The sequence below is a fragment of the Eptesicus fuscus genome, chromosome 4, assembly GCF_027574615.1.
Source record: "Eptesicus fuscus isolate TK198812 chromosome 4, DD_ASM_mEF_20220401, whole genome shotgun sequence".
Classification (NCBI taxonomy): Eukaryota; Metazoa; Chordata; class Mammalia; order Chiroptera; family Vespertilionidae; genus Eptesicus; species Eptesicus fuscus.
In genome coordinates, this window is record NC_072476.1 from 107,128,410 (window position 1) to 107,186,078 (window position 57,669).

General features: G+C 41.3%; 1 protein-coding gene across 3 annotated transcripts; it reads left to right on the plus strand.

Annotated features, from left to right (window-relative positions):
- Nucleotides 1-379: 379 nt before the first annotated feature.
- On the plus strand, nucleotides 380-44,533 carry NUP155 (nucleoporin 155). 3 transcript variants are annotated; one of them, XM_008155587.3, is made up of 35 exons: nucleotides 395-659; nucleotides 3,255-3,392; nucleotides 4,194-4,290; nucleotides 5,026-5,096; nucleotides 7,497-7,589; nucleotides 8,324-8,490; nucleotides 10,168-10,273; nucleotides 10,957-11,030; nucleotides 11,732-11,823; nucleotides 13,407-13,504; nucleotides 13,982-14,134; nucleotides 15,182-15,282; nucleotides 17,541-17,711; nucleotides 18,894-19,004; nucleotides 19,372-19,466; nucleotides 20,473-20,561; nucleotides 21,019-21,081; nucleotides 22,226-22,367; nucleotides 23,420-23,486; nucleotides 24,854-24,969; nucleotides 25,875-25,972; nucleotides 28,516-28,646; nucleotides 29,851-30,042; nucleotides 30,724-30,862; nucleotides 31,524-31,659; nucleotides 32,457-32,610; nucleotides 32,806-32,910; nucleotides 33,673-33,827; nucleotides 35,509-35,638; nucleotides 36,527-36,640; nucleotides 37,339-37,459; nucleotides 38,079-38,189; nucleotides 40,317-40,453; nucleotides 43,379-43,485; nucleotides 44,331-44,533. In XM_008155587.3, the coding sequence occupies exons 1-35, from the start codon at nucleotides 503-505 to the stop codon at nucleotides 44,467-44,469; spliced, it is 4,170 nt and encodes a 1,389-aa protein (XP_008153809.2). In that variant the 5' UTR covers nucleotides 395-502; the 3' UTR covers nucleotides 44,470-44,533. The 3 variants fall into 3 exon arrangements, with proteins under 3 accessions (XP_054571292.1, XP_008153809.2, XP_054571291.1); XM_054715316.1 differs by lacking the exon at nucleotides 395-659 and adding an exon at nucleotides 2,218-2,236; XM_054715317.1 differs by lacking the exons at nucleotides 37,339-37,459; nucleotides 40,317-40,453; nucleotides 43,379-43,485; nucleotides 44,331-44,533 and having other exon boundaries at nucleotides 380-659; nucleotides 38,079-38,164.
- The last annotated feature ends 13,136 nt before the right edge of the window (nucleotides 44,534-57,669 follow it).

Sequence of the window (57,669 nt, forward strand, 5' to 3'; positions counted from 1 at the left end):
AGCTGCAGTTGGACCCGCGAGCCCCCCCGACACCCAGACCCAGCGCGCGCCAAGCCCCCCGGAACCGAGCAAGAAGCGCGGCCCGGCCCCTCCGCCTGGCGCCTCCGCCCCGGCCCTGCCCCGCCCCCTCCCGCCCTCCTCCCGTCCCGCCCCTTCCCGCCCCTTCCCGGTCCCCCCTTCCTTCCCTAGACCTCCTCCTCCGCCTGCCCGCTTCCCCGCCCCATCCCCAGCGACGCTCCGCCGCTGCCTCTCCCTCCCTCGCCCCGCCCCGCCCCGCCCCGCCCCTAAGGCCCAGCGCCCTCAACGGCTTCCCGCTCCGGACGCCGCGACGGAGCCTTCGAGTCCCGCCCCCGAGGAGCCGGAAGTGCGTCATGCACCGGCGCCGCGGCGCTCGTTTGGCGCGCGCGCCGCCCGCGTCGGGTCTGCGCTAGGGGCTTGGGTGTTCGCTTACTTCTCGGTGGTGGCTGGCTTCCTCCGGGCGCTCGTGTCCTGGCTCTCCGAGATGCCGTCCTCTCTGCTGGGCTCGGCGATGCCGGCCTCCACGTCGGCCTCCGCCTTGCAGGAGGCGCTGGAAAATGCGGGGCGGCTCATCGACCGCCAGCTGCTGGAAGACCGCATGTACCCGGACCTCTCCGAGCTGCTCCTGGTGTCGGCCCCAAGTGAGTGATCGGTGCCTCGGGCGACCCGGCCGGCTCGGTCGGAAGGACTCTCGCCGGCCTCCCCAACTGGGTCCTTATCCCCAGGGCGCTGTGCGGTCTCCCCCCCCCCCCCCGCCCCCCGGCCTCGCCTTCTTCCTGGCACCCATTGGAGAGGGTCGGAGTGAAGAGCACACGCAGAGAGGCACAGACCCCAGCCTTCGCCTGCTGCTCCCTCCTCCTAGGGGTCCTCCCTAAGGCGGGGTGAGGAGGCGCGCCAGATCCAAGCCTCATCCTTGTTCATTCCTCGGTTCAAAACCCGATTCTGCTCATGTGAAACGGAAGAACGAACGAAGTTCTTTTGGACGCGCATCAGGGTCTCGCAAAGACATGCTCTGTCACGTGTAGAGTTAGTGTGATAGGAAGTGCCGGGAGGCAGTAAAAACTACCAGCGGAATAAAGGCAGAGAAATCAACCACGATGATGGGCAGGGAGGCTAAAGGGCGAGCATGTGCCAACAAGGAAAGTGGCTGGGAAAATGTTTTGTGTAACGTTTCAATCCTGGCTCCTCGAGGCATGTGGAATTACATAGATGGTTAGGGGGGGCGGGGAAGTGGCTCCTTTGTGAGGTGGAAATTAGAGAAAAGCAGAGAAGTGTAAGTGAGAGAGAGACAAGATTTTTGGTGAGCAAGCACCAAGCTAAAATAACCAGGATAATCTGTGCAGTGTAAACCTAAAGGACACCTCTGGCGATGTATACGATTTGTTAATAGAGCTAGACTTGTAATCAGAGAAAAGAAAAAAAAACATAGCAAAGGTGATATTTGTACCTGACTGTTACCAGTGGGCGTATCCTGTAAGAGCTGAGTGGCCTATTAGCAACTCTCTTCTCCTGGACAGCATTACTCACTCTGACCTCCTTAGGTGTGAAGGCAAGATATTAATAGTCCATACATTCTGGTCTTTCCTCATAGCTGACCCTCATGTTCCCTATTCTCCTGTATGCACACCTGCCTCTTCAATCTAATCTCTTCCCCTTCTTCCATTCTCTTCTCAGCCACAGTGTTCCAGTCTCACTGAATTGAACCCGTTTTCCATAAGAAACCCCCTCTTTGGGATTTTATGTTGCATGTACTCTTCATCATTTCTGGAATGTTCTTCCCTCTTTGACAAACAGTTCTTCCAGACTCCCTTAAATATCACTTTTTGCCAGACCTGTGAGCTGGGTGGTTGAGCCTCTCCCCCTGTGAACCAGGAGGTCACAGTTTGATTTCCTGTCAGGGCTCATGCCCAGGCTGCTGCGCTTAATCCCCAGTGGGGGGCGGGCAGGAGGCAGCCGATGGATGATTCTCATCATTGATGTTTCTATCTCTCCCTCTCCTTTCCTCTCTGAAAGCAATAAAAATATTTTTTTAAAATATATCCCTTTCTTTGTGAAGGCTTTCTTAACCATTTACATCTTCACCAGAGTTATTAATTCCGTTCTTTGTGTCTCCACTGCCATTTAACAGGTGCTGTGTTCTATTAAATCGGTTTTAAGACCAAATGGGATGTCTAGGATTCGCTTCAGAAGATCCATTAGGGGAGGAGCAGATAATGATGTAAATGCAATGTGATTGGGCATGATATTGGTAATTGTTGAAGCTAGGTAATTAGTACATAGGAATTGATTGCATTTTTCTCTCTAGTTGTATATATTTTTAACATTCCTAAATACAATTTAAAATTGTCTCACATGTAAGTTTCCCCAACATCCGTGTACTTTAGAGAGCCTGGAAGGGTGCCTGAGTGAAATAGCGATCAGATTTAAACACTTTGTTCAGGACTAGGAAATACAGGCTGAAGAGACCAACCTGCCCCTCAGTATCTGGCTCATAGAAATGTTGTCGTGGGAACCGTTTGCAGAGCAGTCTGTGGTTTTGCCTCAGTAAAATATTGTTTCTGTCGTATTGTTTGTACTTATCTTGTTGGTCTAGGGGGAACCCAGTGGAAAAGGGCGTGGATTATTTTTATCTCTAAATGTTTACCTGAGAAAGGAAATAGCTATTTTTTCTCCCAATCAATATTTTATTTGTCCACAATTGTTTGAGCTAAGAATCACAAAGCAGTTTTTTATATATTCCATTATAGATTAATTAATAATAGAAAAACACTAAAATATTGAACCAACCATTTTCTTTTAATATATTTTATTGATTTTTTTACAGAGAGGAAGGGAGAGGGATAGAGAGTTAGAAACATCGATGAGAGAGAAACATGGATTAGCTGCCTCCTGCACACCCCCCACCGGGGATGTGCCCGCAACCAAGGTACATGCCCTTGACCAGAATCGAACCCGGGACCCTTCAGTCTGCAGGCCGACGCTCTGTCCACTGAGCCAAACCGGTTAGGGTGCAACCATTTTCTTATTTATGGAGTAGCTGGGAAAGTAGTGCTCCCCCTCAATGTCGAAATTTCTCAGGTCTCCTTTGCATCAGGTTATAATTAACTTTATTCTCTCTATACTTTCAGAACCACCAGAAGCACAGTTTTGTTGTAGCTTGCAAGCTTTTGTATACCCACTTGATGTCCAAAACATGAATAATGTTAAGTAAATGCTATATTTGTTTATTTTTTTAGATAGTCCCACTGTTTCTGGCATGTCGGATATGGATTATCCTCTGCAAGGACCTGGTTTGCTGTCGGTACCCAACCTTCCAGAGATCAGTTCCATCCGAAGAGTTCCGCTCCCACCTGAACTTGTTGAACAGTTTGGACGTATCCTATTACTTTGTATTTAATGCTCAAAAAACTTTTTTTAAAGATGTTTTATTGATTTTTAGAGAGAGAGGATGTGGTCAAATAGCATTATTTAGAAATGATAAATTATAAGTATTTCTGTCCTATACTATGGCTTTCATTAAACTCATTGGAAATCAAGGTATTTTATTCTAGCTATTAAAGAGTGGACAGGTCATGATTTTTTTAATCATAAATTTTGTTTAAGATTTTAATTTTAAAAATATATATATTTTATTTATTTTTTTTTTTTATTTTTATTTTTTTTTACAGAGAGGAAGGGAGAGGGATAGAGAGCTAGAAACATCGATTAGAGAGAAACATCGATTAGCCGCCTCCTGCACACTCCCCACTCGGTATGTGCCTGCAACCAAGGCACATGCCCCTGGCTGGAATCGAACCCGGGACCCTTGAGTCCACAGGTCGACGCTCTATCCACTGAGCCAAACCGGTCAGGGCTAAGATTTTAATTTTTTTAAAAATATGTTTTTATGGATTTCAGAGAGAGGAGGGGAGAGGGAGAGATATAAACATCAGTGATGAGAGACATTCATTGATTGGTTGCCTCCTGCACGCCCCCGACTGGGATCAAACCTGCAACCATGGCATGTGCCCTGACCTAGGAATTGAATAGTGACCTTCTGGTTCAAGGGTTGACATTCCACCACTGAGCCACACTGGCCAGGCAATCATACATTTTATATCAAAGTCTTTTGAAACAAGTTTAAAATAGAAATAGATGAGATTGAAATATTTTTACCTTACATCCACACAACTCAGATATGCAGTGTAACTGCATGATGGGTGTGTTTCCTCCTATCAGCAGAGCTTGGCTCACAATTGACAGTGACATATTCATGTGGAACTATGAAGATGGGTATGTATTTAAGGCTGGCATGCTTTAGCATGATTAGAATTTAGATTATCTTATTGCACCTCGTGTTCTTATTAAACCTTGCCTAATGTATGTTTCATTCATCTAACATGTGGGTCAGTGCTCCTCAGTGAGCGTCCCCACCACACTGAGGGGGCAGGGTTAAAGCAGGGACTGTCATAGCGGTTCTGGATGAGGTTAAGAGTTCATTTGTCACAAGCTCTGGTGACGTTGTCAGAGTAGGTGCCACTCGGAGTAGCAGGGGTCTAGGTCCCAAGCTCTTCATCCTGCAATAAAGATTGTCTATCAATACTTCTTTGAAAGATGGTTTGACATTTTTAAAGACTTCTGTTTTCCTTGCATTTCTACAGAATGGGAGACTGTTGATTTATACAAATGACTTTTATGATTCTGTGCTTGACCTGTAAATTAAATGTATGTAATAGAGTCTGAGTGAAGGCCCAAGGCATTTTTGCGTAAAGTTTGTTGATCTAGTGATCTCACTCATGGCTTGTTGGTCCTCTTGACACTCTTGTCTCTGTCCCTACAGTAGATTGCTGTTAGAGACCTACAGCTTGGGTGGAATGTTTTGGAATGGGGAAAGCCATTCCTGTTTTCCTGGTTTATGTGTAGCCTTAGGCAGGCCTCTGTGCCTGGGTCTTGGAACTGAAACAGTTTGTTTGCTCATTTATTTTCCATTATGTTTTGTATAACATGTTTTTCTTCAACTATTGACAGAGGAGACCTTGCCTATTTTGATGGACTTAGTGAAACTATTCTTGCTGTGGGGCTTGTGAAACCAAAAGCTGGTAAGAAATAAAGAACAAGGATTAAAGTTATGTTTGTATACACACAGACTTCAAATACTTTAGGATTAAATGACAACACATTTTAAGTCGGTGAATTTCCTGTTGAAATTTTTTCTGAATTGCTTATCTATCTTCTATATATATAAAAGCCTAATATGCAAAGTGTCCCCCAGGAGTTTAATCGACCGGGAGTTCGATTGCTCACTATGGTGTGTGCAGACCACCAGGGGGCGGTGCGGAACGAAGGAAGGCCCCAGACAACAGCCTGGAAAGGGAAGCCCCAGCCAGCAGCTGCGGAAACCCTACCTGTGCATGAATTTCAGGCACTGGGCCTGTAGTTAGAAATAAAGTAATTAGGAATAGTTAACAGTTTACTTACTTTATGATAGCGTAAATGAGTCTGCTTCTAAAATTATTAAATTGTAGTTCTTGAATTTTACCTTGCTTACCATTTGTTACTTTTGATGTACCTGAAGTTTTTTGCATTGTACATTTTTCATCTCTTACTATAAAAATCATTTTTGTCTCTGCATTTCTCTAGTATTGGTAGCCCAGAAAAGTGAGAACAGAGTTCAGAATAAATCTTAGATAATTCACAAGCATTGTTTAACTTACAGTTTTAATCTCATTACGCCAGATCTTTTATCAGAGCTACAGCCAAGCAGAATTGATTGATTGAAATTTAACATGCATCTCTTGAATGCACCTTCCTACAAAAGGAATAATAGACAAAATTCACTTGTTTGCAAGGCCTACATAAAACTGTTTTAAGGTCACAGAAGTTTTGAGATTACAGTAATTCACCTAAGAACAAATGCAGTTTTATGCACTCTTTAGATGATTACTTTGGAAATGTATTTTCTTTACATAGAACTCAAAAGCATTCTTTACCCGATGTGTGTATCTCTGCATTTAAAAATTTATTGATATAAATGTCAATAGCTGTTCCTGCCCCCTATTTAATAAATATCAATTGTCCATCTCAAATATATAGTAAAGTTTTGTTTTACTTAAATATAAATTTCATCACAAAATTAAAATTAATGATGTAGTCTGATTTGGCAGCACTGGTTTCATCTTTGATAATTAAACAATTCTGACTTTGCTGTCAATAAATCCTGAAAATTCTGACGCTCAAACATATGTTAAAGTCATTAACTTTGAGGTCATTAAAGAAGAATGTAGGACTTCTGTGCCTTCAGCTTCATGGTCTTGAATCTTGATGCACAAAACTGGCTTTTAAGCCCCTTGATATTCATTAGTGAAAGTAAAACCAAGTCATGATGTTAGCTTTATTGTATTTTATATGACATTTAACCCCCTTAGGTAGGCCAAATGCATAAGTATAAAGAGATTTCCATAATCATAACATAAGATATTATTTCATTTTGTTCCTATCAGTGAGACAGTATTTTTAGACTTCATAACATAATTACAGTGACACTTATGCATAGCATCTCATGCCATGCCACACTTCTCAAGTTAAACAGTACCTTAGCAAGCATTACCAAAAAAAATTTGTACTTAGGAATGTCCTCTGTGTTACTGTAAATTGTTTTGATATATAAACTCATTTGGGAAATTCATTGACATATAAGCTCATTTCTCTTTCTATGAATCTGACTACTCCAGGTACTTGATATAACTGGAATTAAATACTATTATCTTTTTGCCACTGGTTTATTTCACTTAGCATGATGCCTTCAAGGTTTATCCCTGTTATAGTATGCAGAATTTCTTTTTTGTTTTTAATATATTTTATTGTTTTTTTTACAAAGAGGAAGGGAGAGGGAGAAGAGGGATAGAGAGTTAGAAACATCTATGAGAGAGAAACATCCATCAGCTGCCTCCTGCACACCTCTTATTGGGGATGTGCCCGAAACCAAGGTACATGCCCTTGACTGGAATCAAACCTGGGACCTTTCAGTCCGCAGGCCAACACACTATCCACTGAGCCAAACTGGTTAGGGCCAGAATTTCCTTTTTTAAAAGGCAGAATAATACTCCATTGTATGTATATACCACTTTTTGTTTGTCAGTTCATCTGTTGTTGGACACTTGAGTGGATTCCACCTGTTGGGTGCTGTGAATTATGCTGCTATAAATGTGGACATACAAATAGAAATCTTTATATATTAATAAATCTAAACTATTTTGTAATATAACTGGTTTTAAATGGCATTAAATACTGAAGTGTTTGTTTACTAAGGTGGTTCTTTTTTGCTATTTACTTTTTTAAATGGTCATAGGTATTTAACAACAAAATGAACTAAATTAGGTTCAGACTTCTCATATACTATTTAATTACTAGCTCACTGTAATGGCAAAACCTTATTCTACACATGCTTCATACTGGATTTGGGGGGAAATAATCCCAAACCCATGTCTGCTTTGTCTTAGGCATCTTTCAGCCTCATATCCGACACCTCCTGGTTTTGGCAACCCCTGTGGATATCGTGATTCTTGGACTCAGCTATGCTAATTTGCAAACAGGTATAGCAACCCACATATTGTGTTTTTAAAGGAAAAATATGTTGGTGGATTTAATGTTATAATTAAAAACCAACAAACTAATATAATTTTCTGTGCTGTTTGCTAACAGAAAAATCATATTTCCCTGTAGATATGGTATAGTTCAGGATAGTAACTCCACAAAGTATTTTGGATGTATTTACCATATTAATGTGTATGTTTTAAATATACAATAAAAACGAGGGCAGTAGAAGAAGAATAGTCTATGCTAGTGAGATTTTCAGTAGTGTCAACGTCTTTATTTCTGATTTATTGAATGGCCATTTTAACATGGAACACTGAAATATAATGCATTATTCTTTACCTTGAAGTAAGAAGCTCTCAATTTGTTACAAGCTCATTCAGTGGTTTCTTTTTCATTGTTTTGGATGAAACAATGTTGAATCAGTGACTCAAATTAATTATTATTACTGCCACATTCTTAGAATCTTTTCCAAAATGTAATAATTGGTTTAGTTTTTTATTGATGTGTTATAATGCTATGTATTATAATTATATGCTATAGGTTCTATTTCACTTGAATCATTGTATCGGACTTTTTATAGTAATTTAAAAATACATGTTATAGAAGCTTTTAAGCATATCAGTAAGAATGCAGTAAATATTTCAGTTCTAAAGATAATTCAGTGACTATTTTCAAACAGCTGAAAAGCAGATAAACTTATTCCTGTATTTTTTTCTTTTAAAAAAAATAGGTCCTGGAGTTCTTAATGACAGTATGTGCGGTGGAATGCAGTTGCTTCCAGATCCTTTGTATTCTCTTCCCACTGATAATACTTACCTTTTAACAATAACTTCCACTGATAACGGCAGAATCTTCTTGGCTGGAAAGGATGGCTGTTTATATGAAGTAGCATACCAGGTAAGTCTGGCATTTATAAACATTATTTTTCTCCCTTTTGATGAAGTAGGGGTGGATTTTGTTTTTAATTTGTAATTATATAAAGCCGTAGTCTTGCATGACTACAACACACCTACAAAACCCAGTCCTCTTTCCAGAGGTAAAAGCCATGATGATCAGTTCTGAGTATGTCTGTTTAGAACATGATACATACATTGATAAGTATCTATAAGTACCTATACATTGAGTGGCCAGATTATTATGATCTCTAAACGCATAATAATCTGGCCACTCAGTGTGTATATGGCCACACACACACACACACACACACACATTAGAGGCCAGCCTGGCCAGGGAGAGGGGGCATGGGTGGTTGGCCGGCCGGCCTGCTGGTCAAACTCCTGGTCGAGGGGACAATTTGCATATTAGCCTTTTATTATACAGGATATACACTGAGTGGCCAGATTATTTTGTGTTCAGAGATCATAATAATCTGGCCACTCAGAGTATATGTATATATGGGTATATACACATATAAAAATAGTGTATTTTTGTGTGTATATATTTTTACTTGAATTGTTGTTTTGTTACATAATTGGCTTTTCACTTAACTATGTCTTGAAAGTCTTGTTGGTGTCTGGTGGATAGATGCATGTTATGTTTGGTGATTGCTGCAGTTATCCATGAAACAAACGGTTGTACATGGTTTACTTATTGCTTCCGTGAAGGATGTGTAGATGCTCCGCTTTTCTTTTCACAAATAAAGCTATAGTAAGTGTTCTTTTGTAGGCCTCCTCGTGCACAAGTAGCTTTTTGTGTGTAGAATCTTAGAATTCTAGTAGTTGGATTATGATGTATTTGCATTTAAATTTGTATTTAATATTTTCATATTGCCCTATTAAAATTTTAGACATCTAGGAATGTATTCCACCTACACCCATTCTCACTAACACTGGTATTGTCCAACAATTTTGGCCAATCTAATGGAGGGAAATTATTTTTTTATGACTGAGATTATCAAATCTTTTCATGTATTTATTGTTCATTTATGTTTTCTCTATTCTGAAATGCCTTTTTTTGTCCTTTTCTCGTTCATTTCCTTACTGTTGCCTTTTGCATAAGGTAAACCTTAGAAAACTGATAAAGTAATATTTTCAATCTAATTAGTTAGAACCCAGGTCAGGTGTGTTTTTAATATTACATTGTACCTCTTTCTTGCCCAGTTTCTCTGGCTTTGTTCATTACCAGGAAATGGTTTTGTATGGCAAAACTCAATCATTGAAAAGTAGATTATAGATTATAATGGTGGTGGCTGCTCTTGTTAAAATTTCCTTTTAGCAGAAGTGGGATAAGATGATATCAACCCTATGTATTCGGGCACTTATAAACTCTGCTTATCATGTTCCTTATACTTTCAAATAGTTTTTAAGAGAATTAAAATGAGTTCACTAGCATAGCACTATTGAGGTTTCTGGAATAGACATCGATTTCACTGCGGGCAGTAATTTAGTTATAGCTAACTACACGTTCTATTTTTAATTACAGGACTAAAGTCTGCTACTTTTGAGTAGTATGTCTTCATTTGCAATTATTGGTATTTCACTAAGATCTGAGGTTTTTTGTAAACGTGGGTATGCAATAGTTGCTATGACGGAGGTATCTACATTTACGAGTCTTCTCTCAATTTTTTCTTTTAAGGCAGAAGCAGGTTGGTTTAGCCAAAGATGTAGGAAAATCAACCACTCAAAGAGCTCACTTTCCTTTCTTGTTCCTTCATTGCTACAATTCACATTCTCAGAAGATGGTAAGTAGAAAACAAATAAATTTGTCAAAAAATTTTAACAGATTGGTGACTTCACATTTTCTTGAGAAATTCTCATTCTTAGTTGAAAGTTTGTCTTATTAAATACATTTGTTATATATCCATGAGATCTTTTTTTTTTTTAATCCTTACCCGAGAATCTGTTTTTATTGATGTTTAGAGGGAGAGAAAGGGGAAGGAAGGGGCAGGGGGAGAGAGAGAGAGAAATATTGATCAGTTGCCTCCCGTATGCACCCCAACCAGGAATCGACTGGGTAAACCTAGGTATATGCCCTGGACAGTAATCAAACCCGTAACCTTTTATGACTAAAATAAATTATTGCCCTTCACACAGTGAATCATTAAACTAAACTGGCAGTTTTTTGATGGAATGGACTGAGGAATAAATATTTCATGTGTTCCTAGCATATAGCAAATACTCATTAAATGTTGGTTAAGTGAAGAAATAACATAGAACTTGTTTTGGGTTTGGTTTAACATTTATTTAGATAGAACAACTTATTTTTCATGCTCTTAACCCAGTCACAGTATTTGATGTCTGCTTTTACCAAGCAAAGCAAGAGGAAAGCCTCTGAATGCAAAGTTCTAATTTGACAATTTTAATTTAAGTGGCTACTTACTGTATTTGATTTGTTAATCTTTGAGGTTTTTTTTGTGTCTTTCAGATCCTATTGTTCAAATTGAAATTGATAATTCTAGAAACATTTTATATACACGATCTGAGAAAGGAGTAATACAGGTAAATGTTAATATTATACTACCATTTAAGGCAGGAATAAGCCTCCATTTTTTGTTTTGTTTATTAATTTTTAGAGAGAGAGAGAGAGAGAAACATTGATTTGTTGTTCCACTTATTTATGCATTCATTGGTTGCTCCTTGTATGTGCCCTGACTGGAGATGGAGATCCAGCCCGCAACCTTGGTGCATCAGGACGACACTAACCAACTGAACTACACGGCCAGGGCCTAGCATCCCTGTTTTTAAAGAAGATGATTTAGTCGCTCTTTAGACTTTTCCTATGAACTGTGTGATTTAATTTAAAAAAAAAAAAAAAAAAAAAAAGACCACTTTTAGGGTCCCTTTTTTATGAATTTTCAAATCTGTGAATGTTTCCAAACCTATATGAAGTACCAAAATTCAAGGGGAAAGTCTATTTAATAAAGTTGTAAAAAAAAAAACAAAAAACAACTGACATACAAAATAGAAACAGGGCACAATCCTTTCTGGAGATCAAGATCAACCCCGCAACCCTGGCATGTGCCTTGACTGGGAATTGAACTGTGACCTCCTGGTTCAGAAGTTGTTGCTCAACCACTATGTCACGCTGGCCAGACTAAAAGTATATATTTTTAAATCAATGAATAAAGCATTAAAAAGTGAAAAAAATATTAAATAAAATGTATACAGGTTATAGTCATGGGTACAATGTTTGTTTGCAGGTTTATGATTTGGGCAGCGACGGACAAGGCATGAGCAGAGTTGCCTCAGTGTCGCAGAATTCTATTGTCTCTGCTGCTGGAAACATTGCGAGGTGATACGTAACTTGTTGTCAGACATTTCATTTGCAGGCATAATTATACTGTTTATGTGCAGCATATTAAAATTACTTCCTTCTCATAGTATCTCTAAACTATGAGGAATGTTGAAGGACATAAGACTGGTATACCCTTGATCTAAACTCACCCATTAGCAATTTGCCTCAGTTGCTCACTCTATGAGCCATTTGAAAAGTAAGTTGCAGAAATCATTACTTTTATCTATAAATCCTTCATCTCTCTCCTAACTACAATATCAATTCCACACCTAAAAATTAATAATAATATAATTATACTAGAGGCCCGGTGCATGGATTCATGCACATTGAAAGTAAATTAATTAGAAGGTGGCCGGTGGGGCAGGACTGGGTGAGACAGGCTGGACATGGTTTCCCCCCTGCAGGCCACACCTGGGGCGGTGCTGGGGCTCGAAGGGTGTCTGCGGAGTGAGTGGGATCCCTCCGGCAGGTGGGGTCCCTCTGCCGGCCTGTGGGGATTGGGCCAAAACCGGCTCTCCAACATTCCCCAAAGAGTCCTGGATTGCGAGAGGACACTGCAAAGGTACTGTCTCTCAGCTCCTGTGTTGAGCGTCTGCCCCCTGGTGGTCAGTGCGAATCATAGCTGTCGGCCGGTCAGCCGGTCGCTTAGCCTTTTATATGTATAGATAGTTCATATTAAAATCACTCACTAATTCCCAAAACTCTTCATAGCTATTTTTCTTTCCATTTTTCTCCAGGTTCAGTCAGAGCTCATGAATTCCATTGGTCATTAATCTTTTTAATATAGAACAGAACTTCCATTACAGTTTTTTTTAAATGTTCACATTTGGGAGGGAGGGGCAGGAGTTTTCTGAATTTGTCTATTTTTCCATACTAGATTAAAGGTAATTTTTCTTTAGCTAGTATTACATAGGTAATGTGAATTTCTTATAGCATTACATCAGGAAGCATAACACCAGTTTACCACTATTGAAGAGTTGGTTAAGATGGTGTTCACCAGATCTCTTCATTATGAAGGTTCATTTTTTCCCCTTTTTAATTGGCTAATTAAAAAGCTTTTACAATGCTAATTTGATGATCTGAGAACATCTTGTTCCCCATTAGCCATTTACCTAATGGACTTAGCCTTCTTTTATGTCTTTGAAAAAAAGGTTACTCTTAATAATATTAACTAATGTAAACAACACACATTCAAGGGTTTTCGCCAGTTCTTGCTGCTGTTGTGTTACTTTCCTGTATATTTTGACATGTAAAATTGCTGGTGGAAAATGTTCCTTAGAATTTAGTAGACACAGCCGAAACCGGTTTGGCTCAGTGGATAGAGCTCAGTCGGCCTGCGGACTGAAAGGTCCCAGGTTTGATTCTGGTCAAGGGCACGTACCTTGGTTGCGGGCACATCCCCGGTAGGGGGTGTGCAGGAGGCAGCTGGTCGATGTTTCTCTCTCATCGATGTTTCTGGCTCTCTATCCCTCTCCCTTCCTCTCTGTAAAAAATCAATAAAATATTTTTTTTTAAAAAAAGAATTTAGTAGACACATTTAAAAAAATATACTAATGTGTGTGTTTTTTTCTTCCTTTTAGGACAATAGATCGTTCTGTTTTTAAACCAATTGTTCAAATAGCAGTGATTGAAAACTCTGAGTCACTGGACTGTCAGTTATTGGCTGTCACACATGCCGGTATGTCTTTATTTATATGTTTGTTGTTGCTTTTGTAACTTAGTAATCCTCAGAATTGGAAATCCATGATTAGAAACATGAGAGAAATTTTTACTTCTGTATCAACTATTGAGCCATATTAATGTTTATAAAATGAAGGATTTGGAAGACTGGAGGATTCCTCGGTTCTGTTTGCTCATTTTTTAGATGGAAAAGCAGCCTGGAAGCTAAGGTGCCAACAATCGGGGACGGAGCCTGGGGCTCACCACTTGGAGTGGCAGGCTCTTCCTGCTGAGATTGTTGACTCACCTCTCACTTTCAAGTGGTCTTGTCATAGAAATCCACTTCTCCTGTAGTACCCCGGTAACTTAAGATCAGTCAGGAGAGTGATGTGGCTTTAACAGAGTTCTGTTTCTCTTTGGAATTGCGTTAGTAACAATACATGTACCTCAGGTCTTTTATTTTCTGTTACTGATTTATACTTTTACCCATCATCAGGTGTAAGGTTATATTTCAGCACCTGCCCGTTCAGACAGCCATTAGCACGACCTAATACATTGACACTGGTTCATGTCCGCTTACCTCCTGGGTTCTCAGCATCTTCCACGGTGGAAAAGCCTTCAAAAGTACATAAAGCTCTCTATAGTAAAGGTAAGTTCGAAAACGCTATCATATTGAAGACTGGATTCTTAAAATTATAATTAGAATGCACTGAAGCATTTGAAAATAAAGATTTTTCAATAAAATATAGAATGTTTTGATTTCTTATTCAGGAACTTTTTTTTAATAACATTTTATTTTAAGCATTTTCAGTTGGTAAGTATATATGCTAAATTTTAAGAAATCTTCTTCTACCACCTTGATATAAATTACTCTCAGTTTTTCACACGCTGGTTATACATTTTAATTAATTATGGTCCCAATGGACTTAAGACTGATATCTCTAAAGTCACTATAAAGGGAGCTAATTAGTGGGAGGAGCTGGAATTGAGCACAAGAGAATATATTTAAAAATCAAACTGATGTCAGCTAGTGTTGAGGTAATGCTCTTATAATACATTTATCTCTGCCGTTCCACTGGGAGCTACATCTTTACTATTTATGATATGTTTCAATTAACCAATATATAAACTGTATTTCATTGAATATTAGATTGATTGTAAGTCACAGAATTTATGTATTAAACATGTTTTTAAAATTAGTAATTAAACTGATAAATCCATTGATGGCAAAATATATTCTAACTTTAGAAATGTCAAAGTCTGAAAAAAATAAGTGTTTACTTGAAAAAAGTAAAGTAGAAGACCTGGAACATTGAATAATCCTACCAATAATTATAAGTTCTTTTAGGGCAGTGGTCGGCAAACTGTGGCTCGCGAGCCACATTCGGCTCTTTGGCCCCTTGAGTTTTTAGCAAAGGCCAGCTTAAGAGTACCCTAATTAAGTTAATAACAATGTACCTACCTATATAGTTTAAGTTTAAAAAATTTGGCTCTCAAAAGAAATTTCAATCATTGTACTGTTGATATTTGGCTCTCTTAACTAATGAGTTTGCCGACCACTGTTTTAGGGGATTTATTTTCATTTTTGTAACTTACCTATAATGATTAATGCTATATGTATATTAATGTTAATTGTTAATATTATTTAGGATGCATATTATTTGGCATCATAAGATTTTGTGTGTTAAACTTTTAGGTATTCTATTGATGGCAGCCTCAGAAAATGAAGATAATGACATTTTGTGGTGTGTCAACCATGATACATTTCCTTTCCAAAAGCCAATGATGGAAACCCAGGTAAGTTATCTTGAGAATTTAAAGAGCTTTCTTTGTAATTTTAAGTGAAGAATAAAATTGTAACAAATTTTACCTTTTGATTTATTACTGTTTGCATCTAACAATCTCATATGATTAGAAATCATAATGGGGAAAAAAGTGTATCCTGTTAATTCTTTGTTTTTTCTCTGTGAAGTTAGAAGTCATATTAATCATTAAAAATACCTTTAAAGTAAACTTTGAAACCATTTTAGTATATTTTTCATAGTGAACCCAAAAATGCACATATCTTTTCTGAATTATCTTTGTCCCATTTAAATGTATTATATTTTTAGTTAAAATGAGGCCATCCATTGTAGTTATGACTTAGGAATTTATATTAATCTCTTTCATTTATAGTCCTTCCTAAACTAAAAACTTAATCTTTTTATTATAGAAATTTGCAAACATGCACAAAATAGAGAAAATGGTAACTTGAACCCCACATTAGCAAATTACCAACATTTCCCCCATCTTGTTTTCTCTTTCCTACATAACTAAATGTACACATACATATACTTGTGTTTTAAAAGCAAATACCACCATGTACTCCCTGAGGTTGATGTTGAGGCTCTGAGTGAGGCAGCGACCCTGCTGTCCTAGCCCAGTCCCACATCTAGCCTGCCATCCCAGCCCCTGAGGACCTAAGGGGAGGCCATCCGCTCCCTCCCCTTCCTGTCCCCTATCCCACCCCCATCGGTCCTAGATGCCCTAGCACAGTCCATGTTGCCTGCCCAGGGGGTGCTGATCAAACAGATAAACCAACTCCCACTGGGGTGTGAATACTCTCTTCGGAACCATTTCTTTAAAGTCATTTTGGTTCCAGCTGTCACTTCTGCTTCCTGGTTATTCTCCAGCTTAAGTCCTTTTGATCAGAGCAGTGAGAAAAGGTGTGTAGATGGAGGAGGAAGAACCCAACCCCCAGGATGGGTTCACGGTTTGTAATGGCTCCAAGTTTCTGACCTGGACCAAAGTTGCCGGGGTAGGAGCAGAAGGTTGGTTTGGGGTCAAGGAGCACCTTTCTCAAATTCTTTCCTTTATCCTTTGGACTTCACTGAGCACCTACTGTGTTTCATTCTGTGATAGACTAAGGGTTCAGAACTTAGTAAGGTATAAACCCTGTCCTGATGGGAGTGCAATGTCAGTGGTTGAGGTTTGCATTCTGGCTCCATTTCCTCGAAGCTATGGCTCAAATGACTTAACATGTCTCTGGCCCTCAATTTCCTTGTCTTTAATAGTTATAGTTCCTACCTGTATGGGACTATTGTGGGATTAAATGAATTAATGTATGTAGCACTAAGAACACTACCTGGTACGTAGGAAGCACTCAATAAATGTTAACTTTTTTTTAAGCAAATACTTTATATCTTATTTCGTTTATATAATACTTTAGTTCTTTTTAAACAAGTATGGACTTTAAAAATATATATATGCATATACATATATATGTGTGTGTGTGTGTGTGTATATATATATATAGTTAATAAACTTTAGCCAATTTCTGATCTCCCAAAAACAGCTCTAAAAGACATTGGAACAATGGGGAAATTCAATATTGTCTAGACATTAAGTTAGAGAATTGTTAATATTCTTAAATGTTATAATAGTATCATGGTTAAAACTTGCTTATGTTTAGGAGATGCATCCAAAAGTATTTAGCAGTGATATCATATCCATAACTTTCAAATGGTTCAATAAAAGAAAAAAAAAGAAAGCAAATATGGCAAAATTCTAACAATTATTGAATCTAGGTACTGGGCATATGGATGCTTGAAATTTTTTACAATAAAAGTATTTTAGGAGATTAAAACATTTTTTTAAGAAATATCTTATCTTTGAAGAGAGTAGAAATCTACGTGTCAGCAAAATGTAAGCACCGAACCTACGTATAGATCAGTCGGTCCTGGAAAGATGGTGGAAGGTAGTTAGTGTTTGGTTATGTCAGTCGGTCCTGGAAAGATGGTGGAAGGTAGTTAGTGTTTGGTTATGGAAAGAATAGTAATTCTAGTAAATACTATTATAGTTTACCAGGAAAAATTTCCTTTATCCTTTGGTATTACAGAAGATGCCTGATTGAAATAATTAGAAAATTAAACACAGACTTTTGAGAATATTTGTTAATGTATTAATTTGTTAAATTCTACACTTAATTACAGATTCTGTATAATTTTTCCTTTTTAAAGGTTTTCCTTAATATTAACTTGAGTACTATTAGTATTAAGTTTGTTTCTTTCATATAGATGACGACCCGTGTCGATGGTCATTCCTGGGCTCTTTCTGCAATAGATGAATTGAAAGTTGATAAGATAATTACACCTTTAAATAAGGATCATATTCCAATAACTGACTCACCAGTTGTTGTACAGCAGCACATGTTGCCTCCAAAGAAATTCGTTCTCCTCTCAGCACAGGTATGTACATACTCTATTAAGATGAAGACAAAAAGAAGGGACGCCATATTTAATGTTTTTATATTCAGAATAGTTGCTTGGTAGTCATTTACTTAAGTACTTGGAAATGTTTACTCTTTTTTTTTTTTTTTTTTAATCCTCACCCGAGGACATTTTTCCATTGATTTTTAGGGAGAGTAGAAGAGAGAGGGAAAGATAGAGAAACATCGATGTAAGAGAAACACATCCATTGGTTGTCTCCTGCATGAGCCCTGCCCAGGCCCTGGTTGGGGAGGAGCCTGCAGCCAAGGTGCCCTTGATCGGAACTGAACCCGGGACCCTTTGGTCCGCAGGCTAAGGTTCTATCCACTGAGCCAATCTGGCTAGGGTGGGAATGTTTGTAAATCCTAAAAATTCAACAAAGGGTATATGTGCATTTGTAATTTGGATGGATGTTGCCAGACTTCCCTGTACACACACATAATGTTAAGTGCCTGTTTCCTCGCATCCTGTCCAAGTACAATATGCCATCTTGTTAAGAGTAAGATCCATTGTCATTTTAAGTGCTTATTTTTCTGGGAACCATCTTTCTATTTTGTACATACTTTCCTGTTGAATTGTCTTTTTTATTTAATTAATAAAAGCTCTTTGTGTATCAAGGAGTTTGATACATTTATAAGTAGTTGAAACTTTCAAGTTATCTTTTAGGGTTTATGTGATAGTGAAAAACTCACTCTGAGGTTCATAAAAGCATTCACCTATAGTTTCTTTTTTTTATTTCATCCTTTAAATCTTTGATCTGCCTGGAATTTATCCTGGTGTAAGGGATGAATAAGGATCCAGCTTCATTTTTTTTCTAAATGAACATGCTTGTGCCAACATGATTAAGACAACCCGTGTCAATGGTAATCTAACTTTAATCTTCTAGTCGGAAGGACAGCTTTCTTAATGCATGGTAATGGCACATGCTGTACTATTGTGTGTGTCTGATGGAGCAGTGTTTTCTTACTAAATTTGTTATGGATATATAGATTTAGTTTAGGTTGGGAGTTGAAATGTAGATGCTCTTTTTGACTAGTTTACTTTGATTATTGTATTTTTTGTTGTTGGTTTCGTTGATTTTATTAAATAAGATAACAGGGTCAGTTATCAAACTTGGTAAATTTATTATTCATGTTGTTTTTATTTTTTTCAACTTTGTAGGGGAGTCTTATGTTTCATAAACTTAGACCAGTAGATCAACTGAGGCATCTACTTGTGAGTAATGTGGGTGGAGATGGAGAAGAGATTGAAAGATTCTTTAAATTACATCAGGTAATTATATGTACTTTTTTTTTTTTTTTTTTTACTGTGATGATAATTTAAATAATGAAACAATGGGAAAGATAGCTAATTTTTGTTTGTTAGGACCAAAAATACTGTAACAGGTAATCTTACCAATCTTTCCTTCTTTACATTAACCACTACATATGCACTGATATTTGGGAGCAGTTCTAATACATTATAAGTTTAAAACCAATACTTTTTTATATCCCCTTTTTCATATCAATTGATTTCATTAAGTCAGCAAGTATTTATTGAGACCTGCTCTCTGCCAGGCACAGATTTAATCACTGGGTACGGCATGAAGCAACACTTAAATGTTACGCTTAACATAAGGGAAGATACTCTTTTTATACAGGAGGACCAGGCTTGTGCCACTTGCCTTATCCTTGCGTGTTCCACGGCCGCCTGTGATAGAGAAGTGTCGGCGTGGGCTGCTCGGGCTTTCTTCAGGTACCTGTCAGTTTGCTCTTGCTCTGGGCCCCTTTTTAAATGGTTGCTATGTTGGTGAGTGTGATACTTGAAGGGCTTGACAGACCATTGAGTTACTAAAATTTGTTTGCACAAAGGTGAACTCTGGAAAGATTATAATGCTAATAGAAGCAGCTAATTAATTAGCAGGTTATGCAGTGTTACCCATTCTTCTGTCTGGTCTCCTTTCTACCTCTTTCTACCTCAGCTACTCTCTTTTCTGTTTCCCCACTGAGCCACTTCTGCGATATGGGTCTTACTGGCACTGAGATTTTGAATCACTCCAAGGAAACTTGGTATCAAACAGATACTTTTATTTGGAAAACTTTTAGCTAAGGATAAGAATTTGAAATGTGACTTCTTTAAAAGAATTTTTTTAAGTTCTGTCTGTAATCTAGTATGAAAATTATAGTACCATATCTCATTAAGTAAATTCTTTGTTTTGCTAACCTTTTATTAGAAATTGCCAGTCCCTTATAATTCTGATAGAATTTCAGGTCAACTTTTACTAAATATTTTTTAATGTATCTGTATACACAGGATGAGCAAAAGTAATACAAGAAAAACTCTGTACTCAAAACTGTAAACCTACGCCGAAACCGGTTTGGCTCAGTGGATAGAGCGTCGGTCTGCGGACTGAAAGGTCCCAGGTTCGATTCCGGTCAAGGGCATGTACCTTGGTTGCGGGCATATCCCCGGTAGGGGGTGTGCAAGAGGCAGCTGATCAATGTTTCTCTCTCATCGATGTTTCTAGCTCTCTGTCTCTCTCCTTTCCTCTCTGTAAAAAATCAATAAAATATATTTAAAAAAAACAAACTGTAAACCTACTTTTGCTACACCCTGTATTTCACTGTAAACACAATACCTGTATATTAAAGTCTCTAGTGTTTGAAGCTCTATTTTGAAAGCTAAGCAGGCCTTAGAACAATTCCAGCCTTTAAGGTGGACTGTTTCACTGAATAAACTCAGTCTGTGTTGTCATCGACAGGTACGGCGGTGAAGCACAAATGAGATTTCCAGCCACTCTCCCCACCCCGAGTAATGTTGGTCCCATCTTGGGCTCTCCTGTCTATGCTAGTGAGTATGAAACACTGAAATGAAACTGTTTCCAATAGAGTGAATTGTAGAACCTTTAATGGACAAAGCTTTTCATTATATTTTACTTACTGCTGCTGTATTGGTGAATAATTTTACAGATATCTGACTCTTAAAAGTAATGGTATATTGAGTTCTTAATGTATATTAGGAAACAAAATAAGATGTGACAAATAGTGTTTACAGAACTCATTTGTTATTTAGCCAAAAGGAAAGAAATGAATGATTTAATAATAAACAAACTCCCACCTCAATGTTTTCCAAAGTGGGAATGTTAAAAATTACTGGGAAATGAGTTGAGTCCCTAATTCTTGAGCACAGCATGAGTGGTGCCACTCCTCACTCTTTATGTTTAGAAACAACTTCTGTGTGTAATTTTGAACAAATTCAAAAATTGGGGAGTTATTGTCTAAATCTTCATATTCTTATTTCCTTGTAGGCTCTCCTTTTCCTGGTGGTGGTCAATATCCAAACCCGTCCTTGTTGGGAACACCAGCTCAAGGTGCCTCTTTTCTTTAGATCACTACTGCTGTTCTTTATGAAGGGCTAGCCTTCTGTCTTGTCACTGAGGCGCTTTTCTATCGAAATAATGTGATTTCAAAGAAATGACATGCAGATCCTGGCTGGGTAGCTTAGTTGTTAGAGCGTCGTCTTGATTACGCCAAGGTTACAGTTTCTGTGTCTGGTCAGGGCACATACAAGAATCAACTAGTGAATGCATAAAGAAGTGGAACAACAAATCAATTTCCCTCCACCTCCAATACCCCCACTTTCTCTTTCTTTCTAAAATCCAATCTAATAATAGAGTAACATGTAAATTACCATCACTCCGCTACGCCCACGATTGGGCAGCGGGAGGCTGGGGGGCGGGACTTGGGGTGGCCTATCCGGCCATTGAGAGGCACGGATCCGCTGCCACTGAGGGGGGCTACCCTGCTGTTGAGAGGCGCAGGGGGCGGAACTCCCGCCCCCTGTGCCTCTCAACGGCCAGATCCACGGCCGCTGAGGGGGCCTGCCACGGACACCCAGCTGCGCCTCTCAACAGCAGGGTAGCCAGGTGTCCGCAGCAGCCCTCAACAGCAGGGTAGCCCCCCTCAGCGGCCACGGACCATCAAAAGTGTGGGAGCTGGGTGCCTGTCTGCTCCAGCACCAGCGGACAGGCACCCAGCTCCACCGCGAAAAGCGAAAGTGTGTAGGGGACCCTACACATGCATGATTCAATCATGCACTGGGCCTCTAATCAATAATAAAATAAAACAAGTGACATGCAAGCAACTATTGGCATTTGGCTACGAATATCTTTACTTCGAAAATCTTTACTAGTACCTGATAGTACCTGGAAAGCCCCTTAATTGGGTACCAAGATTTAATTACCAGCCATGAAAACTGTACAGTTAGTTAGTTTCCCTTCCAGCATTAAGGAGCAGTGATGGCAAGCTGTCTTTCCATCCTGCATTGCCCATATTGGAAAGCCTACATGGCAGCACCCATTTAAGTCTCAGTCTCTCTGTCAAGAAAAATCAAATATCTGTTTATTCCAGTATTTTTGTAAATGTTTATTCCTATGGGTTTAGATACAGCAGACTTGGGTTGTTGAGAATGTTTATTGTTCGATGTTAAGATCTGTTTTTCTTATGTGTGTAAAGGTGTACACCCTCCTGTCATGTCTACCCCAGCTTCAGGGAACCCAGCCATTCAGGCCCCAACTATGAGCTACATGGCTGGGCCAGAGATTGTGTACTCCGGAAAGCACAATGGCATATACATTTACTTTTCTCGGATCATGGGGTAAGTTTTTCATGGAATACCTGACTGTTGCTCATCTTAGCCTAGTTTGTGTCATTGACTATTTTTAATTCTGTATTTGGGACTTCATTTATTCCTATTAAATTGTACCTAAAGTTTAATTCACTTTCCATTAATAAGATTGTTCTCTAGTATTCAACTTCTTTATTATCTAACCATCTATATTTCTGTATTTGTTCATATATATGTATATATATTCTACATAGCGTTACAAGCCCCATAACTCTGTGACATGTGCCTGCAAGTCAGCTACACAGTTCCGGTCACGGCTAGGCTCCCTCTTGGTTGTGCAGTCACTGTGAGGTTGAAGAGAGCTCTCTCCCCGTTGGCGGGACTCTCACATGCTTCCGGTCATGTTTCTATGCTGGTCCGGAGCGGTCTCAGCTGGAGCAGCTGGGCTGTTCCACGTGCCTCTGATCCTCCAGCAGGCAGCCAGGGATTTTCACGTGGTGGTAGCCAAGTTCCCTGAGAGAGCAGAGACTCGCAGAGCCTCGGGATGCCTGTGCTCAGCACCGGCCTACCACCGTTTCCACGTCGTTTACTTGGCCGACCCAGGCAAACCCAGATTCAAAAGGTGGGGCATGGGCCCCTCATTATGAGAGCAGCATCAAAGTCAGCTGAAAGGGGATAGGCACAGGGAGGGGTGAAGAATAGCAGCCACTTTTGCAATCAGTTCTATCATATTATCTAGTTAATGGTCATACTTAGTATGTATTTTTCTTAGATTTGAGATGTATGCTTTCACTCTAATTATTTGTTTAGTGTTTTGAAACAGTGCAGAACCCCTTTATAAATTTGTTTTTGCATTATAAGCTTCCTTGTTTACAATTCATTAACTAAGCCTTTCAACTTAGTTAAGTAAGTTAGATATATCAGCTTTTAAAATTTCCCTATTTTCATCTTTCCAGATAACTTAATACAATGTTAAATGAAACGATGACTACATTTTAATAAACACATAGAAGAAATTTACTACATATTGTAATTATTTTTATTCAACTGCAGCATAATTATGAAAACATTTTTTGTTGCAGAAATATCTGGGATGCTAGTTTAGTTGTGGAAAGAGTATTCAAGAGTGGCAACAGAGAGATCACTGCAGTAAGTGTGGTCCATTGTTTGTATGTAACCAGGTTGTTATTGATGAGTGAGTGTAGTGTTGCACATTTCTTGGTGTTATACACATGATGCAATGGTTATTCTTTTACATTTGTGTACTTGTCCAATAAACTGTCCAGTCCCTGGATTAAGTCTCTGCTCTAACCCTTATTAACAGATGAGTAAAGTCCTTAGCATTTCAGAGCCTGATACCTCTTTGTAAAATGAGAAAAATCATATATCTCTCTCAGGAGGTTTTTGTGAGGGTTAGAGTAAGTCCTACTCAATGTTGCTCAAAGCTACCATTTAAATACTTTGTTATTATATCCAGTCATGGACCCAGTACTAATTTCTATGTACTTGCCTACATTCTAGATTACTTTGAGAAAGCATCTTATAGAACTATGTATTATCATAAATTGAGGTTGTAAGATTTTTTTATGTGGAATATGAATGCAATTTATTTTGAACTTATTCTTTTTTTAAATGAAAAGATACCAAATATCTTTTAAATTCTGATGATCTTTTTCAGTTCACATTTCTAAGAATAGGCATGTACTTATTATAGTATACTAGAGGCCTGGTGCATGAAATTCGTGCACGGGGGTTGGGGGGTGTCCCTCAGCCCAGCCTGCACCCTCTCACAATCTGGGACTTCTGGCTCCTAACCGATCGCATGCCTGATTGTCCCTAACCGCTTCTGCCTGCCAGCCTGATCGCCCCCTAACCGCTCCTCTGCTGGCCCGATCGCCCCCAACTGCCCTCCCCTGCCAGCCCCCAACTGCCCTCCCCTGCTGGCCTGATTGCGCCCCCAACTGCCCTCCCCTGCCGGCCTGATTGCCCACAACTGCCCTCCCCTGCTGACCATCTTGTGACTATGACGTGAGGGCATCGCACGAGGACCACCTAGGCTTTTATTAGTATAGATTATTCCATTTATATAAAGTTTGAGAACAGGCTACACTAATCTATAGTGATAGAAGTAAAAAAAAGTAGTTGCCTGGAAGAGGGAATGAGTAATGGGGCATTAATGAACTTTACTTGAGTGTTGGAAATGTTTTATACTGTAGTATGGCTATGACTGTATTAAAATGCAAAAAGTTAATAAGATACTCAAGATTTGAATGTTTTACTGTCTGTAAATTATATCTTAATCAAACCAGAGTAGGAGGGTAGGGATGTGGTACCTAGCCCTTGATTTTGGTCACCAACAGTGAATTGATATAAGAAATAATTTTACTGTTTATGAAGTTAGGGTACTTCAAAATTAAAGTTTACATTTAGTTATAGATATACTAGTACAGTGTATGTTTTTCATATATATGCCTTTTCACTGTTTCAAACTTTTGAAAATACTTTCTTTCTTACAGATTGAAAGTAGTGTTCCCTCCCAAATGCTGGAGTCGGTGCTGCTGGAACTAAAAGGCTTGCAAGAATTTCTAGACAGAAACTCCCAGTTTGCGGGAGGACCGCTAGGAAATCCAAAGTAAGAATAAAGGGGATTTATTTACCCTTTTTTTTTCCTATTCTTTTTTTCTCCTGAGGTATAATTCACATATTATAAAATTCATCCTTCTATAACATACAGGTCATTGGTTTTTAGTATAGTCACAAGGATATGCAGTCATCATCCACCACTATCTAAAATTCTAGAATATTTTCATCACGCCAGAAAGAAACCGTATACCCATTAGTAGACACTCCCTGTCCTAGTTCAGGCTGGAGTAACAAAATCACGTGGGCTGGCTTATACAACAGACATTTATTTTTCACAGTTCTTGGGCTAGAAGTCTGAGATCAGGGTGCCAGCACATTCAGGTTCTGGTGAGGACCCACTTCCTGGTTTACAGACAGCTGCCTTCTTGCTGTGTCCTTACATGGCAGAGAGAAAATGGGAGCAACTCTCTGGTACCTTCTTATGGGGAACCAATCTCATCATAGGGCTCCATTTTCATGGTCTCATCTAAACCTAATTAGCTCCCAAGACCCCACCTCCCAACACCATTACTTTGGGGATTAGGGCTTCAGCTTAGGAATTTGGTGGTACTCCAACATCTAGTCCATATCACTCCTCCCTCCCCCTCCCCCTGGTCCCTGGCACTAATGTACAGAGGAAAAATATTTGCATTTTCTAGTTCATTTATATGAAATATTCAGAAAAGGCAAAATAAGTTTATAGACACAGCGGGTAAGACGAATGGTTGCTTAGGGTAGAGGTGGGAGAAAGGGGGAAATGGGGATTGACCGTTAATCAGGGGTGTTCTAAAATTGGATTGTGGTGATAATTGTGCAACCCTATGAATTGTACGCTTTAAATTGTTGAATTATGTGGTGTATGAATTATATAATGCTGTGAAAACACAAGCACACATTCTGGAGTTTCTGTTTCAGTGCTACCGCCAAAGTGCCGCAGAGGCTCATAGGGTTCATGCGTCCTGAAAATGGGAACACCCAGCAGGTGCAGCAGGAGCTGCAGAGGAAGCTTCATGGTGAGTTACTGCTTCTGGTCACTCACTGTGCACGAACCTAGTAAAGAGTTCTATTAGTTGAATAGAAAATAATGCACATCTCTCACTAAGATCTTGTTTGTGGTAACAAATATTTTTTATTAAAATATCAGTCTGATTAGGGAAAGTGGACAGTATGGATGTCATGTATTTTCATAACTTTCAGCCCATTTTTTCCCATCCTCCAGAAAACATGATACACACCTTTTTTTCTTGGAGTTTTTTCATTGTAATTTCTATAACATAAATTTACCATTTTAACTACTATTAAGTGTGTAATTAGTGGCATTTAATACACATTGTGCAAACATCACCACTATCCATTTGTAGTAATTTTTTCATCTTCCCAAACTGAAACTGAATCCCATGAAACAGTAACTCCCCACTTTACACTGTCCTCAGCCCCTGACGATCAACCTTTTTTTTTCTGTCCCTTGAATCTCCCTACTCTGGGTACCTCCTGCAAGTGGAATGATACAGTATGTACCCTTTTGTGATTGGCTTATTTCACTTAGCATAATGTCTTCAAAGTTTATTCATGTTGTATCGCATGTCAGAATTCCCTTCTGTATTTAAAACAATAATATTCCGATGTGTATATATCACTTTTGTTCATCCATCCTAGTGGATACTAGGATTGGTTTAACCTTTTGAGTACTGTGAACAGTCCTGCTCTGAACATGGTATACAAATGTAACTTAGAGTCCCTGATTTTAATTCTTTTGTTAAATACCCAGACGTGGAATTGCTGGGTCATATGGTAATTCTATTTTTAGTTTTCTGAGGCACTGACATATTGTTCTCTATAAACGGCACCATTTTACATTTCCACCAGCAGTGCACAAAGGGTTCCAGTTTCTCTACATTGCACCAGTTATTTTTCAGTTTTTAAAATAATATCCATCCTTATGGATGTGAACTGGAACCATTGTGGTTTGATTTGATTAGTGACACTTCTTTATAGAGTTAAAAATGTGAATCAAGCCCCGGCTAGTGCGGTTCAGTTGGTTGGAGTGTTGTCCCGTACACTGAAAGGTTTCAGGTTCGATTTTTCTGGTCAGGGCACATACCTAGGTTGCAGGTTCACTCCCAGGTCGGTGTGTATGTAGCTGTTTCTCACATTGATCTCTCTCATTGTCTGTCTTCCTCCCTCCCCTCGCTCTAAAATCAATAAGCATGTCCTCGGATAAGGATTTTTTTTAAAAGTGAATCCGGTTTTTGGTTGTGTTTTTATCTATTTAATAGTAATAACTAAAGAAAGAGTAAGGGAATTAAAAAGTTCTCATTATCATCAATTATTCCAGATATGAATTGGAGGAATAATGAATTATTGCTTAAATTTTGCCTGAGATTTAATTTTTTTGTTATCTTGTCTTCTATTTTTTGAGCCAATTATTATATTTGCTCATTAAGACCCGAGGTACTTTCCTTCGTGCTGGCCTTCGTTTTCTGTTCACTACTTGTAAATTCTTTTTTCAGTACGTCAGTAAGGCCTTCAACCTGACCATGCAAGCATTATGCTGAGGATTTACACAAATAGGAGCATTCAGATTGCTGGCAATAATCGCTGAAATGACCCCTTCGTAGAGCAATCTGGTAAAAATAGAATTACCATATGACCCAGCAATTCCACATCTGGGTATTTTAAAAAAGACCCCTAGTAAAAGCTGAGAAAGCCTCTACACTCACAGCCAGCAGTTTCCCTTCTAGGAGCACATCCTGGAACAGTCTACCTGACTTTTTCTCACAGTAAAAAACACATCTTACATTATGACCCAGGTGTTTAAAAGCAAACACACAACTGAAACAACATTTTAGGAAAAAACTCTACCTGTTTTACACTCTAAATTTTTCCCTTTTTTATTATATTTCCTCTTTAAGAAAAAATAAAAAGCTATATTGAGTAACTGAATTTGATTTTATGACTCATCAATGCATCCTAGTCTAGGTCTAAGAAACTCATTCCTAGCAAAACCTCACTGCACTTTCCCAGAGACCTTTGATTTTATGACTCATCAATGCATCCTAGTCTAGGTCTAAGAAACTCATTCCTAGCAAAACCTCACTGCACTTTCCCAGAGACCTTTTCTAAGGGTATTTTATTGCTATAGTTTTAGTAGGAAAACTGGAAAAAATACAAATATATGTCAGGTGGACAGTGGACCTAATTGTAGCCTCTTTGCACAATAGAACACTCAGCAATTAAAATAAACATGCTAGATTTATATTTATTGCTATGGCTAGCTTGCAGAAATATAACTGATGGAGAAAGCTATGGTGTAAATAAATTATTTAAAAACAGCAATGCTGTTATTTATGTGTACACACACAAATGCACATGTGTATAATAGAGGATAAGAACATGAAATCAACAACTCGTGCTCATGGTTGCCTGTGATGGGGGAGGGAGAGGAACAATGAGGATTTCACCTTAATAGTTGTTTCTATTTGAGGTAAAATGTTGTACTTGGAATAAAACAACCTATGTCGTTTGATAAAACTTTATTAATTGTATTTGTAATTAGAGGCTCAAGTGAGTGAAAAGATTTCCCTTCAGGCGATCCAGCAATTGGTCCGAAAATCGTACCAAGCTCTGGCTCTGTGGAAACTTCTTTGTGAACATCAGTTCACGGTCATTGTAGGTGAACTTCAGAAGGTAGGGTGTTTTTGTTCCTGTAAGACCATACCGTTAATCCTCGGCTCGGTTTGTTTTCTTTGGAGTGAGCTTTAATCTTACACTTCGGTTTGGAGGGGATCATTTCAGAAGCATTTAGGTTATGATGAAATGAGTATGTCATAGGAAGAGTGCACTAAAGATTGAGGGCTTCACTTTGTTAGAGCCTCCATTTTTTTGTTTGTTTTTATATTTTTATTGGCTTCAGAGAGGAAGGGAGAGGGAGAGAGAGATGGAAACATCAATAATGAGAGAGAACCAACCATTGATTGGCTGCCTCCTGCAAGCCCCACCCTGGGGATCAAGCCCACCACCGGGCATATGCCCTGACCAGGAATCGAACCATGACTCCTGGTTCATAGGTCGATGCTCAACCACTGAGCCACACCAGCCAGGCAAAATCTAATATATTTCATATCAAAATAATTTTCTCTTATCCTTCAAAATCATTCCTCTAGTTCTTTTCAGTAAAGCCCAAAGAATTGTTTTGTTTGGTGTTTTTATTTCTTTTAAATACATACTGTAAAAAAACCACCCTTAAGATAATTATGAAAACTTTTCCATACCAGGTAGAATAAGTTCTGTTGGGAGGTAAAAAGAAGTATCAGCCCTGGCCAGGTGGCTCTGCTGGTTGGAGCGTCATCCCGAAGGTCTGGGGTTTAATTCCTGTCAGGCACGTGTGAGGCAAATCACTAAACAATAATTTATTCTAGTAAAAATTACCTCAACAATTTGAAACTCAATTTTAACAAGCAGATTTGTTGAAAATGAGATTAAACTCCAGCACTAGAAAGCCTTGAATAACAGAATGCTAACTTATTTTGGAAAAAGAGACATAAGCCCAAGTTTTTCGATGTAGCTCATTGACCGTGTTCCTGGTCGTGGCTGAAGTCAGGAGACCTGGCTCTGGCTCTGGCTCTGGCTCTGGCTCTGGCTCTGGCTCTGGCTCTGGCTCTGCGGGGTTTACTTTCCTCGTTGGTAAAGTGAGCCATTCGGACAGTGGGTTCTTTCTCAATTCTGTATGATTCTGTGATCATTTCAAAAATGTGTTTGTATAGTTGTGTGTTGTCTCTTTTGAATTATGAAGTCTGTTAATGTTTTGGTTAATTAAAGAAATTTGATTCTGTGAGGAAATACGATCTTCCTGTGTAGTTGATAGAAGGAAGGATTCTTTTTATGCTCCTAGGAATTTCAGGAGCAGTTGAAAATCACCACCTTTAAAGATCTGGTCATCCGGGACAAAGAGCTGACCGGGGCTTTAATTGCTTCTCTGATCAACTGCTATATCAGAGACAACGCTGCCGTGGACGGCATCAGCTCCCACCTGCAGGACATCTGCCCGCTTCTGTACAGCACCGACGACGCGGTCTGTTCTAAGGTGGGGCCTGGGGGCCTGATTCCGTGGGGCTGACAGAGAGGTTTCCCGCCGTGATGCACAGCACGCTGGAGGTGGAATCAGGAACCTCCTCCTTTCTCCTAATTTGTACCTTTGATAGGTTTCTGAGCCTCTCCTGGCCTCTGAATCCTCGTCTGTGTAAGAAAGGGGTTGGAATACCTGGTTTCTTCAAGTCCATATATATTTAAGTTTTTCATAAAGAATCTTTGATGGTATTTCTAGGCCATATTTAAAAAGACGATGGTTACATATGCCCCTCCTTAGAAATTAAGGAAATTCTCTAAGACCTAAAGTTAGTCTGTAATGAATCAGAGTTAATTGGGCAATTTTTATTGATCCTTTCCTACAGGTGGAAGTAATTTAAAAAATCAGTACCGTGTGGACTGCCTGCTGACCAAATAATGTATTGACTAGACAAGAGATTTACCAGAGAAAAAGCTATCTTGCTTAACATATTTGTCAGAGGAATTAAGAATAGCTAGGATTTTTTTGGTCAAAAACTTTTCTGCCTAAAATTAAGAAGAAGTAAGTTTATAGAGTTGTTTTTATTATTGATTATAATAAACCAGATGTAAATTTAGACACAGACTAAAACTTACGTTGACAGCATCATCTGTCTGCTTGATATTATATCTTTTTAAGTTCTTGTCATTTCTCCTTCAGGCAAATGAGCTTCTCCAGCATTCCCGACAAGTTCAAAATAAGATTGAAAAAGAAAGAATGTTGAGGGAATCGCTAAAGGAGTACCAGAAAATCAGCAATCAAGTGGACCTCCCTAATGTGTGTGCTCAGTACAGACAAGGTGAGAGGCGCACTGTTCCTCCTAACTGACCGGGGCCAGGTGACCGTGACCGGAGCAGGAGGCACGTCTCCTTCCGCTCGCGGGCCCACGTACGGCAGGAAGTTCATTCTCTGTCTCAGTTTGTGGGGGCTGCACTGACCCCTGAAAAAGCTACAGTGCTCTTTCGTATCTTCAGATACGTAACATTTTAACATTGGTGTTTCAGTCCCCGTCCCGTTACACTACTATCTGTATAAGGTTGCTTTCTGCATTACATTTAATTTTAAAATGCTTAAAAGTTTTGATTAATTCTTAAAATATTACCTTCCTACTCTCTTTAAAATGTACTTAAAAATTAAATCTCACATAAAAGTAGTAACTCTTAGCCAGGGGTATTGTTTTGAATCCCAGGATTTTTTTCAACAAGAAACTGAAACTCTCTGGTTGGTTCTTTTAAATACAACGATTTTTTTTCCAGTGAAGAAAATATACTTAATAGCTGCCTTTTAGGAATGTTACAGCCTTGTTCTTTGATAGACTCTTCAGAAATATTTTATATGATATTGTCATCAGAGTGAATGGTGTATATTAGAAACAAAATGATCTTGAGTATTTTTATAAGGGCGCTAAGAAAGCGTGTCCCGCTTAACGTGCCTCCGTCTTGTCCCGCTCTCCCCGTCAGTGCGTTTCTATGAGGGTGTGGTGGAGCTGTCTCTCACTGCTGCCGAGAAGAAGGACCTGCAGGGCCTCGGGCTGCACTTCTACAAGCACGGGGAGCCAGAGGAGGACCTCCTGGGACTGCAGGCTTTCCAAGAAAGGTGCGTCTTAGTGCCGGAGACCGTTTGGCCGATAGTACTGGGGAGATAATACTCCAACTGCAGCCTTATCAAACTCACTTATTCTTTCACTTTATCCGTTTATTTATTTATCTGTCTACTATAAGATAGTAAGCGTCCTGGGTTCGATTTTTTTTTGAGACTCTATTAATGTCCATTTTAAATGAGATAACTTACTTAGAAACAAAACTGACTTCTTCCCCAACCCCATTTCTGATTCTGAGTGAAGTATTTTATTTTGTAAAAGATCATTTTTAAATGTTCACAAATTAGTAGAGACTATTAGAAGAAAAAAGTGTATGTTCATAAAGGAAATATATATTCTAAGATATGGTTTTTGTTAATACATTCATTTTTATGACTTTACCCTTTTATGTTTAACCAAATGCTTCTCAAACCTATTGAAAAAGTATATGAGCCCTAGCTGGTTTGGCTCAGTGGATAGAGCATTGGCCTGTGGACTGAAGGGTCCTGGGTTCGATTCCGGTCAAGAGCACATGCCCAGGTTTCGGGCCTGATCCCCAGTGGGGAGCATGCAGGAGGCAGCCAATCAATGATACTCTGTCATCGTTGATGTTTCTCTTTCTGCCTCTCCTTTCCTCTCTGTAATCAATAAAAATGTTTTTTTTTTTTAAAAAGTATATGATTTCTATTAATTTTAATACCAAATATATACATATGTTCTCCAAAATAGTCTTTCCATTCTTGTGTGTACTTAAAGAAGATAAGTCAGTTACTGTGTAATTAATGGAATTGCTCCTTTTCCCTTTTTTTTCCAGATTAAACAGTTACAAGTGCATTACCGATACCCTGCAGGAGCTGGTGAATCAGAGCAAGGCTGCTCCCCAGTCTCCCAGCGTGCCCAAAAAGCCTGGGCCTCCGGTGCTGTCCTCTGACCCCAATATGCTGAGTAACGAAGAAGCCGGACACCACGTAAGGGACAGCGTATTTTCATTCTAAAAACACGTGTGTTTAGCACTTCTGTGTGGTAGTACTAGCCTAACCATCTTGGGAAAGGTAGTGACTCTTAGAACATTGAAGAATTCTTGATTTCTTACCAGGGGTTAAGCTCAGGGTTCATGGTGTCCAGACCCTTGATCATGCTAATTTTGTCTTTCTTTATTTTAGTTTGAACAAATGCTTAGATTGTGTCAACGATCCAAAGATGAGCTCTTTAGTATTGCCCTTTATAATTGGCTAATCCAAGCTGACCTTGCAGATAAACTGCTACAGGTAAAAAATGGCTTTTTATTCCAATATTATTAATTTCCCAGTGGGTAAAGTAGACCATTGCTCTGATTTTCTTGTGGGATGGAAATCACTGGGTTGTGAATTAGGAGACATGACCTTCTTTTAGCTCTACCATAGTTAAGTCGCTATGACATCACACCCTAAGTCTGTGCTTCTCATTCTGTAAAATGAATTCGTGGCATTTGATCATTTCAAGGATGCCTTTTAGTTCAGAATCTGAACTTAGTAGCTGTGTTCTCAGGGTTTATTAAAAGGTTTATCATTGGCCCCTGCTGGTTTGGCTCAGTGGATAGAGCATCAACCTGCGGACTGAAGGGTCCCGGGTTCGATTCCGGTCAGGGGCACATGCCTGGTTGCAGGTTCGATCCCCAGTAGGGGGCGTGCAGGAGGCAGCCAATCAATGATTCTCTCTCATCATTGATATTTCTATCTCTCCCTCTCCCTTCCTTTCTAAAGTCAGTAAAAATATATCTAAAAAAAAAGATTTATAATTGGATTACAGTGAATTCTTTTTATCAGCCTAAGTAACTATCATAACAACTATTTCATGAACTGTGATAAAACCAAAATAATTTATAATGAGAAAATTTACCCTCTCTTTTATCTGTTGTTGGATTATACTTTTGCTTATGTATCCATAAAATAAGGAACACCTGTGGTTATCTTTAAGTGTTATATTTACTACGTAAAGAGCAAGTAGGTGGTGAGAAAGTGTCTCTGGGTTACTGTACAATTTCCATCCAGTTCACGTCCCCGTTTCTGGAGCCACATCTATCCCGAATGGCCAAAGTTGATCAAAACAAAGTTCGTTACATGGATTTGCTCTGGAGGTACTACGAGAAGAACAGGAGTTTCAGCAATGCTGCTCGCGTCCTGTCCAAGCTGGCTGACATGCACAGGTATGGCAGTAGCCTCACTGTGAAGAATGGTTGTAACCCAGCTATATCTAGTTACATTTAGGTTTCATAATGTAAAGAAAACTTCATTCAGGTTATACATCTGTAGAATTTGTATGCTTTTATTTGAATTTATCTGAAGTTTTCTCTTTACCTAAGACCTTTTCTGTTGAACTGTCTTCTAAATTCTCTAAAGTATATCTTTGGATTCTTCCTACCAATGAGTTAATTATTACTACTCTTAATTAAAAGGACAAAAGCTACTTAAAGTTGTTAAAAGTTTTACCAGTTCCAGGCTAATTTTCTGTACTGACATTGAGTTAAATTACTGTAAAGGTCTTAAAATACTGTTGCCCGGCTGGTGTGATGGAGCGTCGATCCATGAACCAGGAGGTCATGATTCCATTCCTGGTCAGGGCAGATGCCTGGGTTACTGGCTCGATCCTGAGCAGGGTCATCCAGGAGGCAGTCGATGCCAATCAGTGATTCTCATCATTGGTGTTTCTTTCCCTCTCCCTGTTTCTCTCTAAAATCAATAAAAATATATATTTTTAAAATCCTGTTAAGAAAGCATTGGGGTTTCTAATTAGATTATTATATCAAAAGACAGTGTAATAAAATTGTGTGTATGTGTGTGAAGTAAATGTATAATTAGAGAATTTCTGAATATTTTGTAACAAAAATTAATCATGGTTTTAACCGGGAAAAGATTAAAATTCAAGGAGGGGATATAGAAAAGACAAGGGAGCAAGTGGAAGGAGATGAGGTTGGAAGAGTCAAATATATATATATATATATATTTTTATTATATTTTTTTTTTTTTTTTTTTTTTTTTTTTTTTTTCAGAGAAGAAGGGAGAGGGAGAGAGAAATAGAAACATCAGTGATGAGAGAATCATTGATCTGCTGCCTTCTACACACCCCACACTGGGGATCGAGCCTGCAACCCGGGCATGTGCCCTGACCAGGAATCGAACTGTGACCTCCTGGTTCCTATGTTGATGCTCAACCACTGAGCCACACCATCCGGGCTGTTCTTTGTTTTAAGTGGTCACTCTAGCTCTATAGAAGATTAAATTTAGTCTTGGCCATATTAAGGCAAAGAAGTGAAGACTATGAGGAGCAAAAAACGATATGTGTGTGTGTGTATTTTTTTTTTTTTTAACCTTTTGCACTTGGATGTCGAGTGTGACTTGACACGGTTAGCATTAGAATAAAGGAATCGAGAAAAAAGCAAGCGAGTGCAAAGGGTTAATCCTCGACCCAGGATATGTTTATTGATTTGAGAGAGAGAGAAACAGCAATCGGTTCCCTCCTGTACGTGCCCCAACCTGGGTATGGCCCTGACTGGAAATTGAACCCGCCACCTTTTGGTGTACAGGACGATGCTCCAACCACCTGGCCATGGCATAAGGGATATTCTTAATTTAATTCTAGGAGAATTCAAGTTTTACTATCCTGAACTGAAGTTTTAAAGTCAGGAGTTACTTCTTCAGTTACAAACATAAATATTTATTTGTTGCCTCCAGTTGTAGATCTCTCCTATTAGAAATCCTCTAATAATTTTTTCAAGTTTCAGATTGTGTTTTATGTCCATTTGGTCTAAAGTAGTACATCAGACTGATGTGTTTGTATTTTGAAACCTTAAGAATTCACATAAATAAAAATCACCGTTTTTCCCCCAGCACAGAAATTTCACTCCAGCAGCGGCTAGAGTACATTGCTCGAGCCATTCTTAGTGCCAAAAGCTCCACTGCCATCTCCTCCACAGCTGCCGATGGGGAATTCCTTCATGAAATGGAAGAAAAAATGGAAGTAAGTGAGGAAGACACTTCAGCTTGGCCCTCACTGACAGCATAGTCGCATGTTCTTCCTCCCTTCTTCCCCTAGCTTGTGATGGGTCTGTAGCAGTCAGTTTTATTGATTTTTGTTTCTTCTGCCTTTATTTTTCATTTATTTTCATACCTAGGTGTAAATTGTAAAAGAGTTTAATGATACAGCATTTGGGTCATAGGATATTGCTATAGTTTAAACTTTTCTCTATGGCACTTTGAAAGGTTTTTTCCCAGCTATTCCAACAAGGAGCAGATTTTATCACATTCACCATTTATTCTGGAAGCTAGAAAGTAGATGCATGGAGTGGAGTAGGCTAAACGGCCTTAACTAAGAGACCCCAAGTGTATAATGGTCCCCATACAAACGCTTATTTCTCCGTCACAAAAATCCAGAGTGGGTATTTCTATTTGACAGGTGGCTTTCTTCCTGCTGGGTTTCGGGATCCAAGTTCTATTCTCTACCATTACCTGCGGCTTTACTTTTTCTTCGGTCAGAGGGAGGAAGGGAAGAAAGCATGCCAGAAGCACAGTCACTCTCTTAAAAACCTCTGCTCTGACATGACATGCTTCATTTTCACTGGGTTCCTCTGCAGGGAACTTAGGCTCATGTTCAGACCTCCCTGCGAGGAGGCTGGGAGGCCTCGCCATTCGTCTGGCTGCAGTTCTGGGAGGAGCCGGTGTGGGTGGGCAGTAAAGACTGAAATCTCTCATGTTGAAGATTTCAGTAGAGCTGCTATTCTGTTATGGTAGAAGTCTTCATTAATACATTAACGTGATCACATGAAGTCAGATACTGGGAGTCATTTCTTTGAGTTCCTGTTGATTTTTCATAATGAAATCAATACTTCCTTTTATCGGTCCAAACTAGGTTGCTAGGATCCAACTCCAGATACAAGACACGTTACAAAGGCAGTACTCCCATCATTCTTCTGTACAGGATGCAATTTCTCAGCTGGATTCTGAGCTAATGGACATAACTAAGGTAATGAAAAGCCCAGCGAAATTCCTGTAGCAGTCAAGCCGCAGTCGCCTAATACCTACAAATTCCCTGTTTCTTCTGCATTGTACTTTTTGTTCCATGGGGAAGAGTAACCTACCTCCACAGAGTAAGATACGCCATCCTTGGCAGCATGTCCCCGGGCAAATCACTGCTGTGGTGTTTGACTTGGAGAAAGAGCTGAGCTCCTCTTTCCAGGGCAGTGACTGTAGAGAACCTGTCAGCGTCAGTGGGGCTTGGGTAAAGCGCGAGCCTGGTCTTTGATTGCCTCGCTCTTGTCTTGAACAAGTAGCCTCTTTATCTCCCCAAGCCTCTCTGTGTCTTCTAGCAGTTCTTTCCGCATTCACTCTTGGACATGGCTTTGGCGCCCTGAGATTTGCCAGTGTTCCCGTGATTCTGCAAACCTTGTGTTAGACAACATTCATTCTAAAAGAAAAGTCGTGACATCTTCCAGCCAAGAAAAAAAATGCACCCGGGCTGAATCTGTGTGGATGTATTTGCCAGTCATTCGCCACTTTTAATCCATAGCTATGAGCAGCTGTACATCATCATGTTTTTATTTCATATTTTAGGAACTTCAGATAAAATCTATGGTTGTTTTGAACTTTCAAGTCGTTTTTCACTATTAATTTCTGGACCCTGACCTCTGATTGGATGTATAACGTTGACATTTTCTCCTACAGCTTTATGGGGAATTTGCTGACCCGTTTAAACTTGCAGAGTGTAAACTTGCAATAATTCATTGTGCCGGTTATTCAGACCCGATATTGGTGCAGACACTTTGGCAAGATATCATAGAGAAAGGTACGTGAGCGCTAATAGGTGCACGTAGCACGCGTTACTTAGTGACGTGGCGGAGGGACACGGCTGCCAGTGGCTCAGATGTCCAGGGCTCCGGCAGCTTGAATGTGCCTAAGCAGAGCGTGCAAGGCGGGAACCTGGACAGGGCGGAGGGGGTCCTCCAGAGCAGGATCCAGCGAACATTGGGGAGGACTCTCAGAGTGTCCTTTCAGGTTTGTGCTGCTGCTTAGTAAGCGAGACTGGGACCTTCTCTCAGAATCTCCGGGCCCCTGCCCTGGTAAGACGAGAGTATCTCAGAAACTAACAGGATACAGGATCTGCTCATTCTATTCAGTGAACATCAGTTCTAGGGTTTTTCATTCCTTGAAACAATAAAATAGCCGATTCGAACACTTCACATTAAAAGTCATCTGGGTTTCAAAAGAGCTCCAAACTTGTGAACGGAAAGAAAAGCCTGGACCCTTTGCCTTTCAAGGATATTGTGGTACATAAAAAGGCAAAGTTTGTGGTGAATGAGCAGCTAAATTAAGGTCAGATTTGCTTTTGTAACTTGGAATTAAAATTTAAAAAAAAAGAAAAAAAAAGTCATCTGGGTTTCTAAGGACATGTCTCTGTCTTTCAGAACTGAATGAAAGTGTGGCACTGAGCTCTTCAGACAGAATGCACGCCCTCAGTCTGAAGATTGTCCTCCTTGGCAAAATGTATGCGGGCACACCTCGCTTCTTCCCGTTAGGTGAGCAGGAACGCAGCTGGCCTGCGTCTTTCTTGTCTTTCGATGGTTTTCTTCATTGACATGGAAAAATAATTATCGTTAGAGTGAAGTTGCATCTTTGAGCAGTTGAGTTCTACTTCTCCTAAAAGAAAGCCCTCCACAGACCAGCAGGGTTTGTTGGTGAAGAGCTTGGTGTGGAACTTCCGTTGACTGACCTTCCAAGTGATGGCTAACAGACCATCGGGATAATATTGTTAAAATGGCTGGTGTTTTTGTGAATGGCTAGTCTGATTGATTCAACTCCTCTTGGGTATATTGAGGGCATATTTTTCTTTAAAATAGTGGGTAGTTGTCTTAAAAATGTAATATGCTAAATATAATCATGTAGGTGGCCGTAATTATTACGAATCATTTGTCAACCTGTTGTATTAAGCTGTAAAACAATAGAATCAACAAATTTATTTTTTTAATCCTCACCTGAGGATATTCTTTCATTGATCTTTAGAGAGAGAGAGGGAGAGAGAGAGAGAGAGAGAGAGAGAGAGAGAGAGAAACATGGATGTGAAATAGACACATCGATTGATTGCCTCCCACTCGCCTCCAACTGAGGCCCAGGATGGAATCTGCAACCGAGGTATGTGCCCTTGACTCGGAATCAAACCTGCAACCCTTTAGTCTGGGGACCAACTCTAATGACTGAGCGAAACCCGCCAGGAAAACCATCTCTGATTTGGTGTTCCTTAGGCATGGTAAGAAAGAAAACCATGATAAGCATACCCTTATTTCTTGTAAGTACAGTACTACCTGCTCTGACATTTCATTGATTAGAAAAACGTACATATGTGTATACATATATATTGTAAGTGTATGAAACTTGACAATTTCAATACTAAAAAGGCCACATTCTGCACAATCCCTTTGACTCCGATTTTAATTCCGGGCTCTGTAAAGTGCGGGGAGGAAGAGGCCCTCCTTTCTCTGTGGAATGGCAGGCAGGCTCCAGGAGACTCCAAACCAGAACCAGACTGGCGCTTTTAGAATTTTTATTCCTGTCCGGAATCTAGGTAATTCTAGGGAGACACAAGCCCAGTGGCACCTTTTCAGTGACTCCCTTACCCATGGATACTCACATTGGTAGGTCTCAGATCTCAGGTGTCATGATAGGAATTTGAATGTTACTGTTATGTCTTACGATACGACAGGTAGTAAAAAGTGAAAATGGGTTAGCACATTAAAACGATTAAAGTAAATGACTTGTAGTAGCCTTTCTTCTGAAAAGCTGTTACATCGAGGATATTGTATTAATACGTTAAAGAAATGTCAACAGTGGGTTCTCTCCAATAGTGGGGTTGTGAATGGTCTCTATTTTCTTGTACCTGCCAGTATTTTCCAAATTTACTAAATGTACATTTTTCTTAATAACTTTAAAGTATATAATTCAGTGGTTACAGTGTACTCAGAGTTTTGTAACCATCACCACAATTAGATCATTTTCATCACCCCAAAAAGAAACCGTGTAGCAGCCACTTCTTACTTCTTCAGCCCTAGGCAACCACTAACCTGCTTTCCATCTCTGTAGACTTGCTTATTCTGGTATATGTCTTATTTTTATTACAAAAATTTTTTTGAAACATTTTTTAAAGGATTTCCCCTTATAAACTGCTCATTTATGAATAAGGCCTACTTTTTTTTTTTTTAATAAACCTTTATTGTTGAAAGTATCACATATAACCCCTTTTTCCCCCTATTGATCCCCTCCAGCTTGCCTCCGCCCCCACCCAGGCTCTCACCACCCCATTGTCTGTGTCCATGGGCCATGCATATATGCATACACAGTCCTTGGTTAATTACCTCCTGCCCACTCACCCTTCCCTCTGAGATTCCACACTCTGTTCCATGCTTCCATGTCTCTGGATCGGCCTACTTTTTAATATCAAGAGTTAACAATCCTACAAGAATACAAAAGTAATTATGTGACATGAAGCTTGTGATAACTAACCTTATTGCAGTAAACATTTTACATTATGTGTGTGTCAAATCAATCATGGCATTGTACACCTTAACCTACACATTGTTATATGTCACTTAGATCTCATAAAGCTGTGGGAAAGAGTTAACCATCCTTATCTGATCTTTCTTCCTCCCCAGACTTTATTGTGCAGTTCTTAGAGCAGCAAGTTTGTACTCTGAGCTGGGATGTGGGATTTGTAATACAGACAATGAATGAAATTGGAGTGCCCTTACCCAGGCTGCTGGAAGTCTATGATCACTTGTTCAAGTCACGGGTAAGGAAAATATGAAATAAAAGTATTTAGTTAGTTAAAGTCCAGTAACTTTTTCTAGATATAGGAGTGGCGTTTTCCGATTGCATGTTTGTAAGTTTCTCATAATCTAATACATCAGAAATTTGCTTCATTGGTTTAGTATCAGAAATTATCATAATTCATACTTTTAAAACCAATGAGAGTGGCTTTGCCATATATCATGATAAAAAATAAATATCACTTTTTAATATTAACACAATAAATTCTTTACTCTTGGAATAGGCTAAGCACATTACATTAAGAATCATCATGTACTTTAAAAGAAAATAACTGAAACTTGGGGTTTGGGGTGCAGACTTTTCTTCCCATGGGTTCTTGTCCTCACGAAGTTTGAAGAATAAACTCGCGGACAAAAAGCCTTCTTTAATAAAAATGTAGAAGTTTATTGGAAGCAGATATAAACTCCATCTGGGCATGGCTGTCCCCAGAGGGGCCCCCCCAGTGGGAAAAGCCTGCTCTCTCCAATGGGAAAAATCAAAAAAATCCCGCCTCGTGTCCCTCTGTCTCCAGGTAATATATGCTGCAGTTCTTTGTTTGAATCTGACATTTTTAATTGGCCCCTTTCCTTAATTTGGGACGCCCCTGCTTTCCTCATTGGTCATTCTGCTAAATGGTATTAGTTTCAAAGCTCAAAGCCCACGTGGTGCCCCCCTTCCCTCTTCCCCCACCCTTATCTTGCTGGTTGGAGTTGCCTTAGATCTCCCAGCTGCTCAGGCCAGAGATAGCCCTGTCTGGCTTCGGTTTATGGCTGTTTTAATTGCTCAGGCCAGAAATGTTTCCATCTGCCTGGACCCCCTCTTCCTGTGGCATTTCTCTGTCCTCTGTACAAGTAAAATAAGCACCCTGCATCTTCAAGTCTCCATCTATGTCTTCCTCTCCCCTGGACCCTCCTCATTCCCTAAACCTTCCTAATTAAGCTACCTAGCTAACCCTTTCAACTGTATTAACTGAAACCTCATCTAAAATATCAATGTTTAAAGGTTTTTCTTACAGATTAGACCAGTGATTTTCAACCTTTTTCATCTCATGGCTCACAAAACGAATTTCTAAAGTTCATCAGCACACCAAAAAATATTTTTTGCCAATCTGACAATTTTTATTGATTTATAAAAAATGATAATAGTATTTACATACCCTTTTTGCTCCAACATGACTTCTTTTTTTTTTAAATATATTGATTTTTTTACAGAGAGGAAGGGAGAGAGATAGAGAGTTAGAAACATCAATGAGAGAGACACATAGATCAGCTGCCTCCTGCACACCCCCTCCTGGGGATGTGCCTGCAAACAAGGTACATGCCCTTGACCGGAATCGAACCTGGGACCCTTCAGTCCACAGGCCAATGCTCTATCCACTGAGCCAAGCCATTTAGGGCTAAAAAAAAAAATTTAAGAAGTCATGTTGGCCCTAACCGGTTTGGCTCAGTGGATAGAGCATCGGAAAGGGTGTGCAGGAGGCAGCTGATCTATGTGTCTCTCTCATTGATGTTTCTAACACTATATCCCTCTCCCTTCCTCTCTGTAAAAAATCAATAAAAATATATTTTAAAAAATTTTTTAAATATGTTTTTATTGAATTCATAGAGGAAAGGAGAGGAATAGAGAGATAGAAACATCAATGATGAGAATAGTTGGTCGGCTGCCTCTTTTATACCCCCCAATAGGGATTGAGCCTGCAACCCGGGCATGTACCCTTACCGGGAATGGAACCATGACCTCTTTGTTCATAGATCAACGCTCAACCACTGGTGGGGTCAAAGTGACTTCTTTAAAAAATCAGGTGCCTGTACTTGTATATAAAGATTTCTGGTTCCAAGAATTAACCAATCAGATGCAACCTTATTATGCAACATGACCAATAAGATGAAACTATTATGACCTATGTAGTTATGGGGCAAGACAGGGCATTCACACCAGATGGCCATTGTGTTGACTGCTGTCATTTTTTTTATCTGACAGTCTAAGGGAAGAGAGGTCAGTGCCCCTGACTAAATAGTCAGGTATTGCATGTTTAAAAACATTTTGTGACACATGGGTTGAAAATCAGTATTAGACTGTACATTGTAATTTTTGTCCGATGGTAAAAGATCCAAATAAAACCTTGTGAACTAGATCGTGTCTTTTATAGTAGCATCATCAAAATGTCCATGTGCTTTGAAGGTATTTGTGTATCTCATTTAAGCCTCACAATGAACGGTGATGGAAATGAGCAAGTAGTATTATCCCCTTTTCTACTGCATCTGACAAGGGCAGAAATCCTATATAATAAAAGCGGAGTATGCAAATTGTCCCCTCCACCGGGAGTTCGACAGGGGCAGGGGCGGCTGGGGGAAGGGAGAGAGGCCCGGCCAGTGGCGGCAGGGGCAGGCGCCGGAAGAAGGGAGTACGCGGCTGGCAGCCACTGGGACCCTTCCAGTGCTCGAATTTCATGCACTGGGCCTCTGGTGTTAAATAATCTGCTCAACTCACTGGCTAGTTAACAGGTAAAGCCAGAACTAGAACTAAGGTTCTTTGACGACTAATTTAGTCTCTCATTTACAATATCAGAGTAAGTCTGCATAGGTTCAAAGTAAAAGTGATGTCACAGATGATAGGAAGAGATGGGTTGTTTCTCTTACCTCTGCATCCTAAACAGGACATTTACATGCTCTACAGAGCAGACTTGTACATCCGATATTCCTCGAAATAGCATCACAGTGCAGTTTTCAATATTGTTCAAATATTAATCATAACCAGCAAGTAATTTAGTAACCACATAATGTTAAGTACCTGTTTTAATATCAGTACATTTTGCTTGGACTCTGATGGCTGTTTTAACTAACATAAATGGTTGAACAGTCAGTTGACACGTTTGCCTTATAACTCACAGTGTATATTTTCTATATAGGATCCATTCTGGAACAGAATGAAGAAGCCACTGCACCTTTTGGATTGCTTACATGTACTATTGACCAGATATGTTGAGAATCCTAGCCAGGTTTTAAATTGTGAGAGGTAACTATGAATTAGATACTGCATTATTAAATGCTTGTAATAAATACCTGGATAACAAATTTGGAGAGAATGGGGGAAGATACTGTGATTATAAAGAAGTATAGGAGATTTAGGCTCTTTTTATGTTAATAAGAACTATTTGAATGATACTGATCAGCATTTATTAAAGAAAGGTTAGAATTTTTTTCCATTTTCAACCCTTATCTTGAATTTTTTCTATAAGTGAAAGAATACAATTTATGAATTACTTCTTTTATATATATATATATTTTTTTTTATAATATATTTTATTTATTTTTTACAGAGAGGAAGGGAGAGGGATAGAGAGCTAGAAACATCGATGAGAGAGAAACATTGACCAGCTGCCTCCTGCACACCCCCCACCGGGGCTGCGCCCGCAACCCATGTACATGCCCTTGACCGGAATCGAACCCGGGACCCCCCAGTCCGCAGACCGACGCTCCATCCACTGAGCCAAACCGGTTTCGGCTATGAATTACTTCTAAATTCTTTCTGTTTTGAATTAGTGACCAAGGACAGTTTAATTATGACTTTGTGATATTATTGGCCATTTTAAGATATATTTGTTTTAAAAGGCCAAAAGATTGTAAATAATATTTATGAGATCATCCTTTACTGCCTCTTCATTATAATCATCTTTAAAAGAAAAATGGTGGTTGTGTGGTAATGCACCTACCCCCTGAGTTTCCTTATTGGTTTGCCATTTACTTAAATTGCATGATCCTTGTTCTTCTGTGAGGGAGTATCAGGAAGGTTAGCAGAAGTTGGAGGGAAGAAATGTTTGTAAATGCACAGATAGTTGATCTGGTGTCTTTGCCTTGCAGGAGAAGATTTACAAATCTCTGCCTGGATGCTATTTGTGGTTACCTGGTTGAGCTCCAGTCTATGAGCCCGTCAGTAGCAGTACAAGCCATCACAGGGAATTTCAAGTCTCTTCAGGCTAAATTAGAACGGCTTCATTAACTACCCTAATGTGTTTTTATCCACGCGTTTTGATCTGTAAAATAAAATCTCAGCTTGGTCCAGATATCAAGTGCTCTAAATCTAAGAAATTGACAACAATTTTAATAGAAATGTGTTTTTAATAGGTGGCTAGTGTCTACAAACAACACATTTACCAGATGAATTCTTTTTTACTACTTTGTTTTATAATGAGGTTAAAAAACAATTGAGGTTAAGATTTTTATCTTCTTATTTCCACAAGGATAAGAAATATTTAGAAACTCTTATTTTGAATTTTACTGCAGGCAGTAATTTTGAATTTACAATATTCATTTTTAATTTAGTCCAAAGATGTTGATAGCAAAATTTAGATAGGCTAGCTGAGCAGGCCATTCGCATAATACTGGATTCTCCAACAATCCTTAAGTAGGCACACAAACACTCTCTTTAAAATATATTTTATTGATTTTTTACAGAGAGGAAGGGAGAGGGATAGAGAGCTAGAAACATCAATGAGAGAGAAACATTGATCAGCTGCCTCCTGCACACCCTCCACTGGGGATGTGCCCGCAACCAAGGTACACGCCCTTGACCCGAATCGAACCCGGGACCCCTCAGTCCGCAGGCCGACGCTCTATCCACTGAGCCAAACCGGCCAGGGCTACACTCTCTTTAAAATGTATTAAGGTTTGGGTTTATCCTTGGAAAGAAATTTCCTCCAACTACTAATTTTTTCAGTTACAATTGAAGATTAATTTTTTGAGCAGGTGATAAACTTGTAACTAATGTTCTGTCTTGAAAACCTATCTAGGGAGATACTGTTTTTCCTAGTGTCTACCTAGTTCTTTGGCCTTGTGACTGCTGATTCTATTAGGATAATGGTTCTCAAATAGTGTGCACCAAACCAGTACACCAGCACATCTGGGGATTTGTTGGAAGTTCAGATGATCGAGCCCATTCTCCAACCTGCTGAATCCATAACTCAGGGTGTGTTTTAACCAGCCCTGTGGGCCTGCAGCACATGCCAGGCTTGTGACCCACTGCGTTACAGGACGCAGCTAGCTGCTGGATTGTGCTTCCTGTCAGAGCCCTCCCCCACCTCCCCCATCAGTCACCACACCCACGGGTTTTACCCAAGACACACACTAGGTAAAGCAGAGTTGTTAGTAATGTAGTTCTTAGGCTTTAAGAAAATAGGAATGACTGAACCAAGTGCCCCAAAGTCATGGCGACGACGAGGGAAGAGAGGACCAGGGCTAAGACACGGACTCCTCTCCTCTCACGTTTATGCTACCAGGAGTGCTTGCCTTCTGTCTTGTCACTAATGCCTGACTAACAACTTTTAAAATACATTTTGGAAATATTTTCTTTCCACTTTTATTTTTCCCCCGAGATCATGAGTTGCCCTTCCCATATTTATTCTCTTAGAATTTAGCTCCCTTTCTCCTATAACCTCTAATTTATAATATTTACTAGAATGTTAAAATATACAACTACCTCATATTTTTTAGATTTTCAATTAAATTTTTTTAATGTGGAAAATGAATGTATGCAATACTTGGTTAATTCTGTAAATTTAAGATTCTATCATGTCTACTTCAACTGAAAGTCTTGCTTAAATATTAAAATTTAGCTATAACACCAGTTCTGCTAGATATATTTATAGTTTTGTTTTATATATGTGTGTGTTATACATAACATTATATATTATTAACTATATAATATATGACAATATATATTTATAATATATAACTATATATAATACATGTAATATGTATTATATATAATATACTTCTAATATGTGTAACAACATATATAATGTATTAACTATATATAATATATACTTCTATATAGCAATATATCGTATTTATAAAATATAACTATATAGTTTTATTTAAGTACATTTATGCACAACCACATTAATATATATATGTTAAATATACTCAAATCACAATATTGAAGCCACTTCTTTCCAAAGGGCTGTAGGCTATCGTGGCTAATGGTCCTTAGGAGTCACAAACCTGAGCCCTGTCCCTTCCGTTCACATAGCACCTTTTGAGGGGCTTTCAGGATTCCAGGTGCCCGACAGATGTTTTCACTACCCTTTGGGGAGGGTAAGATCCCTAAGAGAAAAGAAATTCGGTCCCCTCCCTTTTAGTCCTCTGGAACAGTGTTTCTAAAACTTTAACGGTCACGAGACTCACCTGGGCGGCCTAGAATACAGATACTGAGTTTCACCCCCAGTGTGATGCTGACACCGGTGGTCAGTGGTTTAAACTTGGGCAGCACTGTGCTGGCACATGTGCCCGCTGCATCTGTACACTTTGTACCTGGGACACATTTCTTCATAGCAACAAGTAAACGTACGGGCAATGAGTAATCAACAGAACCTAGTTTATGAAATGGTGTATTCATAGCAGGCAGTGAGGAGTCCCTGAAGGCCGCGATTGTTACATACTTATATTTTAGGCAGATCATTAGTATGGCAAAATGGTTAGGAACGAAGAGAAAAACCTATTTTGAGAAACTGCAAGGTAAAGGATGTTGACCCTGAAATGCATGTGACGTATGTTCAACATTTTTTTAGTTACAACACCGACTGGCTAGTGACTGGTTCATTGAACCACTCTGCTAACCACATAAACCTCCTCCACTTTTTAAAAAATATATATTTTATTGATTTTTTTATGGAGGGGAAGGGAGAGGGAAAGAGAGTTAGAAACATCAATGAGAGAAACACTGATCAGCTGCCTCCTGCACACCCCCTACTGGGGATGCACCCGCAACAAAGGTACATGCCCTTGACCGTAATCAAACCTGGGACCCCTCAGTCCACAGGCTGACTCTATCCACTGAGCCAAACCTGTTAGGACCCTCCTCCACTTTTATGTGTTACCTTTCATTTCACCTCGGGACTCTCATAGATGACTCATTCTCTTCCTCAGGATACTTCCCACTCCGCCTGCTTTCCTCTCCGCACAGGAAAACACGCGGTGGTGGTACAATCGTGTCAAGGAAATGGAGAACTGAGAACACTGAATCCAAAGGTCTTGAAAGGGCACATGGTTTCCTTTCAGTGTCTCAGTTTCTTCATTTAAATCCTCTTAATAAAAATGTTTTAGAATATTTTTGACTCCTCTAGTAAATCATTTAAACTCGAGTTAGTTTTCCTCATAGGAAATATTCCTCATAAGCATTCCTTCTATTGCTTTATGGGATGTTTGAAATTAATACTTTAAAACTAGGTGTGCGTTTTGCATTTTAGCAACTACTATCAGCAAGGGCACTAACTCTTTAAGATCAATCAATTTGCCGTGGGAGCCAGGCCTGTCCTAGCTCCAGCCCACACCTGTGGAATGAACATTTCCACTTGGATGCCCTCCAGAGGTGCTCAGTCAAAAGGTGGCCACCAGATTGGCCTCTCTCCCTGCCTCTCTCCAGGCTTTATCATCCAATTATTCAAATCCCAAATATGGATTTCATCTTTAAATTCTCTCCCTCCAAATCCCATCAGCCACCAGTTTCTAACCAAGTCTGTTTAATATCCCCCATGTCTGTCCAACTGTCTCAGGTTTTTACTCAATTTGCCCTGTTTCACTCGGATGCCTACAATAGTCTCTCAGTGGTCGTTCTACCTCTAATTTGACCCTTCATTCCTTTTTCCACACTAGAGCGGTCTTAAATAGAAACCTACATATATGATACCCTCATGCTTTCCCTCAGAAGAAATTCCACATTCCTGATGTAGCATATAAGGACTCCATTGCAGATGACAAAAATAAAAACCAAAAAATCTCATAAGTTTAAGCAGAATAATTTATTGGCCCTCAAAACTAAGAAGTCCAGGTGTAGAGCTACTTCCACGTGGTTAGAGTGGAAAAGATTGTCCCTTAGGGTGCTCCTTCACCCCAAGTTTAGGTGATCCCAGCAGAATAAAACATGTAAGAGGGGATGGAGCTGATACATTCCTGACCTGTTCTCAGCTCATGTCAAGTCCAAGGAACATAACATTCTCAGACCCTTGGGGGTGGGGAGCAGAGGGGAGTTGAGAGCAAGGGGACCCCACTGTAGAGGCCACAGGATGGCAAGATGAAGGATGTCTCTGAGCCTTCAAGGGCACTGCAGCATCATCAAGGGGAGAATTAGAGACTAGCTGTACCATCTGACACCAGTGCAACAACCCAGGAGCAAGCATCAGACAATCTGAAGCAATGATGGGTGAAGCATATAGAAAATAGTAGTAAGATCACTCTCTCCACCATTACTGTGAAGGCACAAAACCCCTCCTCCCACTATCATTATGAATCTGCTCTGTAGACTAAGTAGAATGAGAATAAAAATCTGCATTTGTTGGAAAGAGACTTGACCAAAGGAGAAATGGAAGTAAAATCAATTGTCAAGTCACAGATCAATGGAACAGAATAGAGAGCCCAGGTATAACACCGCATGTATAGGGACAGATACTTCTTGACAAAGGAGCCAGAAACATCCAATGGAGTAAAGGTAGTCTCTTCAGTAAATGGTGCTGGGAAAACTGGAAAACCACATGCAAATGAATAAAACTGGATTACCGTTTGTCCCCATGTACAAAAATTAATTCAAAATGGACTGAAGATCTAAATATAAGACCTGAGACAATAAGTTACATAAAACCCTAACCAGTTTGGCTCAGTGGATAGAGCGTCGACCTGCAGACTCAAGGGTCCCAGGTTCGATTCTGGTCAAGGGCATGTACCGTGGTTGCGGGCACATCCCCAGCAGGGGGTGTGCAGGAGGCAGCTGGTCGATGTTTCTCTCTCATCGATGTTTCTGTCTCCCTCTCCCTTCCTCTCTGTAAAAAATCAATAAAATATATATTTTTTAAAAAGTTACATAGAAGAAAACATAGGTACCAAACTTAGGACCTTGGTCATAGAGAACATTTTATGAACTGGACCCCAAAGGCAAGGGAAGTAAAGGCAAAAATAAATGAATGGGACTATATCAAACTAAAAAGCTTCTGCCCAGCAAAAGAAACTGACAACCAAACAAAAAGGCAGCCAGCCAAATGGGAGGTTATATTTGCAAACAGTAGCTCCAACAAAGGTTTAATTTCCAAAATATATAAAGAACTCGTAAAACTCAACACCAAACAAACAACCCAATCAAAAAGTGGGCAGAGGACCTGAAAATACACCTCTCCCAAGAAGACATACGAACAGCCAGTAGATATATGAAAAGATATTCAACCTCACTGGCAATTAGGCAAATCAAAACTACTATGAGATACCCCCTCACACCTGTTAGAGTGGCCATTATCAACAAGACACGCAATAAGTGTTGGAGAGGTTGTGGGGAAAATGGAACCCTCATTCACTGCTGGTGGGAATGTACAACCACTATGGAAAGCAGTCTGCCGATTCCTCAAAAATTTGAGAATAGAGCTACCCTACGGCCCAGCAATCCCTCTCCTGGGTATATACCTGAATAAACCTCAAAATCATGTATTCTCTAATATATAAGCACCTATGCTCATTGCAGCATTATTCAGGGTGGCCAAGATATGGAAATAACCGAAGTGTCCTGATAGAGGCCTGGGATAAAGAAGATGTGGTACAGCCGAAACCGGTTTGGCTCAGTGGATAGAGCGTCGGCCTGTGGACTCAAAGGTCCCAGGTTCGATTCCGGTCAAGGGCATGTGCCTTGGTTGCGGGCACATCCCCAGTGGGGGTTGTGCAGGAGGCAGCTGATTGATGTTTCTCTCTCATCGATGTTTCTGACTCTCTATCCCTCTCTCTTCCTCTCTGTGAAAAATCAATAAAATATATTAAAAAAAAAAAAAAAGAAGATGTGGTACATATACACAATGGAATACTACTCAGCTATAGGAAAGGATGAAATAGCGCCATTTGCAACAACATGGATGGACCTAGACAACATTATGCTAATGAAATAAGTCAGCCAGAAAAAGCTAAGAACTGTATGATTCCACTCATGTGGGATATAAAACTAAAACTTGTGAACACAAAACACGGTGCAATATACAGATCTTAAACATAGAAACCCACACCTGTAACCTATATGTTCATGTTGACCAATGCCACCCCAATCAATTTTTTAAATATATATATTTTATTGATTTTTTTTTTTTTTTTACAGAGAGGAAGAGAGAGGGATAGAGAGTTAGAAACATTGATGAGAGAGAATCATCGATCAGCTGCCTCCTGCAAACCCCCCACTGGGGATGTGCCCGCAACCAAGGCACATGCCCTTGACCAGAATCGAACCTGGGACCCCTCAGTCCGCAGGTCCACGCTCTATCCACTGAGCCAAACTGGTTAGGGCCACCCCAATCAATTTAATAAATAAATATTTTTTAAAAATTGTCAAGATAAAGTCTTTCCTTGCTACACATTGAGGTAGAGGCTCATGAAGAATGTTTAATTATAGAAAAAGATTTAAACTACATGTTCTCTGTAAAATGGGTATAAATTTGCCATCTTTTCACTAACACAAAAGAAGCCAGACCAAAGACAGAGGGCAGAGTGAAAAGAATTAAACAAAAAAGGAACAGGAGACTTGCCTGATCAAAACTTGCAAGAAACCTGCTGAGCCCCTGAGTTAATGAGCCAATCAACTTCTTTCATGGTTAAGTCCTACTTATGAGGTTCTCTGTTACTTAAAATCTCTATTAAGCCTAAAGGCTGGCACTTTAAATCAGGCAGGAAGTCACAGCGTTGGGACTTGAACATAGGATGAAGGATGTGTCCGAGCCTTCAAGAGCACTGCAGCATCAGCAAGGGGGAAATTAGACTCCTGCTAGCTGTACCGCCTGCAAAGCGGGTCTCTTAATCACTATGCTAGGAGCAAAGGTGTGGTGTAAATGCATTCCCTCTGTGGTGTTGCCGAATCTGAAATCACTTGCTACTCAAGACAGGGCCAAGGACCAGCAACATTGGCATCATCTGCACACAACCCTCCCCGCCCCCCACCCCCCACCCCCCGCCACCCCGAGTCAGAATCCACATTTAACAAGATTTTCAGGTGGTTCGTACATACATTAAAGTTTGAGAAATACTGTTAAGCCATGCTTTTCTTTAAGTTCTTACAGCTTGTTCCTTATTCATTGCTAGTTAAATACTCATCTATCTCCTCAGCAAACCTGTGATACTCTTGAAGGCAGGAAGTATGTATTATTATTTTTTGTATTCTAACCACTTGTACTAAAAACTACTAATTGCCTACCCTAGCCGGTTTGGCTCAGTGGATAGAGCATCAACCTGCGGACTGAAGGGTCCCAGGTTTGATTCCTGGCCAAGGGTATATGCCCGGGTTGCCGGCTTGATCCCCAGTAGGGGGGGGCGTGCAGGAGGCAGGCAATCAATGATTCCCTCTCATCGCTGATGTTTCTATCTCTCTCTCCCTCTCCTCTTCCTCTCTGAAATCAATAAAAATATATTTAAGAAAACTAAACTACTAATTGCTCATTTTTAAAACATCATTTTTTCTGCTCTGCCGGCTTGGCTCAGTGGTTGAGTGTTGACCTATGGTTCCATTCCAGGTCAGGGCACACGCCCAGATTGCAGGCTCGATCCCAGTGCGGGGCATGCAGGAGGCAGGTGATCAATGATTCTCTATCATTGATGTTTCTCTCTCTCTCTCTCTCTCTCTCTCTCTCTCTCTCTCTCTCTCCCCTTCCTCTCTAAAATCAATAAAAAATTTTAAAACTATTTTTTCAGTCTTACTGGGCAATTGCTAACCTACATTTCCCAGCCTCCCTTGCAGTTAGGTGTGACCACAGAATTAAGTTCTCTCCAAAGCAACATAAGCCGGAAAACTGTTATTTCTGGGCCCAGGCTGTGAGACTGTGTGCATGCTCTCTTTCCCCTTTCCTTGGGCGGGAAGCCGCTGTGGCCGTGTGGTTATGCACCAAGACTCAGAAACACAGACAAGCCCTCAGCAGCCACTTCTGTACTGTGTGACCCTGGCCATCGCTGGCTGATCCAGGCGACAATCTCTTACCCAATCGGCATCCTTTGCGTGTTCCCGCCAAGAGATTTGCAATTTTGAACTGAGACAGAAGCTGAGAATAACTGCAGCTGAGTCACGTTAATGGCAACGCTTTAAAGCTACACCAAGCATCACAAGAACCACTAGCCCCACGTGGCTATTTGTTTTTTAAAATACATTTTATTGATTTTTTACAGAGAGGAAGGGAGAGGGATAGAGAGCTAGAAACATCGATGAGAGAGAAACATCAATCAGCTGCCTCCTGCACACCCCCCACTGGGGATGTGCCCGCAACCAAGGTACATGCCCTTGACCAGATTTGAACCTGGAACCTTTCAGTCCGCAGACCGACGCTCTATCCACTGAGCCACACCGGTTAGGGCCCACATGGCTATTTGAATCTCATGACAATAAAACAGAAAATTCAGTGCCTCAGCTGTACTAGCTACATTTCAGGCGCTCGATATCACTCGCAGCTTATGGCTGCGTACGGGACAAGCAGACAGAGATCATTCTGGTGGGTATAGCGCTTCTACTGGTCAGCGCTGCTCTAGGGAGAACCCCGCCTTTCCTGGTTCCGTCCTGCCCAAAGGCTGGTTGTTGACACCATTCCTTAGCATCTGTGTTGTTCACCAGAGTCTCCACAGCAAGCAGGTCAAACGGAAGGCTACCACGGGCCAAATCAACAAGGTGTAAGTGTACGTGGGCCGCAAAAAAACAAGCTTCCGTTTTCATAGACTCATAGGTTTATTTCGACAGAGACATGCTGAATACACAGGGCTGAAATAAGTAATTGTTAACATAAAGTAATAGAACATTTTAATAAAAATTGATATTTTTTCTTGAACGTTAACTTACCAGACACCAAATAACTGCACAAATTACTAAGTGTAACACAAACAAACCTATTTTTCTTGTTCTCCAAAAGCGAAATATTTCCTGTTGCGCACACCAAACAAGTCAGTCCAAGACTAATGACGTGGCAATCGATCAGCTGCTGAAATATTCGCTGCTGGTATTAGTGGAGAGAAATGGTGCGCCTGCGTGTAAGGTATGTAAGGGAAATAAAGGCAACATGATTATAGTAACCAGTCATTAGCGAACATTGTAGTTCGTTATTAATAATTATGTATAACAGGATATTGTAAAACTTAAGTTATGAAATTTTTATTAAAACATTTCTTACATACCGTTTTATTGGCTGGGCCGCAAAAATATTCGTGTGGGCCACATGCGGCCCTCGGGCCATGAGTTTGACATGCGTGCTCTACAGTGCCTTCCCTCTCTTGCTCAGGCTATCACATGGGATTTATTATCTGCTAACCAAAAGGACCTCGGTTATGACACGTCTGGCATTGTAACTACAAAACACCAAATTTGATGGGTAATTCTCAGGATTATTTTTATTTGCGCTTACTTGGGTTCTCCTCCATCCTTCTCACATTCTCTTTTTAAAAAAATATATTTTTTATTGATTTCAGAGAGAGAGATAAAAGGATCAATGATGGGAGAGAATCACTGATCGAGCCTGCAACCTGGGCAAGTGCCCTGACTGGGAATCAGACCTTGACCTCTTGGTTTACAGGTCGATGCTCAACCATTGAGCCACGCCAGCTGGGCTCACATTCTCTTAAGAATTGGTATTCTCCACTAAATCCTTACTCATCAGAATATATTAAAGAGAGGTGAGCCCTGGCCTGTGTGGCTCAGTTGGTTGGGCGTCATCCCGTGCACCAAAAGGTTGCTGGTTCAATTCCCCATCAGGACACGTGCCTGGGTTTCAGACTCAATCACTGATAGAGGGCATGCAGGTGGCAGCTGATATTCTCTCTCACATCCATATCTCTTTCACCCTCTCCCTTCCATTCTCTCTAAAAAGTCCATTTAAAAATAGTTTTTAAAAAGGGAGAGGCCAGCCCTAGCCAGTTTGGCTCAGTGGCTAGAGCGTCCGCCTGCGGACCAAAGGGCCCTGGGTTCGATTCCGGTCCAAGGGCACGTACCTCAATTGCAGGCTCCCCCCTGCCCCAGGCCCTGGTCGGGGCTCGTGCAGGAGGCAACCAGTTGATGTGTTTCTCTCACATCGATCGATATTTCTCTCTGGCTTTCCCTCTCTCTCTAAAAGATCAATGGAAAAATATCCTCGGGTGAGGATTTAAAAATGAATAAATAGGGGTGGGGGTGGCCGGGGAGAGGTCAATGGGGGGAAAAGGACACATATGTAATACTCTATGTAATACTTTAAACAATAAAGAATTAAAATAAATATAAATAACGTGTTTAATTTAAAAAAGAGAGAGGAATTTCTAAAAAAAAACAAAAACGGGTGGGGGAGAGGTGAGCTTCCAGGGAGGGTGTAGGAGAGGCGGAGGCTCAGGCACGGTCTGCAGCCCTGGCGTTGGGCTTCTGCACCTCGCAGCTGGCTGCACCTCCCGAGGCCCGTGCTTCCAGGCCGGCTGCTCTGTTTAAACCTCAGCGTAGCTCTTGCGGATGAGGAAGCGCAGTCTGCCTGCTGCTCCTGGGAACTGTGCTGAGTGTCTGCCTCCTAAACACACAGGGCCACGCCGGCTCCCCTCTGTCCCTGGCTTCGTGTGGCACACAACGTTAGCAAACTGTCCTTCTTCCCGTCCAATTCAAAGGGTGAGTAAACGTGTGGAGCAGCGGACTCGAGGGTTCCACCACTGCCTCCGGGCTTATGCATCCAGCAGGACGCGCCACAGCGTCCCACCATCACGTCTGGAGACCTAGAGATGGGACACAGGAAACTGTGGGAATGGGATGGGGTTTCTTCGTTCCTGGATGTTTTCTGCCTGAGGTTTCCGTGCTGACGGCAGTAAGGTTTGTGTAAGCTGTTCGGACTTTGGGTGAACTTGAAGCATCAGTTCTCCAACCTTTGAGACGAATGGTCCGGGGGTGGGGGTGGGGGGCAGTTTCCTAGCGGCTCCGGCGCGGGAGGCGGAGGGAGCCGCACGCCGCTGCCCCGGCACAGAGTCCAGCTGCAGACCCGGCTTCCCCAGGGCCCGCCGGGCCGGAGCTGCCGGCGCTGACCGCCCCAGGGGCTGGGGGACCGGGCCGGGGCGCAGGAGGCGACCGCGGGCGGTGCGGCCGGGCGTGGGGGGCGCACAGCCTTCCTCGGAGCTCCCCGCGCGGAGGGCAGCGCACACCCCTCCCCCTCGGGCCGCGGCGTCTCCACCAGCGGGCGGCGCCTGGGCCCCGGAGCCGGCGGTGGGACGGTTTCCTGGGAAGCGCTGCCGGCCGCCGGGGCGCTGGGAAGGCGGGAGCGGGCGGGAGCGGAAACCGGCGCGCCCCAGGCCGGGAGGCGCGGGGGGAGGGAGCGCGGGGGCAGCGGGGAGAGCGGGAGGAGGGGGGCCAAGGGAGGGGGCCCCGGGGGGCGAGAGGAGAGGGGGGACCGGGAGGGGCAGTGGGCAGAGCGGGAGGCGGCGGCCGAAGAGGGGAGGGGCGAGCGGAGGGGCGCTGGGAGGGGGCGGCGGGCGGGGCTAAAAGGCGGCGGGCGCGGGCGCGGGCTCCGAGCGGGCGCGGCCGTGCGGGCGGAGGGGAGCCGAGGAGGTCGGGTGGAGGAGAGAAGAGCAAGAGGAGGAGAAGAAAGAGGGGGAGGGGGAGCACCCCGTCTCCCCGCCCGCCCGGCCGGCGGCGGGAGCAGGCGCCCTGGCGTCCCCTCCCCGCCCCCGCGTCGCCGGGGCGCAGGCTGGCGTCTGGGCGGCCGCTGGGCCCGCGCCCTGGTCCTCGCGCCTCCCCGCCCGCGCCGCCCGCTTGGCCCCCGGTACCGCCGCGCCCCGCCGCCCGGAGGGGCCCGGGCCTGGCGGAGGTAACTGCCCCGGACTCCTGCCCCGCATGGCCCCCTCCCCCACCCCTCCCCGCCTGGGTCCGCGGGCGCCTGGGCCCCCCGCTCACCCTCCGTCCCCCGCTCACCCTCCGTCCCCCGCTCACCCTCCGTCCCCCGCTCACCCTCCGTCCCCCGCGCCCTTGACCCCCGCCCCGGCCTGCCCCCCTCCCTGGCCTGCCCCCCTCCCCGACTGCCCATCCTCAGCCCCGGGGAGCGGGCTCCGGGGCGGGTCCTCCCGGCGGTGGCGCCGCTCGCAGCCTCCCCCGGGGTCGGGGAGGACACCTCGGAGGCCCTGGAGGGCTGGGGGGCGGGGGGGACCCCGGCGTGGGGGGCTCCCGTGGTTGACCTCAGTGGTTGGTTGACCTCAGTGGGTTGGTGATGAGTTGGTTGGACGTTGAGGATCGGACGCGAGGAGCCCCGTGTGCGGTGGGACCGGAGGAGCCCGGAGATGGTCTGTACACCGCAGGGCCCGCGTGTTTTCAATGGGGGCGTGCTTTGGGGGGACTTCACGGGGCCCCCTCCTGACGTGCTTAGTGCGGTGACGGGTTACCTGTGCCCCTTCCCTGAGCTCATCCGACTTGTTTGGCGACGGGTGTGATGGTGAGGACAGGACTCTTGAGGGCCAGCTCAGTGGCAGAGTCTCCGGGCATGATAAATCGGCGGTGAAAACCTGGTCAGATCCTGTGGGCCTCCATCCTCACATCTTGAACATCTTTTCATCCTTTACATTTTGGTTGCGTAACTTACCTCTGAGTACAGAGCTGGAGTATTTGAAGGCAAATCCCTGCCGGGCTGGTGTGGCTCAGTGGTTGAGCCTTGACCCAGGCACCAGGAGTCGCCTGTTGCGGGCTTGATCCCCCAGGATGGCGGGTGCAGGAGGCAACCGGTCCCTGTTTTTCTCTCCCTGTTTCTATCGCTCCTCCTCCCTTCCTCCCTCTCTCTAAAATCAATTAAAAACATTGAAGAAAGTAAATACTTAAGTATATACTGTATCCCATATCTAGGAGAGGTAAGGCCCCTTTAAAAAACAAACATCTGGCCAGTGTGGCTGGCTCAGTTGGTGGGCATCCACTGGTGGGGTCTGTTCCGGTCAGGGCACTTGCCCGGATTTGGGGCCCGATCCCCAGTAGGGGGCGCTCAGGAGGCAGCCCATTGATACTCGCTCTCTTGTCCCTGTTTCTCTCTCTCCCTCTCCCTTCCTGGGAGTGAGGTAGAAGCTGTATTGCCTTTTGTGATCTAGCCATGGGGAATGCACAGCATCACTCCGGTTGTATTCTTGGTTAAAATAGACCAGATTCCATCCAGTTTTGAGGGATAAGGCACAGACCAGAGGAGGGGTCTCTGAGAGACGGTCAAGGTCGCAGTGTGGGAGCATGTGGGACAGGAGGTGC

Bases quoted from the DNA above. Each gene is read 5' to 3' on its own strand.
- NUP155 (XM_008155587.3), top strand. From the start codon at position 503: ATGCCGTCCTCTCTGCTGGGCTCGGCGATGCCGGCCTCCACGTCGGCC. The intron at 14,135-15,181 runs GTAAGTTCGAAA...TTAAACTTTTAG, and splicing joins TAAAGCTCTCTATAGTAAAG to GTATTCTATTGATGGCAGCC. The intron at 15,283-17,540 runs GTAAGTTATCTT...TCTTTCATATAG, and splicing joins AGCCAATGATGGAAACCCAG to ATGACGACCCGTGTCGATGG.